At 31.3% G+C, this 72,089-nt stretch overlaps 2 protein-coding genes across 4 annotated transcripts; one reads left to right on the top strand and one right to left on the bottom strand.

Moving 5' to 3' along the window:
• Positions 1-18,720: 18,720 nt before the first annotated feature.
• LOC107452847 (neurotrophin 1) lies at positions 18,721-31,496 on the bottom strand. Its single transcript, XM_016069469.4, has 3 exons — positions 31,292-31,496; positions 25,161-25,478; positions 18,721-19,041 (listed from the first exon to the last, which is right to left on the bottom strand). The coding sequence occupies exons 1-3, from the start codon at positions 31,444-31,446 to the stop codon at positions 18,894-18,896; spliced, it is 621 nt and encodes a 206-aa protein (XP_015924955.3). The 5' UTR covers positions 31,447-31,496; the 3' UTR covers positions 18,721-18,893.
• Positions 26,976-68,227, top strand: LOC107448414 (uncharacterized). 3 transcript variants are annotated; one of them, XM_071185101.2, is made up of 2 exons: positions 26,976-27,112; positions 64,236-68,069. In XM_071185101.2, the coding sequence occupies exon 2, from the start codon at positions 64,968-64,970 to the stop codon at positions 67,797-67,799; it is 2,832 nt and encodes a 943-aa protein (XP_071041202.2). In that variant the 5' UTR covers positions 26,976-27,112; positions 64,236-64,967; the 3' UTR covers positions 67,800-68,069. The 3 variants fall into 3 exon arrangements, with proteins under 3 accessions (XP_071041202.2, XP_042909160.2, XP_042909159.2); XM_043053226.3 differs by lacking the exon at positions 26,976-27,112 and adding an exon at positions 60,879-61,068 and having other exon boundaries at positions 64,236-68,227; XM_043053225.3 differs by lacking the exon at positions 26,976-27,112 and adding an exon at positions 60,919-61,088.
• Positions 68,228-72,089: the final 3,862 nt, after the last annotated feature.

The following is a 72,089-nucleotide window of genomic DNA, read 5'->3' as shown; positions in this document are numbered from 1 at the left end:
TTATTTTTTTTTAAAGTAGTCCAGGAAACATTTCAATTCTGGAAAGTAATAACATAACAAATATTTGAAGACAAATAACGAATTTCACCAAGCGAAAAAAATGACAATTTTTCACACTTTGAAAGTGATTATTTTAAATATTTGCACAATTATGCTCAAACTCAATGCTTGCACAAATTAAAATATAATAAAAATAAAAACCTTTTCTTGTCCTAGAATATTAGAATTACGAAAAATTTAAAAATTCTATTTTTAAATCAGATAAAAGAGTTATAACTTGAGCAGTGAAGTATGGATAAACCTTATCTTGATTACGAAATTAATGCGTTAAGTTTAATTTATAATACATCTTCGATAATCACATCCTTTAATATAAGTATCTAAAATCCTTGCCAAAAAATGAAGTAGAAAAATACACACATGACAAATCAATGTTTAAAGGTGGAATAAACAAAAAAATTATTGAAATCTTACAAACAACTAGTGAGGTAGGCGCCATGAAAAACAATGACTGATGAAACTTGAAGGTAGGTCTTTCAAATTCTGTTTTCTCCGGCAGCCAAACATGTTTTCGTCTTCTTCAGTAGTAACTTAGTGAACTACGAAAGCTTTGTGTTTAATTTTTGGTTAAACATTAATTTGCGAAATAAAGATAGATTAATGGTCTTAAAATAACGCCATTCAACACCTTTCTGCTGCCATGGTTTCGGTATGTCATGTTTTTTCTCCGAGCTAGTTTGTTCCAGCAAAACCCTTACTGCCGTGGGGACAATGCAAGATTTGCTGAAACCATGATAACAGAGAGGGGGGAGGGGGGGGAAATCGAGTAGCCTTGAGATGCTATTTGCAAAATATGCAAATTCATGAGCACTATTTCGTTTCTGAAATTATTTTAAAAATAGACTTTTAGGTTAGTCATTACGGGACATCATTTTAGATTTTCAAACATCCTTGTAATTGTAAATAAAACACATCACAATTATACTGTTTGCAGCAGAAACAAAGTAATATGCCAAACAATAAAGCGCTTGAAGCAGAACAAATTGAAGATGAAGACATCTATTTCGATTCTATAGACAAACGTTTTCAAATTAAAACAGAGAAAGGAATTGAATGTGGCTATGCTTCAAACTAAAAATCAAAATTTCATTTATCAAAGGCAAAAAAAAAAAAAAAAAAAAAACTACAATGCGTACTCTTAATTATTATTTTTCTTTAAAAAAATAGTTTTTTCCACATGGTTAAAAAAATACATTGCAGTAAAAATTTTGAAAAAAAAATTACAATTAATAAAATTTTTAAAAAATTACGTTTTACACTGAATGAAAGACGAAAGATTATTCATAAATATATATCGGAATCGTGGAACCCGTGCTTACACGAAGATAGTAAATCCCATGAAAAAGCTAAAACCTAGAATAAATTTCTAAGTTAATATTTTGTTTTGCCTATTACATCCAATATTGTAAGCTAAAACTATGTTTCGGCAGTGATGACGTATGTCCACTGAATCGAAACAGTTAAATTCAAATGCATTTTTAATTTTTGATATGTTGCTTTTAAGTTTCTTCAAGTATGTTTCAATACATAATTCAAGCAAATATCCACAGAAAGTTGTATCAATGTAACTTATAACACATTATTTATAATCAAAATACTTCTAAATTTTTAACTAAATATTTTAAAAACTAAAGAAATTGTTTCTAGTTATCACTACAGAACTGTATAAAAACTCAACCTTACATTAATAAAAATTTTTGGAAAATAAATTTAGAAACTGTCTAAATGTTACGTTTTTTTTATGATGGGTTTTATCGTTATTGAAAGATTTACTAATAATTTTTTGCTGCATTTACTTTTTTTTTAAACCTATATCAAGTTCTTCACATACGTACCTAATTTATAAAATTTGATCTTTCCAGATATTAGACAAAAAGTATCATTACAAGTAAATTGATTTAAATAATTTAAAGACAATTACATGTTTCACATTTAAAAATTCTATAAACACATTTAATGTTGTATTTTAGCATGTTAAAATGCACATGATTTTCCTTAATTTTACCAATTGCAGCAACTATATTTCTAGAAGCATTATTTCATAATAATCAACAAAAAGAAATTCTGATTTATTGCTATAAAGTGGCCATTATTTCATAATAATCAACAATAAGTTTTGGCTTACTGCAATAAAGCTGCCATTTCACTAAGCTTTCAAATGAGTACACCTCTATGGACGGAGTTGTAATGACGAGTTAAATGAGATTTGTGTCCATATGACTTGAGGCATATAGTGCAAACAAATGGCTTATCACCTGTGTGTTTCACCATATGCAATTCTAAGTTGAGCTTTCGAGTGAATCGCTGCCCACAAATATCGCACATATGAGGTCTTTTTTCAGCATCTGTATCGAGAATCGGTTTCTGAAGGAAGCAAATATTACAGGCGCTGCATACGTCTCGTTTCTTGTTGACAGAAATCGTAAGTTGATCTGAAACCGATCGTTCGTACATTAGGTACTCTTTGCAGATCCGGCATTGTCGTTGGTCCAGTAACAACGTATTGTTTAATTTTTCGTTTTGCTTGCTTTGACGTTCACTTCTTCTGGTTCCTTTGGTAACCGGTCTATCCTTTCTCTTTTTAGAAGGTTTCTTGACTGGCGGTATTTCTGATTCAGGTTTCTTCTTTCCGGAGAGATCAGAATTTCGCATTTCGTTACGTTGTTCAGCATGCCTTGGTGGACTTGATGCAGTGCAGGTTGCAGGAGCGCAAGTGTTTTTGGAAACCTCCTTTGCTCGAGGTCTCAGTTCGAAACTGCATTGTGTCATCAGACTGGTTTCATTCATTATTGAAATCAATGTTTGAGTCGTCACTGAGCGGTGAGTCGGTGTTTCGGTGAGTCGGTCTGTGAGTCTTTGTTTAAGCACCGAGTTTTTCGATTTTTTCTTCTTTTTCGATTGCAAGCGGGGCTTTTTACAAATGTCTGATGAACCTTTTTCAGGAAGTGTTAAGTCATTTTCAGTAGAGTTCAGTATATCGTTGGGTTCCGTGTTGCTGTTTACCAGATCACCAGTCATTTGGACATCGTCTGTTAATATTGATGAACAATTTATTGATTCACACTCAGGTAAAGCATCAGTGTTTTTTTCAGCATGAGGATCTTTTTTATTTGTCAAAAGATCAATAGAAGCAATTCGTGCACTAAATACGGTCTCATTTGAACTCTCGAGAACCGGTAGTGCAATAGGAGAGGGGGCTTCGGCTGTCTTTAAAGTCGAATGATTTTCTTCAACACTAATGTCAGGTTCCTTGTTTTGTGGAGTTTCAATCGGAGATTGCATAGATGCTACTAAATCATTGGAATACTTTGAAATATTTGGCGAAGATAACTTGTTTCCGTTTTCAAGCACCGCAGTGTTATCGTTGTTATTTTCGCTTAGCTTAATGGTACCAGTATCCAACGAGACCACTTGTTTCAATGCAGCAGCTGCTTCAGGTGCATTATTTTTTAGTGAAATATCCTCTGAAGTTGATTTTGTGCCCCCAACTATATATTGTTGTTCATCCGTTTCTTTTTCGTTTACAGAAAAATAATCAGTACTAGGAGGTTGGGTAGTGTGTAAAGGTGAAGGCTCTTGATGTGGTGTACTAAATTGGCTTTCTGAAGATATCAAAGGGGTCTCTTTGATGGAACCTTCAACTTTCTTTGTAGATTTCGAATCTGGTAGATTAAAATCTATCTTATTTCGCTTTTGGGTAGAATGCATAATTGCAGATGTGTAAAGCTTCATATTTTCAACCGTATAAAATCCAGAAGTTTCTTTATTCATTTGGTATTTTATGGTACTAGATATCGGTTTACTAGAGTTTTGAAATGTCGGTCGACTCTTGTCAACATCTGTCTCAACGGGAAAGCTTATTTCAGACTCAATTTCACCAATCTGGCTTACAGGTTTTGAGTTTTCATTCTGCAAAACTGTAACGCATCGTGACAAGTCCGTAGGTTCTTCAGTGGTGGACTGAATTGTAGCAGCAGGTGAATTGCTAGAAGATTCTTTGGGATTGTTGTTAATAAATTCAAACGTATCATATTTTATTAAATTCATCGCCGAGCACTCAGGACTAGAAATTGGGGAGATGCTTGGAATCTGCTTTGATGATTTGATGTTGTTCACGTTAACTAACAGTCCTCCAGCATTTCCATTTGAAAAAACAGAACTTGAATCTGCTTCATGAATTCGATTTGTTGAAGTATCAACCACATTCTGGTCTTTAGGAGAATATGAAATTCTGCAAGGGGGGATTTCATGACGGTCCAAAACTATTTTATCAGAAATTTTCATCTTTATTTTCGTATTTCTTGTGCAAGTTACCTTTGAACTAGATGTATAATACGTCGCTACTTTACCAGTTTCTGTTCGAAATTTCTTTGACGAATTACCGCTTAGGTCTGTGGGAAAATCCACACTTTCATTGTTTTCTCTTGGCAAAACACAGCAGTCATCTGAAATGGTCTGTTTTCTTGAATCGTTAGAAAAACGATGCCTTTTTAAAGCGAAAGAGCTTTCAGGTGAATTTTTTTCAACATCATATATTGAACCATACTCACAATAATTATTTTGTTTAACTCTACTATTTCTGGAACTTAAAGTTATAGAATTCGGAATACTGTAAGGAGCTGTTAAATTGCAAAAATCTGAGTTTTTAAATATTATCGGCCTAATTTTTTCCGTAGCGGAAACTATACGTGGATTATAATTTCTTGAACTTTGGTAATTTTCATTAACATTTACTACAGTTGCTTCGTTAAGAGTTTGAGTAGTCAAGGTCTGATTTCTCAATAAGGATGGTTCCTGATAAGTAGAATTAACGATAACACGTTCATCAAAATCACAAGAATAAGGAATAAAATTTGTACCTGGTGATACTGGCTTGTTTTCCGAAGAAGGGTTAAAGTTACCTCCAAATTGGATTTTATTGCTTTCCAAATTATAGCTGCAGTGATCCCAATCTTTGGTATCTGAATCCATATAATTTAAAGATCTTTCAAAACTAGCTGGTGATCTTTCCTGTGGCATGAAGGCAGGGGGTGAAGGAGTATTAGTGCTGAAACTTGGCGTGATAAATCTTGGTTCAGCTGAAGTTCCAAGATTGGTATTTGCAAACGACTGTACTCGAGAGCCCGGTTTGATTTCATTAAAACTCGGTAAACGTTGATCTTGGAAACTGGAACCAATTTCACCTAACGTCAACTGGTTTGAACAATTGGCAGATGAAATAGTGGTTTGCAGAACATTAACACCAGTTGGAGAATTGGGGTGCCAAGAATAATGATCAATTCCGAATTTCGAACTTTGACACAGTGATGGTTTAGCTTGCTGATTGTTCAAGGGAGTCGATTGGTTTCTTCTAGTATCAGTTAATTCCTTGTCTGTTGAAAAATATATGGTTTGAGCGTTTGAGTGAATCGGAAAGTATGACATGTTTCTAAATATTTTTTTAAAAATAATCTAAGATTCCGATGAATGCTGTGATTATAATATAAATTTTATACCTGGAGCAACTAAAGTAGTAAAGATATTTGTGATGAGTAACTTAAATAAGTTATAAATTCGTCCAATTAACAAATTCTTCCAATTAACAAATTCTTCCAATTAACAAATTCTTCCAATTAACAAATTCTTCCAATAAACAAATTCTTCCAATAAACAAATTCTTCCAATAAACAAATTCTTCCAATAAACAAATTCTTCCAATAAACAAATTCTTCCAATAAACAAATTCTTCCAATAAACAAATTCTTCCAATAAACAAATTCTTCCAATAAACAAATTCTTCCAATAAACAAATTCTTCCAATAAACAAATTCTTCCAATAAACAAATTCTACCAATAAACAAATTCTACCAATAAACAAATTCTTCCAATAAACAAATTCTACCAATAAACAAATTCTACTAATAAACAAACTCTTCACGTAAACAAATTCTTCCAATGAACAATTCTTTTTGAACAATGAAGTGATTCAAATCAATTGTGTGATTCAGATTAAGCAAAGTTCTTCTTGAAATAATCTGACTTAGGTTTCGAAGGTTGAGCTTTTTCAACAAACAATTACCATATATGGAGCAATTCAAACTGTTGATCAACTTCAGATTACAGAAGTTTCAATACACTCAGTAAAAAATGTGACCAGACACAAGTCGAAGTTTCTTGTAATAATATGAAATATATTTCTTATGCTAAGTTCTTTCAATAAACGGTTATTTAGCTGTGGCAGCTTAAATTGCTAATTTGGAAATCTATCAGCAATAATAAACTTTGATACATGAAAAGAATTCCAGTAAAATTTTATTAGAAATAGAGCGCGATTCAAATCGAAGTTTCTTTAAACAGTGTAAGTAATTATATATTCTTATAAGATGAGCTCTTTCAATAAACAATTCTTAAACTGGCACTATTAAAGTTGTTAATCAAGAAATCTGCCTGTAATAATCAACATCCCTAATACATAGAATAGTTCTGTAGTATAATTCAGATAATAAGCTCTTCCAATAAGCAATTCTTATGAATGATACAACGGAAGTTGTTAAGTAAATATATTCTACGGCAATAATCAAGTTTCCGTAATTTATAAAATAGTTTGAATAAACTGTTCATAGAAACATTATAACATTCAAGTCTTTAAATAATCGTAGTTGTAATATATTACAGATGCTGTACTCTTCATATAAACATTTATTATAACTATGGTAACTAAAGTTTTTAAGCAAGAAATTATCTATTATGATCAGCTGCGATAATAGCAGCTTTTCAGGCAATTGTTGATACACAGAGATCAACTTTTGTTCAGATAATAAAGTTTCTAACAATCAAGTAAAAATAACATAATTTAATAATTAGGAAATAAATTCAGGTACCTTAAAGCAGGATTTCATTCAAATACGAGAAAAACATGAATTCTCTTAATTCTAGTTCAAATTACTAGAAGCGTTGAACTGTCTTGTAAACAAAACAGTTTAATATTTCGTTTGCGACTGAAGTTGGCGAATCAAATCCGACTTGCGCAGATAGATCTGTAAAAACGGCTTCGTTTTATTTCGCCAAAAATAAATCGACAGACAAGGACTTTTTTATTTTATATAAGTAAGAAAATAATTTTTAAAATTTAAAAGCACATTGATCTGTTCTTTACAATCTTTTGAAAACTTAAAAAATGCGAAGAATATTAATTACGCAATACAAGCACACGTGTGAAAGTGAAAATTTTCGAATTTGCTAATTTTTCTTCCAAGAATGAACGATCTGTTCTATTTGAAAATGCTTCTGAAGAAGTCGTTTAAAAACTGTATCCAGTTGTTTTATATCATTTTAATTAAAACTTGCAAAAATACATCCTAAATTAAAGTATTAAATTTATTTTCTGATTTCCCCAAAAATGACTTAAGTTTCAAATTAAACTTTAAATGCATTTCACTCATCATAGTGCTGGGATTTTCACTGTTTTTAATCTATTTTTTTTTACTCAGCTTAAGTTCATCTAATTGAAGGAGAATAATTACAACTCAATTCAACCAAAAAATATCGAAACTAATTTATGAGTAAAATAATCAAAGTTTCAATTTAAAAATTCGATTGGTAAGTTATGTGATTAAGTACAGAATTTAATGGCATATGACATATTACTGTACACTTTCACACCTAACAACTTTAACATTTAACTATATAAAACGGTGCTATAAACTAAATCTGAGTACAAAGTATCTAGGAAAGGTAAGGTAATCAGAAAAACGAGATAAAGTAAACCCACCAATAAGGATTTAAAAATCTGAAAAAATACTTAAAAATTAAGCGTTGGTTTTTTGGTAATTTATTTATTTTTTTGACTTTTGAGTTAATTATGAAATCTTATTAGCAAGAATTGCTGGCATTTTTAGCAATCGCTAAATTTTGAGCGTTTTTGAGCATCATGCTTTGCTACCAAGGTTGATAATTATTTAAAATGTAAAAATTTCGATTTACGTCTAATGATGAAAAAAAAAGCGTTGAATATTGTTGTTTAAAAATATTAGTTCATTTTTTTTTAAACTTAATTTGTTAGCTTTGGAAACATGAAAATTGTAACGTCGGTAAAGAATGGAAGTTAGCTTTTTTAAAATTAATAATCCTTCATGCAAATTTAATATATATATATATTAAAACATAACATATTAGCATGGAACACAAAAAATGTACTGTTATTAAGTGCTTTATTCTGGATCAAATAAACCCCACCCAGAGATGAGGAGTAACCACACAAAAGTTGTCCTCACAGAAGAATATGGGAATGGAACATTCTCAGGGTTAATTCAACTGTTTTCTTAAATCCGAGAAAATGTGTTATTTTAAAGTTTTTTTTTTTGTCAGATTGAAACGAAATGGATTAAATAGTTTAAAGGACTGAGTTATATTGCAACCTTTTACATTGCTTGACACAGACTGCAAAAATATTTTAATAACTTTTGACTTTATGTTTGCATTATGATTTAGGAATTAATAATACTTGCTCAAAGGCCTAACCACATATATGCTAAATAATTAGTGTGTAGGTGGTATTTTAAGTTTCGGAATCAAAAACAAAAGTTTCAATTTCCAACAGAAGCCATAATTTGCAGATTACAGTTGCCCTCCCCCCATTTTGAGGGCAAGAACCTAAATAAGTAGAAAAAAGTACGTTTATTGAAAGGGCAGATGTGTTTGATTTCGTATCTTGAAATATTATCTACACTAATTAATTAGCATATTTAAGGTTAAGCTCTCGAATATTTAAGGCCAGATACTATTGAAATCAATTCCTAGTACAAGAAAATCCGATCACTAAATCGAAAGTTTCGGGGCTTTCATTTACTAATTTTTAATTTTAACAGTACAATAATTGTACAATTGCTGCACCATGGTCGTAACGAATAACCGAGACAATAATTGTTAAATCTTTACATAATGAACTTTTCAGTTTACCAGTTAAGTTGAATGCTTAAATTTTCAGATATATATTGAATTCCCATAATATAGTAAGCAATTGTAAACAAAAAATAGGACTTCTTTCTATTTCCGAATATAGCTACACGTTGTGCGGGAAATAATAGGATTTTAGTCTTATTGCGGTCTTTTCTATTTGAAGAAAAATTGAATTCTTGGACAAAGTATGAAACTTTGTTTAAATATTTGAAATTAAAAAAAAATCAAGTGTTTTTATTAAGGTTTTAAAAAAAGTTTTTAACAATTAAAAAAAAAATCCGGTTATACGCATTTTTAATGAATTTTTCCTTGAAAAAATTAAAAGAATAAAAATATTCCGCAAACAAGCAAAAAAAGAAAAGAAAACATTAAAAAGAATAAAATGGAATAAAGATAAACAATTTCGGTTTTTTTACTTGCTGAACGTTTGTAGAATACATTAAAGCTACTTTCGGAATGAAATAGCTCGTTAAAGTAAATTTTAAGTTTGAAATTAGATTTATCAAAATAAATTTATAAAAATCAATATACCTAACCGAGTAATTATTTTGCAACGTCTATAGCATAAATTATATATTTTAAATTAAGTTTCGAATTTAATAGTTTGATGAAAAGCATATGAAGTTAATATAACGTTAGGTAAAATGCTAAATATATAGCCGGCTCAGAACGAAACCTTCACATCTTGAAATCTGTTCTAAGTCTAAAATAACATTCTATAAATTAATAATGAATCAATTCTAACAACAGCTAACTCTTTTAATTTAGAGATCAATATTGCATTTATTAAGATTTTGTTAACCACAACCAAACTTCGATATAGAACTATTTCGAGCTAGGCCAGTATCGTTTTGTGAGTGCAAAATTTAATTTTAATTTTTAGAAAAAAGTCAATACTCACCTAAATTTCCTTTAAAAAAAACTGTTTATAGATTTCAATAGTTTTCAAGCAGTTGTTTGAAATTTGAAAAATGTTACGGTTGCCAAGAAAACACTAACGATAAAAAAAGTGAAAACGTTGATAATCTACTCTTGTAATGAAGTGAAAAGAATTTTAAAAACAATTTTGTCTACTATTCATTGACCTAAGAGTTCTTTGAAGATTTGAGCCTGCATCTGGTCAGCCCTCCATTTCTGGACTTTAAATATCTAGTCTTCTGCATTTTTCAGGTCCTCTTCGACATCCTAAAACATCTTCTTGATCTTCCACTTGGTCCAAGACAATCAGGATTTGTCTCGAAGATTTCTGTTATTACTTACCCTCTGAATATGATTTAACCATCTCAATTTTCTTATTTTTTTATATCGGTAAAAATATCAATGTCACCATACTTTTCCGCAATTTCCGAAATGTTCCTTTTCCATTCCAAAAATTTTCTTCATCACCTACTTCTTCTCCCAGATTAACAAACGATCTTGAACTTTTCACACCATTTCACCTTTTCACACTTTTCAAATCCAAGAACCACTTTCATTCAGAGGCACATAGTCTTGAAAAGAACGTTATAGTCTTGTAAAGAACGTTGAAAAGAACGCACATAGCCTGTTAAAGAACGTGCATTTAGGGTGAGATACAAGTATATTTTTACATTGTTTGAATACACCAATTAGTCTTATTTGCCATTCGTTATCTCAATTGTTACTGTTTTTAGCAATATTGAATTCTAATTCGGCAAATCGTTTCATCCATGCGAGGATTTCACCACCAAGTGTTAAGCTTTGCATGTTAATAAACATAAGTTTATTTCTGGTGGCAACAAGACAATCTTGGCAAATAGTATGGGCAGATGAGCGAGGTGGCAATGAAGCTGGGTTACAAGTTCATGAAATAAAACTTTCTTGTCAGTACATATAGAATACCAGCAAAATAGTTAGGTTAATGAAAAAAAAGATTAAAAAATTCACTTAATGTAACATAGAATGTTGAATTTAGCTCATCCATTTAAGAGAAACGTTTGCAATATAACTCGTTCATCTGTAATTTTCTCGTCCAGTTCTCAGTTCGTTCATAGATTCTTGGTTCATGGTGCTTGATGCAGGGTGATAGATATTTATGTCTAGAGCTAAGCTTTTTTACTAAAATAAGGTAATATAAGTTTTCTGATCATCACTGGGTCAGAAATTGGAAAGAAATTTTTAAGATAAATATTTAAAATCTATCTTGACGTTGTGAACTATACCTTGATCATTCTTACCTACCGTGGAGCCAAAAATCATTTCGAGTGCTTTATGCAAAAATTGATAAATTACGTAATCTTAGCTCGTTCTACCTAAAGGGGCTCTTTGAATCAATGAATATTTTTATGTGATGATGAATGGCTACTAAGTTTATATATTCTTTAAAACGAGTGGAAGTTATCAGCTTTTCACAATTGAACTTTTTCGTATATCACCACTGATACTTAAAGTGAACTCTCATAGCGTTCTATTAGCAGGCTTTTAAATTTGTATCCATATTTTTTAATCCTGACTCGAAAATAAAGTCAATCCTTCACTCGTTCAACGTGTTTAAACACTGTAATAGCATGACCAGATGGATATTTTTTTAACGCAACACGTTAATATATTTTATGTACTTTATTTAAGCTAAATTAATAATTAAATTTCCAAATTTAATTGCCAAAGTCTAAAAGACAGATAGCTGTGAGTTCGTATCTCCAATCAAGAAAGGATAGTTACCCAACCGATAACATGATATTTTAGCTTTATTTTTTAGTTCGATTACATTTTTAAATTAACTTAGTCTTGTAATTTTTGCTAAACTATAAAATATCGATTGATTTTATTGTTTCAGTAAGTTGTCTTCTTGCTTTGAATCAAGGCTTTATTTATGTTGCTGTTTATCAATCGTTTGAATGAATATCAAAAAACAATATCGTTGATTTTTTTATCGTGTCCATGGACAATTGAATGACCTCGTGTGCCTTTAAAATTGCATCCGTAAGCTCCAATACATCATTACTGTAGAGGATCTCACGAAGTTCTGAAACCAGTGGCACCATACCCAGTTGTAAAACATATGGGGTAAGGGCTGGGCACTCGAGAATGTGATCCGGGGTAAGTTGGATATCGGTGCAGTTCTTGCAGGGAATATAAGTTCTTATTTTGTCGGGAAGAATTTTCATCCATTTAAAGTGGTTTGTTCTTAGTCTTGTAATTGTTGATGTTAAGATTCTGGAACAATCAAAGTCAGTAATGAGAGGTTTTCTTGAAGGAATGGGGCAGAAGTCTGTGTCTTGCAACTGCATTTGAGTCAGCAAGCGTGATGGTGGTGCAAGGTTGATCGGCACCTCTGCCTTCCTTAGCCAAGGAGTCCGCACACTCGTTTCCCTCAATAATATCGTTGTAAAATTTTGGTCAAAAAGTTTTAATCAATCACTAAGCCTCAGATTAACAAATCAATTTCGTATGTCATTTGATTCACAACATTTGTCATTGTATGATGTCATTTGATTTGATTGAAATTCTAATTCCGTTTGTTTAGAAGAATTATTTACTGTTAGCAGTAGAAATCAATCGGTTTGACTTAATATTTAAGAGGGTAGCAACAAATAACGGAGGGAAACATATTCAAATTTATTTTTATTAATTTAGAGAAGTTTACAAAAATAACAATAAATAATATCTTGGACCGTTTTTGAAAACACGGATAAGAGTTTTTGAAGTGATATAATTTCGGCAGTGATAAAGAATGACAAACGTGTCTTGAAATTTTCAGCAATTGGCCGCAAGTCTTCTAGTGAAAATCGGGCTCTCTTCAACATTTGAATTGCTTAAGTGACAACAAATTTTTGAGCCCTGTCCCTCGAAATAGACTTCACATCAGAGTCCACGGGATTGAGTTCCGATGAGATGAGCGACCTTTCCGCGGATGTGATCGAATCCAGAAAAGGTTTATTGAAACCATTTATCATTCATCTATTATTTTTCCTAGTGACGACTCGGATCTGCATTTTGAAGTGCTGTTAGGTACACGGAAGTACCACGGATTCGAGGATTTTCCGTTAGTATTCTTCTTGGTTGATATTTGACCACCTGATTTACAAAGACGAGGAGTGTCTTGTCGATAGAGCAAATTCCCTGCCAAACAGTAACCGACTGCAGATTATGGCATTGGTCAGTATCAACGTACCAGTATTGGGAGTATCAACGTACCAGATCCTAATATTTCAGATGTTTTGCGACAGCTCTGTAGCGAACATCTCGTTTGCGAAGATCTTCTGATCAGCGGCCCAACACTTGAGTTGACGACATCTTTAAAGTCGCACACGTTTTTTCTTTTCCGGTAATAGTAGTTCTTTATTTACGTCACACTAGAGCTGCACTGCTGCATAAAATGCTATTGAAAACGGTCTGGGAAACTTCCCTGAGGATGATCCGAAGACATTTCATCAGAACTTTGATCCTCTACGAAAGGCATGACTTTCCCGTTGTAGCAGCCCGATGACCTGTGCGCAAAGTCGAACACTTATGGTACAACAGTTTAACGGGAACTGCTATCGCTCTCCCTCGGTCCCTCCGCAGTATGTTCAAAGCGGTCACTCACCTGCTCACTTGCTGTCAGCGATGCTTAGCTTTAGTGATCTTCTGGGAACCGCGTTTTACGATCAGTAAACTTTTGGAGCCGTTATGAGCTTGACTTTCTGAAATTTATATGACTTGAGAATGAGCTACCTTTTCACCATTGTCAGCACTGATTGTCAATTGATTTCGGTTTTACGTGAGATTTGACTCTTGGAGAAACAAGAATTTTTTTCTATTCTAATAATCTTTCGGTTTCTAAACATAATGAATGTTAATTTTTTTTCCATTTGGGGTTGCTATCTTTATGGCAAAATTTCATAAGATAGTTGATGGCCACGGCAACAGTTTGTTGAAATGCACTGAATAAACGAACGATTTTATCCTGCCTTTTTCCTTGACGAGACAGCTCCATAGTTGCAGAATGTTTGATTGACATCTGAAAGAAAGATAGTGAGCAATTTCAAACCAGAAAGACAAACACTACTTTAAAAAAGTGGGCAGAATTTAATAAAATAAAAACTATTCGACTAGAGTAACATAAATTGTGTTTTAGGACGCCTTAAAGTTTTAGCCCCCCCCCCCTATTTTTTCGTCACTCTCTAGTGCAATTTTGCTACATTTTTCTGTATATTACTATAAAAAATAACAGGTTTCGTTTAAATGAAGGTGCTATTATTACGTTCATACCTATGGACTGAAGGACAATCACATATAAGACTCTTTTAAACAGTGACGTAGAGGACTCTTCTAAGCAATGACGCATTTTTTATTGCTAAACCCCGTCCCGCCCCCAAACGGGGCATCCGGGTATTAATATTTACAAAAGTTATAACATGATGAGTTAAAATTTTCTTTATGCAGATGAAAAGATGATCATGAGGAGGTATGTTGCATTCGTCATATATTTCACTCTATTATTTGCACACTTTTCCGTTGGATCCTATTCAGGGAATTAGTTGGTTTTCATCTTAACTAAATTATTTCAAAGTGATCTTTGATTTCCCTTATACCCTCTTTTATCTTTTTTTGGTTCCAGTACTTCTTTACGTTTTCGTAGCTAAGATTTTTGGGAAAGTATAATTTTAAGCATGATCATTGCTCATTTTAAGCATGAGCAATGACGCATAACACTCTTCTAAACAATGATACGTAAGACTCTTTCAAACAATGATACATAAGACTCCTCTAAACAATGCAAGTGAGAAGTTTCGTTTGTTAGATTTCCATAAGTATTTATACTTTTCATAGTTTTCGATCGATATAACATTTTATTATTTATTTCATCAGTTAATAAATAGAAAAGGTATATACAGAGAGATCGTATAATTCAAATCTCTAAAGATTTTACCGCTTGTGTCTTCATTTTTTGTAGTCATTCTGGAATATTTCTAAAAGTAATTAGAAATTCCCAGGGTGTATATGTTTCTAGTATCCCGAAAAGGAAGATTCCATGCAAGAACGAACAATGTTAAGGCAGGATGTCAAACTTATCCAAGTTTACCCCATCACAAATATATAATAATTTCTTTTTTTTATTTTTCCTCTTGTGTTATAATATTTGTCTCTGTCTGCAGTATTATTTAAGACTCAGTAGTCATGAGTTAAAATCAAATGACATTTCGTGATTTCAGTTTTAATTAGTAGGAGAACATCGGTGGAAAGTTCAAACAATGCAAGTGTTTAAATAGAATTAAGTTTCCTATACTCTGAAATTGAATTGAACGTACAGTCTTATAGCACGAAAACAGTAAGTGCAAGTTTCAAATAAAAGTACGTTATCAAAGTAAGGAAACAAAACATTGAATGTTTTAGGAAATACTGTGCAAAAATTGCGTACTCCCAGTTTTTTAAACATTTCTGTTCCATTTTTATCAAGTTATTATATAGTTACCATGTTAGTGAAGTTATTATATCTGTCAAGTTATTACATCAAGAGTTATCAATTTGACTCCAATTTGAACCATTCACATCATTATTATCTTCAAAACATGGAACATTTTTATTATTTACTTCTTCATTGTATATCTCTTCGTCTATAAAAAGTGAACTTTCGTAATTTGACTGCATATTATCCACACTTATCAAACACCTCAGCTACAATTTATAATAATAATAATATCAGTTAAACTTTTGTAATCTTTATTAATTAAAATTGGAGGGTATAAACGCTTTAAAAAATTTAGAGCTCCAAATCAACTGAAGCGCAGCCACGCCCCAAGCAACAGAAGACTCTAGCAAACGAAAATGACTGAGCAGTCAAACGCACCGAAACTTCCAATCAACAGAAGATTCAAACCCACCAAAATATTAGAAATTTCAAATGCAAAAAAGAATTAATAAGATAAAACTAATAGATGATTGAATTGACATATCTCAAAACTAAAATGATGGTACAAATACGAGATGAGAAAGAGACTCTTAACATATAAAATCAGCAGGTGACTGAAACGTGTCAATTTAGTTGTAAACGCACCCAAACGCGAAAGTAAAAGATGCTTGAACGAAGTAATGGAAGTAAGCAATAGATGCGATGAAGTCTTTTTCATCTACTCTGTGACTCGTAAATATAACTATCAAATTTTGTAACTTAACCCGAGTTTGATGATATGACGCCGAATTCGGTAATATTCATTTACTGCCCCAACAAACATAGGTATAACATTTAGGCAGCGAAATTTCATCACCAGAATTTCATTGCATTTGAGAGACATACGAAGTATGTAAAGTAATAAGATTTATGTTTTACATATTTTTTAATTTTTTTTTTTCAATTACAGTTCAAAACTGTCTCCTTCAAAATATATCCGTTGAAAAGTCACACAGCTTTCGAGACGTTTCTTCCCTTTCTTGTGAAAAGTATTTTACGCCAAAATCAAAGTTGTTGCCTTCATAGTCGGCTCCAGTCTTTGATTGTTTTTATGCACCCCAAAATGACGTCTCTTGGGAAAAGTTTTCAATTACGGGAAGAGAAAAATTCCAAGGACTCATGCCAGATGGTTAGGGAGGTTGGGGAGCCAAAGGAATATGCTTACTGGTAAAAAACGCATTTATTGACATTGCTGTGCGTCAAGATGCATTATTGTGATGCAGGATCTAAATGTTCCTGATGTTTGGTCTTACATACATGGCAGTCTCTTAAGAATTCATTAGTTAAAGCGTTTACTGACTGTTTGACCTTCAGGTGCAAGTTCTTTGTGGCTGGTTCTTTGGCTATTGAAGCTGTAAATCCTTGACTTGCTCATTGTTTGCTTCTTTGGAGGATACAGTTCTTCATTCTATGATCTGGCGTTTGGTTTCTGACTCGTACTTAAACAACAAAACTCTCGTTACCAGTATTAACGTGTTCCAAGAAGATGGAGATCAGTTTAAATAAATTTCAAAAGGTCAAAACATTTTCCCTTCCTAATGTCTTTTTGTTGCATCAAAATGTTTGTTGAAATCATTTTGAAGTTAACTAAATCGTTTTAAAGTCAATTATTTTGTTCACCAACCACTGATCTGAATGCACAAGATTCCGTTATTCAGTTAATATTTTCATCGCATCTAGTAGTTGACAGTGACAGTAGATAGCCTTTCACTGTTGTATTAATCTTGTATGAACCTTCCTCCCTTTAAAAATTCTTAAACCTTCGAAAAACCTTGGCTTTGACAAAATATTTTATATGACTGCTGGAGTTTTACAAAAATTTGCGTTGCACTGAGCCCAAATTTGAAGCAACATATGGTAACACAATATTCCTCAAATAAATGTCACTCATTTTTAGAACGTACTTCAAAAACTGAAATCCGAAAAAAGATGACTACTGACAACCACGTGAATCGACTGAATTTACACTTGTATAGGGCATATTCACTTACAGTTCCTCCATGCTTACTGCGTCCGAGGTCACCATGTCGAACGTTAGATTACGAGTTTCATAACGCAATGAATTTCCTTCGTTTGCGTTAGAGCAAACCCATAAATTTACACTCTAAACCACGAAAATCAACTGGATTTTTGGATTTTATTGTTAACATAGTAATAGAGCTACGCTTATGGGTTAGTGATAACAGTTTGAATCCGGAGACAATACTACCACCATCTTCTAGTTTTCTAAACAGCATTCTACAATTTAGATGGAGGTAGTAATCACCAGGTCTCCCTACTACGCTTTCCGAACGTGCGTTGACCTTTACACAGTCCTGAAAATACTTCTTACATTAGAGTGGATTCAAAATCAGTAAGACATGTTTAGATTAATCTTGACATCCAAGTCTTAGAACAAGGAATCGAACCCCGGGCCATGAAGCGTGGGAAGATAATTCTACCCATTATACCGAACGAACTGCTGATTTAAGGATGACTGCAGAGTTGAAACAAACTTACGGAAAAATAGCGAATGAAAGAAATTTTTTAACCGGTCAGCACCTACTGATCTGAAAGGTAAATAATTGTAACACAATCATTTCACCATCAACACTGACCTTGGAAATCTAAGTCATTCAAAGTCCCGGTGTGCATTGATAGTTAAGAACTTGGTTCCCAGCAGATGACCGAAGTCAAGGTTCGCTGGTTGCGGTTAGCGTGCGGGTGGGTGACCACTTGGATCAGTGTGTAAAGTGGCCGAGGTGTGCGGTATTGATCTTCGCTAAATTGTTATACAGTGAGGTGCTCGACTTCACGTTGGCTACCGAAGTGGGGGTGTCATTCACACGGCATAGGATCAAAATTGTTAGGACATGTCTTCGGGCCATCCTCAGGCATGTTTACCAGACTGTCGCTAATAGCCCATTGTGTAGCTCTAGTGCGACGTAAATAAACTACAACAACTAAGTTATTCAAACTATAATAATATTTCAGCCTTTAATATTTAGCCAAAGATCTTTTCTTCCCTGAGACACATAGCAATGGAAGTGAAAATGGATAAAAAGTCCTCCACGACGGCTAATTTCTCCCAATGCTTGATCCAGGAGTTCTCACGTCTTCTGGAATCTTCTAGTTATTTTTAAAAAAAAAGAGAAATTACTAACAGGATTAACGTCCTTTTACTACCACTTTTAAATTAAGTCCGCTGAGCCATGTTAAATTCGTTCTTTACAGTAATGCGTCGATCTCAAAATGTGATAGATTTGCTCAGTTTCATTATAAAGTTTCATAGCCAGTTTCATTGTTAAAAGGAATCATTTTTCAAAGTGGTAAAAAAATGAAATAAAAATGTATTTAGTAAGATCAAAATGTGTTTATACTCAGAAAAACGTATTTACATAATAATGCAATATATACATTTGAATAATATTTACATATAAATTGAAAAATGAGTTTTTTTTTTAAATATTAAGATGGGGACATTATTTACACGGTGTTTAACGTATATTTCTGCTAATATTTCAGATCAAAAGTTCTTTGGTAAGTTCTCCATACACTGACATGAACTTGGCATCCAAAATCTTTCTTTGTGCGTCATCCCCATTGAATCAACTGAAAACATTTGAATTGATGAGTAAAATTGATGACAGCGATGGTTGCATTCCTCGTCTTTGCTGAAAATAAATTTAAAAACTCTTTACAAAATGCAAAATGCATTTAAAAAAAAACGCAACTGTAAAATTTATAAAAATTGATTCCGATGTGCAGTAAAAGCTTAATAAAGCGAGTTTGCTATTACGAAAATTTTCCAAGTGGTCATAAAAATGCTGACATAAAAAATGCACAATTTATATTGTTAGAACGAGTAAAATATCGCAAGACTTCCGCTATTGGGACATTTTGTTTGAGGGAGGGGGGATAAATATATTTTTTCTGCTGTTAATGTTAAGTACGGAATTCGGTATGAAAAAGGGAAATAAGTGTCAATAGAGAATAGTAAAAAACGGACATCATTTCCCCTTATTTCCTGCCTAGCCTACAATATCAATCCTTTATGTTTATAAAGCAAACATGTGTGAGCGATCACAGGCCATGATATCATTCTCTTTCTAAAAGAAAAACTCTGCTACTTTTGGAAAAATTGTTGCTAACTTCAAAAGAATACACTTCTTCCTTTTTCATACCTTTCATAGTTACCTGATTATTTATACGATCATCATGTAGCTCTATTAAAGATGTCAAATTGTCTATTGTTTCTTATTTGATGTTTTTCCGGTAGTTTATTTTCTGATGTTTTAACATTAAATATTTGTATTTGATTGTAACAACATGATTGCTATATAACGACAATTTTATTTCTCTTAATGGATTGTCATGCTAACAGACTTTTACTGCAAGCATTAATTTTTTCCGAATTTGTTTCCAGGTTTAAAGCAATGTACAGTACTTATAAAAGTTACATTGCAAGTGGGATAATTTTATTGTTTTATAGCTTCTGAATAATCATTTACCTGTTCCATTTAATTTTTGAAAAGCGATTGAATAAAGTAGATACTTTATTCATTTAGCTACCCATCTATTCAGCTATCCTGTTAGCTACCCATCTATTCAGCTATCCTGTTAGCTACCCATTTGGTTTCTAAAAATAACAACTATACATCCAACTGTCCTCTAAAGCAGAACCGCTGTTGCCAAATAATGTTCCTCAAAACCCTAGAGTTCCGTAGGCTTCGGAAGCTAGGTTTTATTTTTTAAACCAGTTAAGAGTTTTAAAATCCTGTAATTAAATTTACATCTTTTGTGCATTGAATGTTTTCGTATTTTAAGGAAATTATTTATTGAAATGCTTGAAAAAAAAGCCAAATTAAAAAAAAAAGAAATTCCAATAACAAATATTGAAGTATGATGGGAAATATATGCATTTATGAATAATTGCATTAGTATTCGCATCGAATAAAAATAACCAACTTCAAGTATGTTTGGCTGATCATTATTTTCAACATTTATTTCGTATTCATTTATTTTCGCCCTTATTTATTTCGACTTCTTTAATTTCGTCTTTATTATACTATTTTTTTTGTTTTTATTTCAACGAAAACCATATTTCAGTTCATTTCATTTCTAGTTTTCATCAAATTGAGAACCAGATAAGAAGGCCCTTCCAGACCCAAGAACTCAACTGTCTGACATATATACAATTTTAAGACGATTAGTATAAACGATATGATGTAAAAATTTTATTCTTCACCCCCTCTAAATGTGTTCAAAATAAATAATAAAATTTCAATCATTCAATAATTTCCAATCGATTAATAGCTTTTCGTTGATTTCCAATGAAATTAATTCATTAACTCTAGAGGATATAGCCATAAGAAGGTTGATCATTTAGGGTATCATGGGCAAACAAATTGGGAACCGCTGTTCTAAAGTATTTAAAGCAAATCTTGTATAATAAGATGTGTTTGTTATTATTAAAACTTACGAGAAATAGTTTCTTGTCACGACAATAATTCAGTATCGTTCGTTCGTTCGTTGTAGTGGAACTGGGCGTCTGAGGCCTTACGGCCCTTTTCCCATTCATCTTGAAGTTTAACTTAGAAACATACATGACAAAATTAAAGTTTGGGGAGCAAATGGAGTTCTTGAGAAAAGAAAAATGGCACTTTGCCATTATTAGGCAATGACAAAATTACAAGTAATAAAAATGTACATGTAAAAGGTAAAATTAAAGTTCAATGGGAAAATAAACACTAATGAATATTTACAGTTTGGAAATACGTATAAAAGGGGGGCGAGTGAAAGGATTGTGAGGATGTGTGTATATGTGTGGTAAATGTGGCTCTGTTAAGTAGAGACCCGACCGTCAGTGAGTGTTTGTGTTGTTAAATGTTAGTATGATAGCAGAAGTGTAGAAGTGTGCAATGGGCCGAATTTTTGCATCCTTTTTGAGATTTATGCAGTCGAAAATATCATAAAAATTTGCGGTATCGCAGGTGGCGGCTTTAATAAAGAAGTTTCTATTTAATTTGTTGAAATGATGGTCAAAGCGGTCAATGTTAAGATCTCTATGGATGGCGTTGTTGCGGATAAACCATCTGGCTCCCGTGAGTTTTCTAAAGATGTTGTTTTGGAGTACGATAAGTTTGTTGAGTCTTTTTCGGAGGCGTTACACCAGGCAGGTGAGGCGTACGTCATGATAGGACGTATCATCGAGGTATACAGGAGTTTTTTCAGTTTTAAACTAAGGTGTCGGTTATGAAAAAGTGTTTCAAGTTTGTTGGTTGCTGCATATACTTTATTTTTAATGTTATTTACATGATCAGACCAGGTCAGTTTTTTATTAATGGTTAAGCCTAAATATATAGCTTTAACAACAATGGGTATAGTGTTGTTGAAGAGAACTAGTTGGTATTTATTAGAATAGGACTTTCTATTCTTTTGTATTATTAGAAGTTGCGATTTACTAGCATTTAGTTTGAACTTCCAATTTAGGCACCAGTCTTCAACATCATATAACTTGTTCTGTAGTTTTCGAAGTGCATTATCTGGTTTGAGAGATTTCTGCAAGATTCCAGTATCGTCAGCGTAAAACGCCGTAATACTGTTGTGGTCGTCGTGAAATATGGGGAAATCGTGGGTATAAATAATGAAAAGTATCGGTCCTAGAATGCTCCCTTGGGGAACACCCGCATTTATTTTTCTCCTGGAAGAAACAACACTATTTAGCTTAATATTAAAGGTACGGTTTGATAAGTAGTTATGTATTATTTTTACAATGCCATAGGGAAAGTTTAAATTAATTAGTTTGTGCACGATACCAGCATGCCAAACTCGATCGAATGCTTTGACGGCATGAGTTGTTTGGTGGTATCTAAGTTTTTTCTGAAACCGTACTGCTCATTAGACAGGCAACCTAGAAAAGGTTTTATTCTGTTATACAGTATACGTTCTAGAATTTTACCAAAAATACACAGTAGGCTGATTGGTCTAAAGCTCTCGGGTAAGCTTAGGTTTTTATTTGCTTTGGGAATCAGAATAATGGTTGCATTCTTCCAGTTTGTGGGGAAATAATTTAAATGCAGACAGGCATTGTAAATATCTGTTAAGGTGGAGATGTAAGTATTGGTAAAAGTTTAACTATTTTATTCTTAATATTGTCATCACCTGGTGCCTTCTTTGATTTTAGTTTCTTGATAATATTTTGTACTTCATAATTATTGGTGGGTTCAATAGGGGTGAGTTGGGAGTTAGAGACTAGGAAGTCCGAGACAGTGGTATTGAGAATATTATGTGTGCCGATATCATAGTCATCATTAAGGGAGAATTGTTCAGCCATATGTGTGGCAAAAGCTTCTGCCTTGTACAATAATTTAGTAATCGAAATACTTGTATACAAATTTGACTTCTTATTTAAATTTAAGTGGTTGTTAAATCAGAAAACTTTTTATTAATTTTGATATATTCTCCTAGTTTGATTTTTTTACATATAACTTGGAGCCCTATTAAAATATAGATTTAAATATTATTAAAATATTTAGATTAACATGAATGTTTTTGAGATTAAAGAAGAAGTAAATTTGAAATTTGATTACTCAGAAATTATTCAACTGATTTTGGTCGAATTTTGTACCTCGCCATACATTTTTTTTTTTTTTACAATGATGCGAACATTTGTATACCTTAAAATTCGAAATTATTTAGAATATTATTAAAAAAATATAAAAAATTAGCATTAAAATTATTCAATAATTCCAAGCTGTGATTAATTCGTACTTTCGAATTGTTTATAATTAGCGGTGAACAAAATAGATGCATATAAAATTTACTTAAACCAAGAATCATATGATGAAACATAACTTTAGCTACCACAAAAAAAAAAGAATTTCTCACAGAGCTAAGCAAGTTGACCGCTCCGAATTTAGAGAGGTACAAGATATTTAGAGAGTCTTTACAGAGGTAAGGATGTACCTGGGAACAGCATCCCTGGGTAATGCTGTAACCAGGGATGCTACAGGCGCCTAGAAATGTAAGAAGTGGTAAGAACTTATTTCATTTTTTATTTATTTAATTTATATAATTACTGAATCGGAACTGCTGCCATGCATCTCAAATATTCTAGATAATGAAAGGTTGATGAACGTTCATGAGAAATTGAATTTTAAAAATAAAACTTTTTAAAATTTGATTTCTCACGTACTATTCGACCGATTTCGTTCAAATTTTGTATTTTGCCTATGTAAAATTATATTCTTTAAAAATGATGTAGAAAATCTTACAATTTAATTTTTGTGTGATTATTATTTAAATAAAATGATAATTGCATAGAATTATCTTTGAATTCCATGCAATTTTCTTTGAATTTGTCTAGATTTTGCATAGAATTATTTCTGGATAAACATATTTTTTAATAGTGAGCAAATATTTTTTAATTCGCTTAAAAAGTTTTCGAGATATGGCGAAATACACACAAAATAAAATTTACGTTATGGGACCTAAATTTAAGACTACTTCCCTGACCAAACTATTACGACCATTTTTCTCCTGTTTTCGTAGTTTTCTTCTCCATGTAACGCAAATGCGGGTTAGTTCCATCAAAAAGTCCTCCACGAAGTCAAATTTTTCCCAATACTTGATCCAGGAGTTCCCTTGTCTTCTGGATTGGATTCAAAATTACAAGGCTACGGCGTTGAACATTAGTGATCGTAAACCCAAAAATGGGTCGGCTGTTCAACGACGGTTATAAAATATGAAAATGCTAACCCTTATATTTTGGAAGGCAGAAAGACGAATCGGTCGAGAAAAAGGTATGTTTATTCAGAGGAAGTACGTTTTTTCGGAACCTAAAATATCGTCTGCACTAATTGATTAGCCTATTTGGGGTCACCTTCTTGAACCATTAAGACTTAAAATTAGATCAAAAGTTATTCAGGGTGACCTTTGTTTGCGCACTGTACACATATTTCAAAATGCTTTTCCAACTGATTGACACCAAAATGGAATTTTCGGTCAAATTTTAGGTGCCATACTCCCTTAACCGGTTAACGCCCAGCGTCATATATTTAGGACAGTTCCTTTATTCAAAGTCATTCATTGTGGTGGGAAACTTTTTTCAGCATTTTCATTTATCTGGGTGAATTAAAAGATTCTCAGATACCACAATGGTTTAGTTATTTCTGATTAGATCTAGAATTATAAGGAGCAAGTACTTTTTGATCTAACAAAAACTTTTTGAACCCTCGGACAGTAGAAAAACCAATTAATTTTGATAATATATTATGCCACTTTTTCCATAAAATCACTTTTTATATCATTTCAATATATATATATATTTGGGACAAAATCACAATTCAAGAAAAAAGGTCGCTAACGGACCCAGGCGCCCAGATATATATTTTTTATTTTATAACCGTCGTTGAACAGCCGACCCAACTTCATGGGTTTACGACTACTTACGTTCAACTCCGTAGCCTTGTAATTTTGAACCAATCCAGAAGACAAGGAAACTCCTGGATCAGTACCCCCAGAGGTATTAATTTGTTGTGGGAACATGGAGGACTTTGAGACTCGACAGATTTAACGTGCATCAGTCACCATTTACTACACGGGGAATCTTCGGCCGGCGAGGATCGAACCCAGATATATTTTGATGATAATGATGATAATTCGGGACAAAACCCTTAAAGACCACAATACAAGACGAATGGGAAAAAGGCTGCTAACGGCCCCAGGCGCCCAGATATATTTTGATGATGATGATTCGGGACAAAACGGGTTAAATGCAAACCTTACTTACTTGCATAAATGGATATGTATTCTTTGCCTCATTTCAGAACTTTCGTCTTGCACAATGTATTTCCATTCTCCCATTTTGTTAACGGCGAGCTTTGGTTCCACTGTCTTCTTATATCCCTGACATTTTTGAATACTGTTCCGCCTCTCTGAGTTTGCACTTGTTGACCTAATTTTTCTTTGATCTTTTGCTTTTTTATAGGTTAGAAAGATGTCGTCGTTGAGCATATATTCTGGTGGTTCCTCCAGACCTTCCCTTTCATCTGTAAATAGTTCATCAATTGGAAACAATTTCTGATCCAGAAGATCTGTAATAAGTTTTCTGAAAGATTAAAGATTATTTATTTTAATAAGTTATCTGAAAGTTGTCATTATTTGCACTTTTTACAAAAAGTATTTTCAGGGTCTTCGAAAATTTTTTTTTACGTAAAATATTTTTAGGGTCTTAGAGAAGTTCTTTTTTGCGAAAAATATTTTAAAGGTCATTGAAAAATTCTTTTTGAGAAAGATAGCTTCAGTATCTTTGAAAAGTTGTTTTTACGGAAAATATTTTCAGGGTCTTAGAAACGGTTTTTTACGCAAAATATTTTCATGGTCATGGTACTTTTTGCAGAAAATATTTTGCAGAAATCATAATTTCTAATAGTTTTAAAGTGCAAAACATTTTTCTATTTCCAATTATTTTCCAAAAAATAATATGTTTTAGTGAAAAGTACTAGTTAACATTTAATACTATTTTAGCATTCAATGCTAAAATGATATGTTGATATATGTTGAAAAAAAATTTTTGGCATTTTTTCAAGACCTTGATTTACCTAATTTGGTAGATATTTCAAATTTGAAATTAGTTTTGTTCGGAAAGCTACAGATTTTTTACAAAAGGATATTTTTAGTTTAGTTTATTTATTGTCCGAGTGTATTAATTTTTAAAGTACTTACATACATACACACTTGCCTGTTCTTTCGGAAATAAAACTTAAGACAAAAAATGTATAACCTTAACGTCTTTTTAGTATCACTCTCTACTTATCAGAAAAATGGGGACAGAGCATTATTTATTGTTTTAAGCTAACTGAAATACATAGCTTTCAATATTTGCGCTTTTTCTGAAAATATTTTCAAGGTCTTAGAAGAGGTTTTTTACAGAAAATATTTTCAAGGTCTTAGAAGAGGTTTTTTACAAAAAATATTATCATAGTCTTAAAAAAGTACTTTTTGCGGAAAATATTTGGATAAAATTGATGTGATGATGATATTTTTAGTTTAGTTTATTTACTGTTTGAATGTATAAGTTTATAAAGAACTTATATAATTACACAGTTGTCTGTAAAAAAACTAAAGAGAATAAACACATGATCTTAACATATTCTTCCTACCACTCCCTACTTAGCAGAGAAGTGGAGACACAGCATTCACCGAGGGAATTTTTAAATAAATTATTATTAAACTGCATAAAATTTAGTGCTTGTAGAGAGAAATGGGTTGCAGATTTGTAATCAACGATGAAGACGTATCTGTTAAAACGCTACAGAGAACAAAAAGAATTTTTTCTGTATCAGAGACTCCAAACATATTGTTTTCTATTCACAACTTTCGTTCCTCTCCTCATTCAAAGTAGGAAAAATGTTTAGATTCATACCTACAGTGATGCTTACCGTCACTTGATTCACAATCGCAATAAAACATTTCACATAGCGTATATTATAAAAACGATTGATTAGATTGGAAATACACTGTAGATACACTATCACAAAAATTAAAAAAACGCTCTTGAGTAAAGTATTAAGAAATACGTTTCGATAAGGTTAATCGCGAGTTTATAGTCCAAGTTTGATCTACTATGTGACCTTTCTAAAATTTAGCTATAGATAGTTAAAACAAAAAAGGTATAATATATAAGATCCGAATAAGAGAGGCGATGTGTGCTGTCCAGAGAAGCTATGAAGTGTTGCATGGGTAAGTACTCTCCATACCAATTAGTTCCCTTATTTATATATTAATTGGTTAAAGCATTTTATGCAACCAATACAAAACTTGTGATTAATTTATTATAGTGGAATATGCCTAATTATTTACTGTTTGCTCCATCGTAACAATATGGTACCGCAACGTAATACTACCCTTTGTTAGCAAATAAAAATTTTTAAAGATGATTTTAATTTGCCATTTTATTTCTTCTCAAAAATAAACATATTTTTTTATCAATACAAATGTAAAAGAATAATAAGAATAGTTCATTAAACACCCTACATAAAGGAGGTGTACATATTTGTCAACCTCCATTACAAAAACTGGTACTTTTATCAGACGAATTTTAATATAATTCTTTAAACTTTTCAAGAAATCAATCTATTATATTTGTCGCAAAACAATATTTTTACAATAAAAATCTAAATTATTTCATTAACCCATTGGCTTATCAGCTGCATGGAGGCCAACTACAACGCTTTTTACAAAATATATTATTGAGTGGTGGACAATTAATAATTAAAGCTTTCAGAATTTTTGATAAAGTTGCCAACATTTTAAAAGCCTCATTCAGAAAAGCATTCGTACGAAATCAGAATCAGGATGTAATTAAATAAAAAACGGTAACTTAAGTGAAGTCGTTTCTAATTTGACAGACTTACTTTGCTTTTACTTTAATTATTGTTAGTTTAATCATGTATACAATCAATGTTAATTCAAAGTATAACTAAATAGTTTTATTTTGAACAAAGTAATGCCGAATTAAATAAATCAAACAATTATAACTCAGCCCACAAATAAACTGCTAAAGAATTACTCTGATTATCAGTTTTATCTTTTTACCCTGGTTCAGACGGTTTTATGCTGGCACGTATTTGTGACAGTCGGCGCAAAAGGGTTAAAGCATAAACTTAGCTACTACTAGAACAAAATATTTTCCATAAAGCTTAGAAAGTAATCAGATCTGCGTTTAAATCAAAAATGTTCAATATCCAAATACCCATAGTCTAAAAAGCAAACTACTTCGTCCTCATAATAAATAACAAACTCATCTGGAATAACCATATCAAAGATATAAAAAAATAAAGCGAAATGCAGCAACAATAGTTATACAACCACTCATCTATAACCAGAATATGTCATTAAAACAAAGAAAACTGCTCTATATATCGATGATCAGACCAATTCTCACATATGCATCACCTGCCTGGACAACCATACTGGAATACCTCATGCAAAAACTCAACCAACGCCAAAGCAAAATACTAAGGAAAATCACCTGTGCCAGATGGTTCATCAGAAATGCAAATATGCAAAGACCTCAAAATTCTGATCCCATCACAATATATTCATAAATTAAGTGCAGATTTCTTCGACAAAGCCGAAAAATGTAATGCAGCTAATTTTTACCAGATATTTAACTTTGAAAACTACAAAAAAGATACGAAATACAAACCAATAGCCGCTCACTCTACATCCAACGTCTCATATCACAATCATCAAAATAAATAAGAAACCCAAAAAATGTCTTAATCACAGATCCACCTATAACATCAGCTTCAACAACTACAATATTGAAAGCTCCATCAAGCGTTCCCCCACGCTGACCGTCAACCAAAACTAAAGTCACACATAGTTTAGAGCAGGCTGCTTCGTTTTATTTTCATTACTATTATTTATTCAAGCAAATTGTTTGAATCCCCCTGACAGCTACCTCATAGGCTGTTAACCTCAATGAACTCATACAATGACAAATACTACGTGATGAATGGGATAGGGGACGCTTCGCGGCCCAGGCGCCCAGATCAAAATACAAGTCAAATCAAGTCAAGAAGCTGGCCGCAGCTCCAAAAATGTTGTAAACCTCTAAAAATGTAAAAGTATTTGCTTCGAAGCATTCAAAAATTTTCAGCAACCACTTTTCTTTAGCCAAGAGAGATATAAAGTATGCCTCTTCTCTGAATTACTCTGATTGAGGTTGCAATTACTAATGTGGATTAAACTGCAAAACCGAAATTTGCTATTCCGTCGATGAATAATACAGTATATCTTACTAAGTCAACCAGCATTTGCTTATGAATTATAACAATTTTTTGTATGATTTCATGTATGTTTCAAATATTTAAGTTACTATTATATTTAGCTCTTAATTATATTTTCTAAATGTAATAATTCACGGTTTCCAATTGCTTAGTAATTGCAAGAATTTTGTTACACTATTATTCCTTCAATTTCGAAGATATTTAAGTTATTATAATTTTCAATTTTTTTAAAACTAAAATGCTTAGTATTACTATAATTAATTGATTATTAATTTATTTACAGGAACCTAAAGTATATTTTATTCAGCTTTATAGATATTTAAACTTCTAAAGACGTTTTTAAAAGAACAATTAATTTTAGTACTGAGTTATTGTTACAGTTTTCAACACTCTAATAATTGCAAGAAATTTTTTATAATTTTAATGATCTTTTAATGTCTAGAATATTCAGAATTCTTCTTTATAAAAATTCATTATGCTTTAATTAATTAATTATTTACAAAAAACATGAAGCAAGTTTCATAAAAATTTCCAGACAGTTACACTACTATAGCGTTTGTCACTAAATATTTAGTTTCAGTATAGTGCTTTTGCTATAGTTTAATACTTTAATTGCTAGAATTTTCTTATACTTTTCTCACAATTCCAAAGATTTTGTAAAGTCTATTTTTCTCAGAATTCTTTTTAATAGAAATGCATAACACTATAATTAATTATTTAACTTATTTAATAGAACCTAAAGTATGTTTTCATCACTTTTTCAAGTATTTAAATTACTACGTATATTTGTCATAAAATAATTTATAAAGCAAAAATTAGTTTTACTATAAATAATAACTTACAGCGAATTAAGTTTATTTATTTATTTATAATTTTTTTTTAAAAAAACCCTCTTAATTTAGAAACAAAAGCTAATAAATCCGTCTCCAAATGGCATTTTCTCATTTTAACTTCTTGCCCTTAATTGGACATTGTTTGATTATCATTTCATTAAAACAATACACAGTATACTCTCGATATCACACAGTCGAAGTAACGCTAAAAAAAAGAAGAAAAAATCGAGATAGCGAGTTTTTGATATAGCAAGTTCAGAACTAAATATGTTCTAAAAAGAAGAAAAATATATTCTTAACTATATTACTCTAAAAAGTGGAGTCATGAAACATAAGAATAACTACTAATAAATATGCATCTAATGATAGTTAACTATATGTCGAAACACAACATTTATAATTTTATTTATAAAAGTAAGACAAAAATAATTATGAATTAAATAGAAAAGAATTGGCTTACAATGAACTTACATTGTGATTTTTCAGAAAAAATTCTTCTTCTATTTCGAAAGAACACACAACATGGTTTTGAGAACAAACTCTTCGACATAGGGACATTAGCTGGATATATAATGGCAAGGGGAAAAATATATTTTTGACGCAAGAAGGCTTTCGAGATATCGAGAGTATATATATATATATATATATATATATATATATATATATATATATATATATATATATATATATATATATATATATATATATATATATATATATATATATATATATATATATATATATATATATATATATATATATATATATATATATATATATATATATATATATACAGAGTTATTCATAATTCCCTCCGGGGTATCGAAGCGTCATAGTAAAAAAAAAAGAAGACGAATATGAAAAAAAGAAACATATGAAATTATTCCAAAACTATTCAAGTTTTACTTACATACATTACAGGTGTTCCATGTGTGAACCCTTGGTCACACGGCATACATCAATGCAATAGTCCAGTTCCTGCCCGGAGGGAATTATGAATAACCCTGTATAGGAAATCTTCATAAATTTAAATAAGGAAATAAGGAAATCTTCATAAATTTAAATTTAAATTTATTTGAACTATATTTTTGCACCTTACGCTTGTAGAAGTAAAGTTTATTACTAACTGCTGTCGTACTATATTAAAATTATTAAAAAAAAAATATATATATATATATATACCTATATTCAAAGGCGTTTTAAGAACTGCCATTTAAAATTCCCCTCAAAATAACCGAAAGAATAATTAATGAAAATATCAACAAGAAAAAACAAATTATTATTTCACTCACGTTGGGTATTTGTCAACTTCCTCACAAAATGTGACAGTTTTATTCGCACATAGTGGCCTTGTCCCTGAAGCAGCGGGTGTGTATTGCGCATCAGGATATAAGGGTCTAGAAAATCCAACACCACCCCACAAACAAGTCAATAAAATTTGAATCATTTTTAAACTTTTGATGACTATGAATTTGTAAACATAATCATCAGGGTCTTATATACGCGCAAACGATGTCATTGAGAAAGAGGGTGTGACGTCACGTAATAATGTTCGAAAAAAAAAAGTTAAGGTCGTCAGTTATGGGGTTATGGTCCTCCGTATCCGGGGTTTTCCCATGTTTTCGGGAATCTCCATCGCTCGATTATGTTTGTAACTTTCTTTTTTTTCTTATTATTATTCGTCTTATTTCTAGAGTTGGAATATATTCTTTTTCTACCGAAAGGCGTTGTTCCACAGAGAAAGTTGGAACGATAATTTGGGTTGTTATTTACTCTGGACTGGTTCCGGATAATGGGGTAGACGATTCAGCGCGCCCTATAAATGTTTCTTTAAAATTATATGGATTCTCTTTTGTCATTTTGAAAAGAGAATTTTTTCCAGTCATATTTTAGTTTTATTGCTTATTTTATTTATTCATTTTGTTTCTGGAAATTTCATGGGGCAATAACCGAAAACTCGCGCAATTAAAAGGAATGTTCTTTTTCTCGTGTAGAGCAAACTCAAAATGTTTTTGAAGTGCAATATTATTCTTGAACATTTTAAAAAAGGAATTTAGAATCTTCAACTACTACGGATTTCTGTTGTTTCAGAAAATACTTCTCTAAACCATTGACACATAATTTTATATTAAACACATTTTTCATACGTTTGTTTTCATTATTTTGTATTGATTTCGAAAAAAATAAGGGTAAAATATTATATTTACCATTTTAATAATTTATGGTTTTGTAATACAGCATGAAATAACGGTGTCGTTTTTGTAAAAGGTAAAATTTTAGAAACACGACTTACTTTCGAACAATAATTTTCTGATTTTCATTAATTTAGATATAAGAGAAACAATTATTCATCGTTGAAATTTATTTAATTTACAAAATTACTTATTTATGAATTTTCCAATATGAATGGAAAAAAATTTAAACTTTCTTTTTTTTGGATTTCATATTTTAGTACAAATACAATGCAGATAGTTTAAATTTTTTTTTTAATAACTATTGACTGTTTCTATTAATTAAAGTATTCCAAAATATAATTTTGCTTCTAGTTGGAGGGTCAAAAAATCTATATAAAAGGGTGTCTCATCCGCGTTAAAGGGCAAAAAGGTAGCAAATAAAATGTGCTAATTTTTAAATATCTTTGAAATCTAAGCCTACCATCTCTGCGCATCAATCAACATAATTAAAACGGATATAAAGCTGTTCAGTTAATTGAATGGTCATTCTTAAATTCGAATAAAAGTTTTATGAATATTCTACGTATTTTAAAAAAATTTGTTTTAATAAATTACAATTGGAAAAATAAATATTTCTCAATAGTTTCTAATAATGGAAGGTACACCAATAAATCTTTTACGAAATTTTTTACAGATGTTTGTTGTGAGATAAAAAAAATCATATTGTAAAACTTTTGTTCTAAGAATTGGATTTACGAGATCGAAAAAAACCAATCTTAATGTTTCAAACGGTTAATACTAACCGTGCTTATTAAATAGTGCTAACAATTAATGAAGTTATGCGGAATCAGACTCAAAAAAGTACCTCAACTGAATAAGCATTCATTTTTTTCGACGACTTCGGAAATTTAACCATTAAAGTAATATAGCAAAATAGCCAAAGTCAGAAAAATTTGTTTCCTTTAGTAGCGTGGTCGAAATTTTATGCCCTCTTAATGTTAATTTCTCTTACGCGTATTTCACCTTGATTGCATTAAAAATTTATATAAACTGTACAGAAAAGCTCAAATATGACTTGAAGAGCAAAATCAAATTTGTTTAAATGAAACTTTTTTTCAAATAAATGCTTGAGAATTATTATGAATATTTTTTGGCCATTATCAATGAAATGCTATTATAAAAATCAAAAATGAAACTCATGAATGTAGAAATTTAAATTAGAAAGAGATGTCTTACTGGACATATATTAAGAAAGGGCAGAAATGGAATTCCTGTTGTCTGGGTAACAGATGGAAAACGGTGGAGAGGATGCCCAAAACTAACAAGGCGCCAAATAATGGAAAAAGAGAGAGGCTAGATGGACTAGTTGGTAGGATGCTAGAGTGGCTGCAGTTCACCGGGAAGAATAGATGACAAGACATGTCCTTATGTGACATTCGGCGTGAAAAAATATGATGATGATATTTCATCATACATCTGAAACCAATGAAGATAATTAAAAATGCATTTTAACACATGGTTATAAAATGTTTCTATTTTTTATTTGATAATAATTCCATGGAAAAATAATATTATTTATAACTATTTATTATTACTGTTATTTAATTTAGGAATGATGTAAAATTTTTTAAATAGTAAAGCATACAAATTTTTGCATAAATTTAATCAACGTAATTTTAAATGATAAAAATTTCTCTGAAACTACTTGCACAGTAAAGAAAATTCTGGCCCCTACTTATGAAACTCGTTCTCTCAGAGCTGTTTTCGTGGTAATAACGCCCTTTATTTTTGTTATTTATAAATTAATTTAATTATTTTATTTAATATAGTCGAAAAATTGTAATTGTAAGTCTCACATAATTTGGCACTCTATATTATTAATTGATTTAATAAAAAACTAGAACTAAATTAATCGAATGTCTTCTAATTTACAAAATTTTTAAAGAGGCGTATTTTAAATTTTTTTATTATTACTGTATAATTTTAATTATTGTATAATTGCCCTTTAAATCGGACTGTCAGTCAGTCACGAAAATTCTATTTTTATAGGATTCTAAGGGATTCTATAGGATTTCTAACGTTACAAACTTTTTAAAGACCAAAGCAAAATATGTCAAAGCAATGGAGTGAGGAGCACTCAAAACATTTTTGAAACAAAATAGAACACTTTAAGTAATAAATATCACGTAAAATACAAAAAATAAAATGGAAAATAAAAATTAAAGGAAAAAACAGAACAAAGCAATAAAACGAAATCTATAAAGGCGCGTAGCGAATTAAAATAAACTTACATGTACGGTAAAAATTTCAAGAATGATTTAAAATATCTTCGTAATGCGATTGCCATATTATAAAATATGAAAACAGAAGCTCAAATTGAGGTAAAAGCGTAAATAGAGGGAAGACTGCAGTACTGAAGGCTTTTGATTGTTAGTTATCAAGGTAAAATGGATGTGTGCAAGGTAATAAATACAACTGTAACTGTAGGTAAACTGTAACTGTTAATAAAGGTAACTGTTAATTTAAAGAAGTTTATAATTAATAAGGTTGATATTTAATTATACAATTTTAATGATTTTTGAAAATTAACATTTATTTAACAATTGTATTTATTTATTATTTATTGTGCTATATATATAGCAGGACTGCAACTAACTTTGAAAGGAAACATGTAGAGTAATAATTTAGTACTTGCTGCTGATGGATTGATATATCCCTGCCTTCTATGAATCATTAACAACATACAGGATATACAGGAGTAAGCATAAAAATATGTTAACACTTCCCCTTACAAATGAGGCATGCGGTTTAAAATATCGGGTCATTATCGTTAAACGCACACCAGAATTGAGGTATTTCAATTCATCATTGCGTAGCTTCAAACATCAAATACAGTCTCGTAAATAATTCAAGGTAAACGACTAATTTAAAAAGCAAAACAGATTGACTCATAAATGTTTTCCTTTTTTAGTAACTTGTAAAGAAGGTATTTTGAAAATAGTAAGGAGAATTTTGATTAAAGAAAAAGAAAAACACATGGTTATGCGTCACGTGGTTGTAAATAACTTATTGACTACAGTAAAATTCGTAATTTTTTTAGGTAGTATTTCTCTAATCTTGTTTCTTTTACTACTTTTTCTAGTTTAGTGGTGGGAAAAGTTATCCAGAAATCAGTTGGTTTTCTAACTAAAATTGTACCAGGGCTGCCAACTTACTACGCTTCTTGTAAAAATTTATTTTAATGGTTGCTGTGTTTATGTTTTTATGTATTATTTTTTATTCGTTTAAACTTATTTTCCACACCACTGCGCCTAAAAATTTAAAAGTCCATATGCAACGCCGCTTTGTTCTAGTTCTCTCTTGGCTGAAATTTTTAAAATGTTGGCAGGCCTGCCAACTACTACGCTCTTTGTAAAATGTTTTACAGAGTGGTAGACCTTTCAAAACCAAAACTCTCAAGGTTTTTGGTAATTTTGCAAATATTTCTAAAGCCTCAAAACGAGTGATCTGGATTGGTTGGTTGATTGAGTGTAGTAGAGGATCTATGCCAGTGTTTCCCAACCTTTTTTGTACCATGCCCCACCTAAGCCTTTCTAAAATTCTTATGCCCCCCTATGTAACATATACATAATTTTTAATATTAAAAAATCAAATTGTTCACTTAAGAAACTTAGGAAATTGTTAGCGAAGCAAAGTAAGTAAATTTTCAGAACATATAATGAAGAACTAAAATTCAAATTCGAAATAATTTTAATAAATATTTTTCTATAATAATTTAATATTTTAATTAAGTGAGATTCTTGCCCTTGATGCTTGCTGCACGTAGATTTTATCTTAGGTTCCAATTTGGTTAGCCTCAGTCTCAAGTCTCCCCGTTGTGTTATATCTAGACGATTTTTTTTTTACCAATAAAATCATTTACAGCACTAAATCCACATTCAGCTAAATATGAAGATGGAATCGGTAACAATAGTTTTCTTGCACCTTTGATTGAATTTGGGTATTTGTTTTCTGTTTCCTCACGAAGCCATGCCATCACTCCTTTCATATTAAATAAGGTTTTAACTGGCTCATCATTTTGCATTTCTGCAAGTTCTTCTTGATATATTTGATATATCAGACAAATCTACTAACATGGACTGCAACATCCATGTTGGGAAATAAATTTGTTTTAAATCAGAATATTTTTCTTTTAAATCAGCCGATAGAATTTTCAGATGATAGATAATAACAAGTAAAGGGGTATCATTTACTTCACATTTTTGGAGCCAATGAAACTGTTCAAAGCTTTTGTTGTTAATATATTTCTGACATAACTCAATAAGGGTAATGAAGCCATATATCTTCGCTTTTGCATCAACACGGTTTTATTTGTTCCTTGAAGTTTCTTATTTAATATATTCAGTTTTTCAAAGATATTGACTAAATAACTCACAAATGCTTTACCATCGACTGTAAACAGATACTTCATTTCAGGTTTGTCACTTAAAAAATCCCTCAGACACATAATATTTATTGACCGCAATTATTTAAGAATTTGCTTTTTTCTTTCGATTTTGTCACCGAAATCTCGCATTGCATTTAAATGGCCCAGAGCAAAAGGTTTAAACTCATGTCGAGTCCATTTTTGAATTGCCCCCCGGTGGGGCGTGGGCCCCACGTTGGGAAACACTGATCTATGCTATCCGCTTTTATCTTCTGTGCTGTAAGAAGAAATTTGGATGAGTTGAGTTGTTGATGATGACGGATGGAAAAGTGAAAGTATTCATGAAGAAATCAAAACAAATTCAATGTGAAATTTGTAGTTTTCCTAGAGATTAAAATTATAAATATATTTTTTCCAAAACACTTTTGGAGAGGTTGAAATAATGAATTTAAAATCCAAAATGTGGTGGTACCAACACTTTTGGAGAGACACACGTTCATCAAAGAAAAATTTTAAAAAAAACAAACTCTTTTTCCTAGGCGATCAGAGAGGCTTAAACCAATTACGAGTGATAGTGGCCCACATATGAAAAGCAAAAAAAAAAGTAGTAGTTCATATTATTTTAAACCAAGTATCGTTCTATTACTTAACATTTTATTTTTTGAAAACCCCTATGCTTTGACTTTCGATCTGAATATTTATCTCATTGATTAACTGCGGCATATTAATTGATTTAGAATAAATTAATTAATTTAAATTAATGTATATAGAAATAACCGAAGAAAATATTTCTGATCTGTTTTGTTTCAATAAAAAATAATTAAATAAATTAATGCATATCAAAACAATTGAAATTAATATATTTCAGTATAATCACAAAATAGTATTAAACATTCATCTTTTTTAAACAAAATTAATTAATGAAAATAAATGCTAATCAAAGTATTTGAACAAGTAATAGTGACACACTTTTTTAGCTTTAAATCGACATTGTAAAATTAAAAATGAAATAATGCACAAAATTTGCTGTGACTTTAATAATAAAATTGATAATTCTTTAGGAAATCGATTGAAGCTTTGACATATAAATAAAAATTTATAGTTATCGTAAACATTTTAAAATTTTTATGAATATATATTATAAAAGAGAGTGGTAGACAAAATGATAAACAAATTCTGGTAGAATGGTAGAAATCACATAAATCTCGGTGCACTGCCGCGAAGAGGCATTAACCGATTCATCTGTAGTAATAAATCGATGATGAGGAGGAATGGAGATGGGAGGAAGAGGGGGTGCTCAGCACCAAGAAATCGAGAGGGGGTTCGTGTGACATGGACAATCAAGAAATGTTGAGTGGCATGGGGTATAATTAAATGACAATATAATCATAAACAATGTAAAACAAAATAATCATGAAGATTATGATGATCGATATTATTAAGGAAGGTCTGGGTTAAATATAATATACTATGTATATAATGTCTTTACAACGCACGATAATCAACCCAAATTGAATAAAAATAAGATAAAAGTAAAGTAGATATATACAATAGGAAAATAATCAAAGAGAGAAAATTATGTCGTGAGCTCTGATACAGTGGTGACCCAGGCGTCCTGGTTGAATAACCGCTCGTCTTCTGGGTTGCTCACCACATTAGTCTTAATCATACTACATATTCCTTGGGTACGACCCCTTGGGATTGCTCGTCCTCCTCGGTCCATGTATATGTTATGTAATACTGTGTGTGTGAAGTGTAATTTTGATAGAAAAACCACAGTTCGGCTGGGGTTTGTGTTTTTCGTGTGCTAGGGCAACACCATATCCCTAAGGAAAAAGGCAGTGATTGGGCAAAATTTAGTGTTGTCGTCAATTAATTCTATATCTAGGAGTGAGTTAAAATTGCTGGTGGTACAGGGTTTTGCTTCATCGTAGAAGTTTCAATTTTTTATATAGACGTTGATGTCATCAATTTTTAGATCCCTTTTAATACTATTATTGCTAATGCATTTAGGGGAGCCGACGAGTCTTCTGATAATCTTCACTTCTGACATAGAGAGTTTATTTTTTAAATGATCACTTAGAGGGTTAATGGCGGGGCAGATAAGCAAATTCTTTTAATTCTATGGTATTAAGTTATAAATAAATTACTCTTTATATTACTAGGAAATTATTTTCTGAATGTATAAATATTTCACAGTAGTTGCAGTTTCCGTCGCGATAACGAAACCTTAAATTTATTTTTTTGAATGCGGAATAGATACAGAGATTGGAAAGACCATGTTTGAAGCCTTTAAAACTGATGCAATAAATCTAACCAAGAAAAATTCCAACAATTTATAAAAGAAAAGAAGATAACTTATTTTTAGTTTCAATACCAGTAATTTTGAAAGCAATTTCTAGGAGTGAGATATTTCTTTACGAATGTTTCAAAAACTATTGAGGTATTGAAAAAGAAAAACTTTAAACTTTGCTCATTTTGATCAATGTAAATTTTGCATGGGTAAAAAATAAACCATTTCTGAAAGCTTCAAGCATAATCTTTCAAATTATGCCCTCAGTTTTGTCATGAAACGTCCGAAATATATGCTATTAAAAGAAATTTTCTTACATAGAGTAATTACAGAAGCGTTTAAATATTTTTTGTCCAACCCTTGTATCTTCTGAATTATTTATATTGATACTAAATAGTTTTATAAAGCATTTTGAAATTTTTTCTGCAATTCCAAACGCTAGAGTAAAAATTTCTTTAAATTCTTAAATTTGATTTTTTTTTTAAAATGTGTGCCATTTTTTGCCTATTTTTGAGAGCTTAAAACATGTCCTCTGTTATTTCCAATTCATATATTTCTTGAGAATATGCAATCAGGTAATCTCTTACAGCTTCAGTTTCTTGAGAATATTTATTTAACATAATAAACTATCAAAAAATCAGAATTTAAATGAATTTGTTTGCCATAACCAAAGCTCGCGCTAAGCATTCGCCATCTCGCCAAATGCGACAAGATCGTATATTTGGCGAATAAAATTACATGTTGTCGAAAGTATTTGTGATTTATATTTTTTCCCTGGAAAGATAAATTAAGTAATTCCAAAGATTTGTTAAGTTAAGTTAAAATATATCAAGTTAAAATAGTTAAGAAATTCTAAAGATTTGCATTTGGCAAAAACTTTCAAAAATTGGCGTATACTTTTGATATTTGGCTAATTTACTGGCAAATAATTCGAAATCATGAGCACGGGCTGACTGCGTGCAAATAATTTAAACTGAATTATTCAATTTTCAGTTAGTATTAAAATATAGCTTAGATAAATATTTTAAAAAAATAACTAAACATATTTTTAAACTTTCTAATTTAATAGATTGGGGAAAATATTACTCCAGAGTCCTCATAGGTTTGACGGAGAGCAAAAAAATAAATAAATAAAATAAATAAATAAAAATAACAACTACACAATTAAGTTATAACTGATTTTTGATTTGTTTTGCAGCATAATTCCAAATGGGTAAAACACGTATGAAATGTTGCAATTAACGTGGCAAGCAATCCAAGAAAAACACAAATTTGAGGCATTACCACGAGCATTTCTACCAAGAATGAAAAATATGTCACCGCAAACCTTAATTACTGAAAAAGAAAGGGAAAAAAACCGCTGGACGTTTAAGTTGTCATTAATGACAAGAAAAACTCTTAGCTTTTTGAAACACTTCGATTCTTATAAAGAAAGAACAAAGAGTTCAAACTTCCTCCGTTGTTGATTGGCAAAAGAGTAAACACGTAAAAAAGACGTACTTACCACTTATTTCGTTTACGCAATATTTTAGTTATCCCTTATACGTTTTGAAAATAACTACCACTAGTAAGTTTGAACTTTTTTTGTAAGTAACAAATTAAAATATTACGAAAGCAATTCTGCTATCGAGAATTAAGTGCCAAAAAATGATAGAAGCATATAATTTTTATGCTAGGAGGATACTCGCTTAGCTCAAAATCCTCAACAACTACTTAGTCATAATTTTTGTTTCTAGATGATATCAGAATTTTACATCAAAATTAAAAGTTATTCCCTTTGTACTCTCTGAGGAACAATCAGCAGTCACCACTTTAAAGAACTTAATAATTAGTAACAACACTATTTTAATAATTTTACAAATTAGATAGAAAATACTGTATTTAGTTTTTTTTAAATGATTTACTACTTATATTAATTCAATCAGCATTTTAAGGTATTTGGAGTACAAAGGGTTAAGAGATTCCAAAGTTTTTTATTCTATAAACAATGTATGTCCTCCCGAATTGAAAATCTAATTCTGTGGGTAAAAAATATAACCAAATAAAACTATTTCATTTTTACCCACAGTTTACCAACACAGGTTAGTTCATTTGCCATTGCAATTACACTGACAAATTAATTTTTTTCAAATTTAATTTTACAACGTATATAAACGAGTTATGTATTTTTGCTTAAGAGATTGGTTAAATTTAATACAATTTAATAAATTTAAATTATATTTATCTACATTTAATTAAATTGAATTGTTTAAATTTACTACGTTTAAAACGAATTATGAATAGAGAGTGTTTAAATTAAATTAAATTTAATTCAATAAATTTTAAATTTAATTCAGATTTAGTTTGAATTTAAATAATTTTAATTAAATTTAATTTTACTACGTATTGAAACGAATTATGCATTTTTGCTTAAAAGTTTGTTTAAATTTAATTTATTTAAATTAAATTTTTTTAATTTAATTAAATTTAATTGCTTAAATTTAACTTTACTACGCATTAAAACGAGTTATGTATTTTTGACTAAGAGATCGTTTATTAATAGAGTGAAAAATATAAATCATAATTTTGTTTATTATTCTACTTTTCAGAAGAAAAAAAAAACAAGTGGAGGGGGCTTTTTTAAATTAGACGAAATAGTGTTTGATAATATTTAAACTTTTTATAAATTTTTCCACTCAAAAAGGTAATTCTAAAAAATTATGCAATTTATTTATTTTGATAAGTAATTTACAACTACATATTTGTCTGCTTTGAGATGTTCTTAAAAATTTAATTTTATTACAGTTAAAACTTATGAAAACCGATTTGAAAGTTGCGGAAAAAAAATTTCAGCATAAATTACGCAAAAGCAACGATGCGAATCATAAATTTAAAAACAGACAATTGCATAACGAATAATGATATTTCGAAAAATGCTGATTGTTGAATTCTATTTCTATAATTTCATTAGAAAAAATTTCATTTGCGAACCTAAAATACAACCCGGTCTTATATCTCAAATTTAGATTAGATGACTTTATTTTACATATTTCGAGAGATACTGCTGATTCATGTTAATATCCACCATCAGTTTTTCAAAAAAAGTTTAAAAAAGGATTGAAAGCATAAAATGATAATTTTAGTGTATTATTACCATTTGAACAGCGTTATATTACATATATAAAAAATTTTCACAAATGCGACAATGACTATTCATAAAGCTGTAGTGGCTCAGCTGATAGAGAGCTCACCTCCTAATGAAATTAACCCGGGTTCGAATCCCAGCAATGGCAGGTGGATGCGAATTCTGCAACCGGCATGCACTGACCACAGTGCTGACGTAAAATATCCCCAGGGGTAGAGAAACCATTTGTTTGAGCCCACTTGTCATCAGGCTAACCACGGGTGGGCACTGATTTGTGAAACAAAGATGCCAACTGCTCCGGAAGCTCCATAATTATTTAAAGAACGGTAAACAACTACATTCAAAAATTTGCAAATATTTGACCAATTTTGCTTAATTTTTAAACGGTGTCGCAAAGATATTTTCCACACCACGAAAATGATTAAAAAAATTCATATTAAAAGTTACTTTGAATCAATTATTTTAAAAAGCGAAATTAATTAAATTGACTAAGTTAATTAAAATTCTGAATTCTTTAGTTTTTGCCATCAACCCGGGAGTTAGTAACCCAGGAGAAAAAACTGAGGATTACCCAGACCTCTCAATTATAGCCAATCCGAGCAAAAGGAAGAAAATAGCTATTTCAGATAATTCAGATGTTTCAGACAACGAAACTAGCAAAATAGAAGAAAACAAAAATTCCAATAACATGGAAATTGATAGTAATAAAAAAGCTAATAATTTCAGAAAACCGAGAAAACCAGCAAGCAATCTACCGATAGTCATTATAGACCCAAACTTTGACTGGAAACATTTTCTCGCAAAAATGAAAGAAATGAACGTAAATGAATTTACAGGTAAAACTGTAGGAGACAGAATGAATATTAAAACTAGGACCCCTGATGCACACAGGGCCATAGTCCAAGTCCTGGAAAATTCAAATATTAAATATCACAGTTACTCCTTACCAGAGGATAGACTAATAAAAATCGTCATTCGTGGAGTACCGAAAGAAATCGGTTCTGAAGAAGTTAATTTAGCATTAAGAAATGAGCATGTAATCACCCCAGAGAATGTAGTCCAATTAACAAAAAGGGTTAATGGAGCCAGAATAAACATACCACTCTACTTAGTCACACTTAAAAAATGCGAAAAAAGTAAAGAAATCTGGCAAATAGAATATCTACTAAATTGTGGAGTTAAAATAGAAAAATACAGAGGAAGAGGACAAGGCAGTGCCATCGCTGCATTCTCATCTTTAGACATTCTCAGAATGGCTGCAGGCACAGGGGCCCCCATCAGGGGGCAAGGTGGGCACACGATGCTCCCACTTAATGCTTGGGGGGGGGAATTTTTACACTAAATAAAACGAACAGTTTGGGGGGGGATTTAGAATTTGCCCAGGAATGCGCCCAAGAGCTTGGGGGGATGGGGGCCACTGTGCAGGCATGACCCAAAGTGCATTAAATGCGCGGCACAACACCTTACTAAAGATTGTAATAAAACAAAAGAAGACACTCCAAAATGTGCAAATTTTCAGGGCAACCATGTTGCAAGTTTTAGGCAATGCCCGACATACTTAGCTGTCTCAAATAACAAAAATAAAAATATCAAACAACCTCCGAAAAGGAAGACAGTTTTCGAAAACAAAACGTACGCGGCTGCGGTACTCAAAGAGCAAACTACCAACTCCATCTACGCAGCCGAAGAAAAAATAAAAGAGGCTAAGGAAGTAGCAGAAAAGCTAACCGCATTAACTATCATAGCTAAAGATACAGCTGACTCTCTAACAAGGCTAGACGAAAATTACCAGGAAACCATTAAAATCAAATATGGATCTAAATAAAAATAATAAATTCATTCCACTGAAGATTGCATTCTGGAATGCACATAGCCTAAATAACAAACTAGAAGAAACGAAAATTTTTATTTATAAGTATGATCCGGACATTCTAGCTATAAATGAAGCCCACCTAAATAAATTTAATAAATGTAAAATCGCTAATTATAACCTCTTTAGATGTGACCGTACAACCAGCAGAGGCGGAGGTACTGCTTTATATGTCAAAAGATGCTACAACTCCACACTATACAGTCAGAACAATTTAAATGGCTATGAAGAAGTTTCTAATGTAATCACACTTCAAAATAGCAGAAAAATTAAAATCACGAGCATGTACAACCCCCCCCCCCGGACACCCCATACAGGAAGACACTATAAAGGTCTTATTTCCATTAAATTTAGAATCTATTGTGGTAGGAGATCTTAACTCAAAACATATGAATTGGGGATGTGCAAAAACAAATGATAGTGGCAGGAAGCTAAACATTCTAATCAATAAATTCAACCTAAATTTATTCGCTCCAGACGAAATAACCTACTATTCCAAAAATAGCTCAATTTCAGATATATTGATCACAAACTTCAATACCCCCATTTCATTAGAAGTACTCCACGAATTAATCAGTGATTACTATCCTATAATTGCTACTACCTGTTTTAAAAAGGAAGAAAAAATCATCACTAGGAAGAAAACAGACTGGCTTCTATACAAAAATATTTTAAACTTATCATATTTTTAGAAAAGAATAAATAATAAAGTCGATATTGAAGAAGATATTAAAAATCTAACTACTGACTTAAATCATGTGTACACAGAAGCTACAGAAGAAATCAAAGTTAGAGCAGATTATAAATTTATCCCGAAATCTATAAAGGAGCAAATCAAAACCAAAAATAGATTGAGAAAAGAATATCAACGAACAAATAACCCTTCCTTAAAAACAGAAATAAATCGACTCCAAAAAATTATCAAGAAAAACCCAACCGAATACAGGCAAGACATCTGGAATGAGAAAGTTATTGGACTAAATACAAACGATAACTCAGTATGGAAGATGATCAAATCCCTTAAATCGAATAATATCATAAATATGCCTCTTAACAGCGAAAATGGTAAAGTCTACTCAGACAAAGAAAAAGCGAAATATTCGCTAATACAATAGAAGAACAATTTTCTCCTAACAATACACCAAATGATAATAGCTCAGATAAGCATGTTAGATCTATCTATAACAACTTCTTCAGCAACAATCAATTCAGTAATACTATGAATCCTACGAATAAAGAAGAAATAAAAAAATATCATTAAAAAGCTTAATAAAAAGAAAGTCCATGGCTATAAAAACATCACAAATACTATGATAAAAAACCAACCCCCCACCAGACTTAATCAACTCATTGATATCATTAATGAAAGCATTAAAAAGAGCTACTTTCCCAAAAACTGGAAACACGCCAATATCATATTAATTCCAAAACCAGGGAAAAACCACCTAAATGCCGAAAACTACAGGCCAATTAGCCTTCTTTACTCTTTATCTAAGATCATGGAAAGGATATTACTCAATGGCCTATACCCTTTACTAAGCTTTCTCCCAGATGAGCAATAAGAATTTCGGAAAAACCTATCTACTGCCAAACAACTGATAAGAATCATCTAATTTATTAGGGAGGGATTTTTCAAAAAACAAGCCACTGCCTTACTCATATTGGACGTCTCAAAGGCGTTCGACAGAGTATGGCACACTGGGCTAATCTATAAAATGATTCGGCAAAAATTACCAGACGACTTTATCCACATCATTAATGATTACCTAACAAACACGTCATTACAAATCAAAATCATTGAGCATTACTCAACAAATAGAAAAATACTAGCTGGTGTGCCGCAAGGTTCAATTTTGGGGCCCATATTATTCCTCATTTACTGCTCTGACTTCCCTATCAAAAGGGGAGATCCAAATTTCCAAACAGCGTTTTATGCGGATGATACCGCAATCCTCAGTAGGGCACTAAATGTTAACAATGCAATAAGAAGACTTCAAAAAAATGTAACCGATATAGAAACCTGGTGCAGCAGATGGAAAGTCAAGATAAACAGTTCAAAATCAAATTTACTCATTATTAGAAAAACCTATAAAAGGAAAATCATCAAATATGAAAAAGTCATGCTCTTTAATGAGGAACTACCCAAAGTAGCAAAAGCAAATTATCTAGGCATTATTATTAATAACTCACTAAACTGGAAGTTACATATATCAAATATCCTAAGAAAAGCAGAAGCTGCATACCAAGCCTTAAAACCAATTCTAAATAAAGAGAGTAAATTAGCATTACATACCAAAAGGCATATATATCTGATGTGTATCAGGCCGATACTATGTTCCGCATCCCCGGCCTGGGGGACACTATCAAACACCCAGCGCAAAAAACTGAGAACTTTCGAACATAAAACCATGAGAAGAATTACAGGGGCTCCCTGGTTTGTTAGGATTAACACACTATATAACGATCTTAATATACCCAAAATAGACGAATATATATATAAACTCAATGCGGCCTTTTTTAAAGGCGCCAAAAATTGCGTTACTTATGACTTAAACAAACTGCTAGATATCGATTTTATCGAAAACAACAAGTATTTTAGCCCGATCACTGATTTTTTCCTTAGCGACTGCGTCCTCTCAAAACATTTCAGCTAATTTTCCTGGATAAACTTTGCACTCTGCACTGATGAAGCCCGGCTACGGGGGGAGGCTAGGGAGTGCTAAGGGAGTCCAACCCATTTGTAAGTATTTTATTTTCCTTTTCTTTCATTCCTGTTTTATTATTGTATCAATTGCGACTTATTATAATATTTAACCCGGATTTCAATTTGCTTACACATTTGAACTGCTTGATATTTAAACCTAATGTTAAGCTCAACACCCCCTTCCCTTCCTCCAATTTTAATTCTACTGAGATGAAAGAGCAGATATCCTGAATTGGATGGGAGCTCTGTAACATTTTGATTAGTTAGTTAGTTAGTATTAGCGAAATTTACTTAGTAGTTATTTACCGTTTTTTTAATTACTTTGGAATGTCCGGAGCAGTTGGCATCTCTGCACTTAGAAACCAATGTAATTATATACTATAAGAAAAAAAATTAAAATATGGGATATATATTTATGAAATATTCCAGTATTTAATGTTTCAATACTCGAACTAAGCAACTAAAACCTTCAAAATCTGACACTCTGACATCAATAGACATTCTTCCATTGTTCTTTCTATTATTGCTTATCAGCAACAGTTGTTTATCGCTTGTTTCATTTTAAATAACGATATCGGATAACAGATCGAAGTAGTGACATTACATTCCTATTTATTATTGATATGATGTTTGTAGCAAAATTTTGTCTAAATTACGATCGCGTCAAATTGACGCATATCCGTAGAGATAGGTATACTACCACAAAAAGAATTTCAATATTTCAACGCCTTTGAAGAAAATAGACTTTAATATATATGTGGGATTTTCGAGGAATGAACAGTTTTTTTATATGATTGCAATGTTTAATAATAAAATGAATTTACAAATATGAGGAAATATGAAATGTTCATGAAAAATATGAAAGTTGAAAAATATGGGCCGTCTGCCCTGTTATCATAAGCAAGAATATGGGCCGCCTGCCTCGTTTTCATAAGTATAAGCCCCGTCTGGGCTACAAAGTTAATTCTTCCAGCAACAAACGAAAACTGTTTCTTTTGATTAAAAAGGAATGGTGGTGGAGCGGGGGAAGTTGTGGCGCTGGAGTGATGGCGGCAGAAGAAGGGATGAGAGGCAGAAAGATTTTTAAAGATTTCTGCAAAATTTTCTTTAAGAAATGTCAGGCAGAGATGCCACCAGCTCCGCTTTTCGCGAAAATTTTAACCATTTGCCATCATTTGACGAGTGTGACTCGTCATGCATTTATTTTGAATCAGTAAACAGTTGCAAAAGTATGTTACAATGCTTTGATAACTGCCCAATCGTTAATATGGAAATGTTGGATGTTATTAAATTTTATTTGCTAACTAATCGACAAAAAAAAGCAATTTATGTAAAAGCTTACTACCAACCTTTAACTTGGCTGTTTCTCCTTATACTAGTATTTAAATAAATCGGATTCCAAACGGTTAATAAATTGTTAGCGAATTAAATAGTAACTCTTATACAGAGATGCAATTTTGCTCCAGACAGCATATAAATATTTTCGAATTGTAGTTCTTTAACCCCTTGGAGACGGGTGATTCAGGAAAGCATTCGTACAAAATCAGAATCAAGTTGTAATTAAATAAAAAACGGTAACTTAAATGTAGTCGTTGCTAATTTGACAGACTTACTTTGCTTTTACTTTAATTATTGTTAGTTTAATCATATATATAATCAATGTCAATTCAAAGTATAACTAAATAGTTTTATTTTAAACAAAGTAATGGTGAGTTAAATAAATCAAACAATTATAACTCCGCCCACAAATAAACTGCTAAAGAAATACTTTGATTACCAGTTTTATCTTTTTACCCTGCTTGATACGGTTTTATGCTGGCACGTATTTGTGACAGTCGGCGCGAAAGGGTTAATGCATACCTGCCAATTTTTACTCCTTCCGAGAATGGATTTTCAGAGTGGTTATAAAACAATAAACGAAAATCAATATTCAAAAATATATTTATATTTTGATCCCGTTGAAATTTGCTTGCGCAGGGATTATTATGCTTTCATATATTTATTGTAATTATTTATATCTAGTGGTGGTCAGACTCATAAGTAATTATCATTATAATTCAAAAAGTTAATTCGAATAACCTGAGTATTGCTACCACTTTAAATATGAAAATAAAATCTTCCGGAAAATCCGGAAGAGTTGGCAGGTATGCTTTAATGTATGATTCTTAGTTCAGTAAATTCGATTTATAGAGCTTTTACTCACCACTACTTTTAAATAATTCATAAGGGTTGTGTGAAACGCCGCTTTGTTACAGTTCTGTTTAGCCGTTTTTGAGAGCTTTGAACAATAGTCAAAATTAACCGAAAATTTGCAAGGTTTAGTTTGTGGTTCTTTATCGTTTGAAAAAATATTTTGTCGAATATTGCATGCAGTTGGCATCTCTGCTTATAGAATTAGGAATACTATCGCCAACCATTTAAAAGTTGCCCCACACGCTAACTGCAAGAAAGTTGTATTCTGGATGAGGCTTTGAATTTTTGATTCGTAGTGGAGCAAAATTAAATCTTAACTTCACTACCACTATTATCTCTGAGCAGGTATTGCGATCTCTAGTTTAAGATTTTATAACTTGCTCTTATATAAAAGAGAGATTTATTTGCATTTAGTGATAGTCAAAATAAGTAGTATTGCATTTAGTGGTAGTTTATAAGTGAGAGAATTAAAAAGAAATTTATTAGATACGTAACCAATTTAAATATAAAAATGAAATACTACGGACAATCGTAGTTGTTCGCAGTTACGATTAATTCACACTGGGGGAGTTAACATACATATTTGAACCATTAATAACTAACAGTAGTCATGGTAAATTTTATTTTTCCGGAAAACAGGATTAAAAAAAATAGTGCGTTGAGTCCCTCCGCGCGGAAGAAGTTAAACTTCGTAACCTGCGACGTTAATTGTAGAAGAATCAGCAGTCGTAGAAGGATCACTAGTTCTATTCAGTTACTCTTTTTACTGCTCCGCTCGCTTCCGTGCTCTGTAATCACGGTAATATTGTGCATTTTTCCCTCATGGACCTCTTGAACCAGTGGAAGTGCTTGTGGTTGCCTCATCGTCTCGCCATGGAAAATGTATTTGTATTAATAATGTATGTGAGTGCGTCATAATGTAATTTCAAAAGAGAAAACCTAACAATCAATTAATATTCACAAGAGACGTACCTTGACATAACCTTAAATCCGTCGCATTGTCCGTGGGATTGTTTTCACTCATTTTTTACGATCCTCTAAATTTGAAAATAAAAAATACTATCCTATTAAATTGTATGTGTATCAAATCAAACTAAAAAAATATTTATAGAAAAACAATACTTTTATGACTTTTATTATTTTTATGCTAGTGAGAACCAAAACAATATGGAAATGAATGAGGGTAAACTGGATCCTACCATGTGATTTCTAGGCCAATGAAAATGTAGCGTTAAACGTTTAACGCAACCTTGTTGGAAGTCGCATAAGAAGTATAACTTCAAAAATAATTGTTTTTATACCAGTATTTTTATAATTTTCGGAGAACTAGCATCCTTGATTAAACGTAAATGGTATAATCTTTATCTCGAAAACCCTGAAAAGGTTTAATTTCATCTTTTTTTAAAAGGAAAATAGCTTTTCTCATTTCCTACCTTTCCCATATAAAGCTTAAATCGAAACCATTTTGAGTTCAATGCTGCTGTGGAAGCATTTAACAAATTACGAGCGAGTTTAGATAAAAAAAAATAATGAAGCATATCATAGTCATCTTGACTATTTGTTAAATATAAATATTCTCTACCCTTCAACGCAAAGCTAAATATCTGTGTTCGAGCAATCTGTATAAATTGTAATTTAGTGGTACGCCAATTGAAGAAACTGTTATTGTAATGGAAGGAACGTGACCTGTGAAGAGTAAAAGGAGAAGGAAGAAGGTCAAGTGTTGGAAATTCACAAAAATGAATAAATAGTTAGAGATTTCGTATCTCTCAAGGTCAAAGGTGTGGATGGATGGATGTGAGGAAAAAGTTCTCATTTAATTATATTTCGTAGTTCTGTTATTCTCCTTTTTCCGTAGGAAGAAAAAGAAGTACGTCTAAATTCCTTATATTAGGGATTTTTCCGAAATTCTTCTTTGCCAAAAAAATGAGAGATTATTGCAAAGGAATTAGATTCTTCTTTCAAATTCAAATCTCATTCTTAAATGAGAACTTCACATTTAATTATATTTCGTAGTTTTGTTATTTTCCTTTTTCCGTGGAAAAAATAAGAAGTATACCTAAATTTCTAACAATAAGTGAATTTTCGAAGTTCCTCTTCGTCAAAGAAAATAAAAGATTATTGTAATGGAATTAGATTCTTATTTAAAATTCAAATCTCATTCTTAAATGAGAACATCTGATGAACATCTAGAAAAAATTCAAATTTAATTATATTTCGTAACTTTGTTATTTTCCTTTTTCCGTGGAAAAAATAAGAAGCATACTTAAGTTTCTAACATTAAGTGATTTTTCGAAGTTCCTCTTCGTCAAAGAAAATAAAAAAAATATTGTAATGGAATTAGATTCTTATTTAAAATTCAAATCTCATTCTTAAATGAGAACTTCTGATGAACATCAAGAAAAAATTCACAATATTTCCCAGTTTTGTTATTTTCTTTTTCCGTGGAAAAAAATAAGAAGTATACCTAAATTTCTAACATTAAGTGAATTTTCGAAGTTCTTCTTCGTCAAAGAAAATAAAAGATTATTGTAATGGAATTAGATTCTTATTTAAAATTCAAATCTCATTCTTAAATGAGAACATCTGATGAACATCTAGAAAAAATTCAAATTTAATTATATTTCGTAACTTTGTTATTTTCCTTTTTCCGTGGAAAAAATAAGAAGCATACTTAAGTTTCTAACATTAAGTGATTTTTCGAAGTTCCTCTTCGTCAAAGAAAATAAAAAAAATATTGTAATGGAATTAGATTCTTATTTAAAATTCAAATCTCATTCTTAAATGAGAACTTCTGATGAACATCAAGAAAAAATTCACAATATTTCCCAGTTTTGTTATTTTCTTTTTCCGTGGAAAAAAATAAGAAGTATACCTAAATTTCTAACATTAAGTGAATTTTCGAAGTTCTTCTTCGTCAAAGAAAATAAAAGATTATTGTAATGGAATTAGATTCTTATTTAAAATTCAAATCTCATTCTTAAATGAGAACATCTGATGAACATCTAGAAAAAATTCAAATTTAATTATATTTCGTAACTTTGTTATTTTCCTTTTTCCGTGGAAAAAATAAGAAGCATACTTAAGTTTCTAACATTAAGTGATTTTTCGAAGTTCCTCTTCGTCAAAGAAAATAAAAAAAATATTGTAATGGAATTAGATTCTTATTTAAAATTCAAATCTCATTCTTAAATGAGAACTTCTGATGAACATCAAGAAAAAATTCACAATATTTCCCAGTTTTGTTATTTTCTTTTTCCGTGGAAAAAAATAAGAAGTATACCTAAATTTCTAACATTAAGTGAATTTTCGAAGTTCTTCTTCGTCAAAGAAAATAAAAGATTATTGTAATGGAATTAGATTCTTATTTAAAATTCAAATCTCATTCTTAAATGAGAACATCTGATGAACATCTAGAAAAAATTCAAATTTAATTATATTTCGTAACTTTGTTATTTTCCTTTTTCCGTGGAAAAAATAAGAAGCATACTTAAGTTTCTAACATTAAGTGATTTTTCGAAGTTCCTCTTCGTCAAAGAAAATAAAAAAAATATTGTAATGGAATTAGATTCTTATTTAAAATTCAAATCTCATTCTTAAATGAGAACTTCTGATGAACATCAAGAAAAAATTCACAATATTTCCCAGTTTTGTTATTTTCTTTTTCCGTGGAAAAAAATAAGAAGTATACCTAAATTTCTAACATTAAGTGAATTTTCGAAGTTCTTCTTCGTCAAAGAAAATAAAAGATTATTGTAATGGAATTAGATTCTTATTTAAAATTCAAATCTCATTCTTAAATGAGAACATCTGATGAACATCTAGAAAAAATTCAAATTTAATTATATTTCGTAACTTTGTTATTTTCCTTTTTCCGTGGAAAAAATAAGAAGCATACTTAAGTTTCTAACATTAAGTGATTTTTCGAAGTTCCTCTTCGTCAAAGAAAATAAAAAAAATATTGTAATGGAATTAGATTCTTATTTAAAATTCAAATCTCATTCTTAAATGAGAACTTCTGATGAACATCAAGAAAAAATTCACAATATTTCCCAGTTTTGTTATTTTCTTTTTCCGTGGAAAAAAATAAGAAGTATACCTAAATTTCTAACATTAAGTGAATTTTCGAAGTTCTTCTTCGTCAAAGAAAATAAAAGATTATTGTAATGGAATTAGATTCTTATTTAAAATTCAAATCTCATTCTTAAATGAGAACATCTGATGAACATCTAGAAAAAATTCAAATTTAATTATATTTCGTAACTTTGTTATTTTCCTTTTTCCGTGGAATAAATAAGAAGTATACCTAAATTTGTGTTTTGGCAAATTATTTTTTTCTACAATGAATTATATACTATGATTGAATTATACATATTTTCCTCAATCCTGGAAAAAAATCAGCAAAAAAAAAGTCGAAGAGAAATTTTGAAGAGTAATCCTGTTTTTGCTCTTTCCCATCTTGCTATATATAGGTTTTCAGCCCTGGTGTATAGGTATGTATTCAAACCTATACGAAATTCTACTTTCAGAAGAAAAAAATAAACTTAACTGAAATTACTATTTTGAAAAAAAATCAGGAAGCAGCAGGAATATAACTATTTCAGATTTAAATTTCTAAATCAGGTTATATCAAATACTCGTATAAATCCTAAAAAAAAAACATGCCTTCAGATTTATCATACCTGCCAACTCTCTCGGATTTTGCGGGAGATTTTATTTTCATATTTAAAGTGGTAGTAAATATATACTATTTTTTTCTTTTATAAATTTAATTTTTAAATGATTTTGATCACCACTATTCTTTCAAAAATTAAGCTTATATATTAATATGCGTTACTATCATGGTTGTCAATTTAATTTTTTTCAAATACAACGTATTTGTTTGCTTGAAATTGAAGTTTTAATTCCAATTTAATACCACTGGGAAAAATGATAATGGAAGGTATTAAAAGTTGGCAGGTCTGGTTTTATCATCATGTGGCGACCTCTGCTAAATAATATTGTATTATAAATATTTATTTTTGTATCCTGAGTCATCAGACATTTTCATACCTGCCAACTTTTACGCATTTGGCGTAAAATTTTATTTCTATCTTTAAAGTGGTAGTAAAATGTATGCTTTTATTACATTTATAAACTTAATTTTTAATCTTTTTGATCACCACTATTTTTAATATAATTAAGCATATATATGAATATGTAATACTGTCTTTGAAGTATGTATAAGCTTTTCCAAAATACAGTTTATATTTCTGCCTAAAATTGTAATATAAATTCCATTTTACTACCACTGGGGAAAATCATCCTCGAAAGGATTAAAAGTTGGCAGGTATGCATTTTTTACAGGTTAGTAAGAAATATCAACTTTTAAACAATATGTATACAACAATTTATTTCACCTAAGTGTTTTTCATATGAGTACGTGTAATGAAGTTGTTCCACTTATCTATGAGGTAATGTCAACTTCTCGGGTTTTGGACCACAGAATTTCTTTATGTTTAAAGAGGTAGAAATTTTTTTTAATTTACCGTTTGAAAATTAAGTTACTACTCTGAAAGTCCTAGTTCTCTAAAATGTTGATAGTGGTAGCAAATTAATGATGAAGGTAATTTAATTCGTTTTTATTTTTTAACTATTGCTAGCTATTAATAGATTAGCTTAAAACTGAACACAATTTGGCGAGAAATCGGTTGCGTTTATGATAAGTCTGCATGTTTAGTTAAGTCTGTCGCCAAAGATAACAGAAAGGAGAAATGCTAAATTTAAACATAACTTTAATGAAAACTTAACAACAAAATTGAAAACGAACAAGAATAATCGAGCAAGTAATAACTGAAGAAAAACGTAAAGCAGATTGCGAAAAGAGAAAAGATAAAGTAAAGTAAAGAAAAGAACAAAGTATCACGATGGTGTGTGTCGATGGTAACGAAGTTTCACGACGATCACATTTTATTTCTTGAGCTTCAGTTCAGTTCAAAGAGATTACGAAAAATACTTGAGCGTATGTTGAAAGTTTCAGGTTCGCCAGAGCATGAACTTCTCGAATCAAGTACGATGATTTCACCACAAGAATGTATGAATGGGGCAACTCGAGCAGCTTGCTGCCCTTTTTCAAAACAAAAAAAAAATATTTTAATATTTGTGTGTTTTTGTGAAAACTTCATGAAAATAATTAGAAGTTAAGTTCAAGAAATTTCAAGCAGTCTTGAAAAAAGTTCGCCACCAATCGTTAATTTTTCAAGATTGTGGGTATCCTGTTTATGGTGAGGTATCTTAAAAGGGGTATTTTGGATCAGAAGCTTATTTTCAAAGTCCCTCTCGTCATTCAATGTGTTTGGTTGAGTTTTGACTATCTTTGTCCAGCACCCAGTACGTCATTATGTAGAAAAATCTCAGTTTAGTGGAAAACTTTTATGATCAAAATTTTTAATAAGTTTAAAATTTTATTGCATCATTTGTGCTCATAAATATGTGTCAAATTGAGAATTATCTATTAATTTTATTGATTTTTATCCATGTCAGTAATCGCAGCGTCTTGATAAGGGATCCTTCATATTGCATATGTGATTGCATTGTGCTTCTCGCGCATGCATGAATCACATTGACGTGTAATCACATATGCGAATGGCATGCAAGTAGGATTGTTTACATAGAATTAGTATAAAAATGTTTCGATATTTTTTTCCTACTCCTGTCAGGTCAAAATGTACAGAGAAATTTCGAGAAATAAATAATTCCATTTGTTCACCCTAGTCCTTGTGCTACATCTGGTCTAGTTATAAATTTGCTTTTAGTGTATATTTAAAATCTGAAAATGAATAAAATAAGCCGAATTATGGTTTACTTCAAAATGAGAACTTATAAGATCTGTTGTAAACGTTGCAAATTATTATTAGCAAAACATATTTATTTATTAAAAAATCTAGGTATTTTATTTTGATTTGAAAAGCACGATATAAAAAAATGCTAACCCAATATTTTACAAATTGTATTTGTTTTTGTCATAATTTATTCAATATATTAATATGGGAAATGTACTATTTTCTTTTAAACAAATGTCACTCACTTCATTTGAATGGTTTTTTTGCCTGGTTGGTAGGGCACTGGGCTCTTGTCCAAGAGAAGAGGTCGTGGGCTCAAACCCCGCCAGTCGAAGACTCCCCGTGTAGTAAATGGTGACTGATGCACGTTAAATCTGTCGAGTCACAAAGTCTCCCACGTTCCCATTACAATTTATACCTCTGGGGATACTGCTCCAGGAGTTTCCTTGTCTTCTGAATTGGTTCAAAATTACAAGGCTACGGAATTGTCATTAGTTGTTGTAAACCCAAAATTGGGTCGGCTGTTCAACGACGGTTACTAAACAAAGCAAAATAAAATACTCATTTTTGAGCCGCGATGGCTCAGGGGATAGAGCGTTCGCCTTCCAATGAGGCGAACTGGGTTCGAATCCCAGTCGATATGAATTCCGCATCCGGCTTGCACCGATCACAGTGCTGACGTGAAATATTTTCAGTGGAAGACGGATCATGGCTTAGAGCCCCTTGCCTGTCAGGCTAACCATGAGAGGCTCTCGTGGTCTTCCTCCCCAAGTAACGAAAATGCGGGTAAGCTGCATCAAAAAGTTTTTACGAAGGCAAATTTCTCTAAATACTCGATCCAGGAGTTCCTTTGTCTTCTCGATGGGGTTCAAAATTACAAGGCTACGTTGTTGAACATTAGTAGTCGTAAACCCATAAAATTGGGTCGGCTGTTCAACGACGGTTATAAAAATAAAAATACTTGTTTTTGTCATAATTTATTCAATATATTAATATAGGATATGTACTATTTTCTTTTTAAAAAATGTCGCTTATTTCATCTGCATTTTACTTGAAGTAATTTTATAAAGGCAACCGAAAGATTAAATAAATTATGAATTACAGATTGGATCTAAATATAATCAGAGGTTTCAATCATCACTGGTTATAAAAAGGAACCTCTTTTACTGTTCCACGGAGCCCTAGGGTTCCACGGAATACCCTTTGGGAACAGCTGTTCTAGCTAATCAATCGTGGATGCAAGGAGTAAAATTTTACGGGTATCGTTCCATAACCACCTAGAAATGAGGTCGTTGAAATCACCAAGGTCTTTTAGTGAAGTCACAAACAGAAGCTTTTTACTGAGTGACCGCCAATTATAAATATTTGTCATTGAATAATGGACAACAGCTTTGTTTGATCGTCGGTTAAATTCTTATTTATTATTATATAAATTTTAAGCATGTCATCTACATGTGCAGTACTGAAATGCGAAGGTAGTTATAAAAATGGCTCTAAAGTTTAGTTTACAAATTATCCAAAAACGAGTTAATATAAAAAATGGATGCATTCAATTAAACGCGACATTTACCAAGTAGCAACCAATAGCCGAGTAAATGTGATTCAACTTTTCATATTTGTTTTTTTTCTTCTCCAGACTTTATAATAAGCTTCTTGATTGCATAATAAAAAAAGTCGTATTTAAGAATTAAAATGCTTTGAGTGCTGTTTAGTGTTTGTTAGCGGATGTTTTAATATTAAATTAGTAAGACATTCATTATTTTGTTAAACCTTTGGTGATGAAATAAAATAAATTAAAACATCATTTGTTTTGTGCAAATATTTATAAATTCTGACCAAATATAAAACTATTCTTGAAAAAAAAAACCCATTTCAGATGTTATTAAAGAGCAGAAATTTTTATTATTTAAAAAAAAAAAAACTAGCAAAGAGTTTAATTTTATTTTCAAAAGAAAGAAAAAAATCAATAACAATGTAGATTGACACTTGAAGCTTATTGATTCTTAATTGATAGTGTACTATTATTTGATTTAAATTTCATAAATGTTTTACTTGAATGCTGAAAATTCCCTGACAATAATAAAAAATAGAAATTTAAATCCTTTAAATTTATTTGTGTAATAATTTTAAATGAGTTTTAATGAAACTGTTGTTCATGCTTCATTTAGCATGATTCTTTTTGACGCAGATAAATTGCTTGTTCGAATCTTATGAACTCTTAAATGATTGTTTATGACATCTAAATAAATTATTAGATTCCTTAATTTAATTTTGAGGCGTCACATTAACCAATTATAAGCAGATGTATTGAAAAATAATTTATTGCCTACATTAAATTTTAAAATAATTCCAAACTCACTAAAAATAATTCCCTTCTCTACCTAGGTAGAGAAAGGAATTTGCATTGATTATAAAGTTTTGAAAATAAAAATGCTCTAGACTTGATAAATTTAAATGGAAAAAATACGGAGTTTTTTCAAGCAAAAACGAAACTTTTTTACATGCGTGCTTTTGTAATGTTTAGATGTTATTTGAATTCGTAGGAATTATTTTTCTGTTGAAGATCGAACTTTAGGGTAAATGTTTTTTCTCACAATCAGTCTAAAATAAAATTGTGTATTGAATAAGCACTTTTAAAATTGTGGAACTTTTTACAGCATGTTATTTATATCCGTGAGTTTGAATTTTTTTTAATTCTTTTTCTTTCCAATTTTCATGAAAAGAAGCATAGAAAATATTAAAGCAAATGAAGCATATTTTCTGTAGGGCACATATTGCAGGAAAAAAAACTTTCTCCAAAAATATTGCAGCAATTTAAAGAATTAAAAATTGAGGGATTGCACTTTTTGAATTTTTAAGAAATTTGAGTTATATTACTAATTTGAAAAACATAATTGATTTTCATTGAAGTGAGCACGTCATGCAAATAAAAAGGTGTTCTTTTTTAAATTTTATTCATAAAAAAAATAATAATTGTTCTAAGGATACTTTGACCTCTTAATCTTCGTAGAGTTAAAATCAAATTTGCATTTTTCAAAATTTGAATGAGTTCTGAAATTTTATTTGTAATTTTTTTTCATATTTACATAAACCATTTATTCCATAAATACCGCCCATAATTATTTTTTTTAAATTCCTTATCATGGGGGATGATTAAAATTTTAAATATTTTAGGAAATAAAACGAAAAAATATTGAAATTTGAGAAATCACATTTGAAGGAGGCAGCTGAATGAAGCACCTAAACATGTTTGGTTGCTGGAGGAGACATAAAATATGAAAGATGCTTATTAGAAACACCTTCATATTTCCCCCTGAAATTAAACACATTTTGATTAAACACATTTTCATGTACGTAATACCTTCGCTTTTTTTAAAATGTAGTTTTGCAGATTTCAATAACGTTTTTGTATTTTGAGCATAAGAGTTTCTTTAGGACTTCAAATGAGTATACTTCTTTCTTTTCATTTTTAATAAGAATTATTAAAATGAAAATTATATTGTGTAGAGAATTAACTTTTCATGCTAGTTGAGGACTGAAAAATAAAGAAAGCTCAAATTTTTTTTTTGAAACTAATAAATACCATTTAAATTTGTTTGAAACTAATAAATGCTAATTAAATTTGTTTTGTTCGATTTTAATATTATAAGAGCCGTTTTTTTGTAAATGATTGTTGTATTTACGTTTACACACTACTTCCACTTGGAATTTACCTTTTTTTCGTTTGGATCTGAGCGAATTCTAGATTAATGGGCCAATGATTCTTTGTCTAATATATATATATATATATATATATATATATATATATATATATATATATATATATATATATATATATATATATATATATATATATATATATATATATATATATATATATATATATATATATATATATATATATATATTATATATGTGTGTGTGTGTAATAAGCGAGACAACAGCCTCTATGTTATCCCGCCGGAACAAGAATGTTTTGGAACTTTCTCGATGTAAATGAAGAGAGTCAGTTGATATTGTTTCTAAGTGAAACTGGTAACCTTAGTGGTTAAGACTCTAAGTGACTATGATATTAGTTAATTGAAATATGTTTCTGTCTGAAACTGGAACCTGTGTGGTTCGATCTTAATTGTTTAAGAGTCTGTGTGACTCATGTTTTTATTAAAGAATAAGCATAATAATTTAATTGTGTTGCTGGACTTCATTAATGGTAACCAAGGCATTTATACATATATATATATATATATATATATATATATATATATATATATATTGTAGTTGTTGCAGTCTCATTTACGTCGCACTAGAGCTGCACAATGGGCTATTGGCGACGGTCTGGGAGGCATCCCTGAGGATGATCCGAAGACATGCCATCACAATTTTGATCCTCTGTCGAGAGGATGGCATCCCAGCTTCGGTAGCCCAACGACCTGCACGCGAAGTCGAGCACTTTACGGTAGCACAGTTTAACGAGAACCAATACCGCACACCCTCTGTCCCCACTCAGACTGATCCAAGTGGCTCACCCACCCGCACACTGACCGCAGCCAGTGATGCTTGACTTCGGTGATCTGCTGGGAACCGTGTCTTAACGATCAGGCCACTGCGGGACACACACTCACAGATATATATATATATATATATATATATATATATATATATATATATATATATATATATATATATATATATATATATATATATATATATATATATATATATATATATATATATATATATATATATATATATATATATATATAAAACTAAAAGACGAATGAGAAAAAAAAAAGCGGAAAATTAAGGAAAGAACATTAAGAAAAATGATAATAAATTGTTTTATAAAAAATATTTTTGGTGCTCCTCACACTTTTATAATTATATTTTGCTTTGGTTATATTAATACAAAAATAGAAATCACTCTTTTTTTACGATATAATGATGTAAGCTGCTGGCGAGATTAGATCTTTTCCTTATTTCATTTTCAAATTTACTGAATTTTTTTTTTTTAATTTTTTGAAATTTCTAAATGTTTTTTTTAAAAAAGAAACACTATTTTAATAATTCTTTTTCTTCTCTTTAAAAATATAAATTTGTCCTTGTTTTCTTCGTATTTTTAACTCTGTTTTAAATTATTCAGTTATTTTAGAGTGTTAATCAAATGAATCAGTTGATATGTTATCAAAGAAACAATAGTTTCGAAACGTTATCTTTTGAAAACTACTTTCAGACAGGTAAAAGGCAGGCAGATAATCTTTCATTGATTTATCAATGTATCATTAAAGAATGTTATAATTTGATATCATAAATATTTCTACATTGAATGATAATAATGAATGCATCATTCCTCACCTGTGACATAAATATTTATTCCTCTCTCTGTGACTTTATTTTACATAATGTAATGTAACTAAAAAGGCTATCGAAACGGAATTAACATCTATTTCACTTCCAATTGTCAAACGTATGTATCATTATCAAAACGTATGTATCATCACTGTTTTTTGTTTTCACATTCTTTTATTCAATTAATAACAAAAAATGTTTTAAAACATTTGATGTTATTAACTGAAGAATGAATTAAAGAAATTGAGTTTACTTAATTACACTCAATATATTTAACAGAGTATTTATTAGTGTGTACTATTTATATTTGTTTATTCTGTTAATAGATGACTGCACCAGTTATTTAAATAGTGCGCTTATTTCTTCTCTTAGTCCTTTCTAAAGACTGTCCAGAGATACGAAAAATTTCAAATGCTTTCTGGTGTTCAAGATTTTTAGTCACGTGTCATGCGGTTTTGTTTTACTTGCTTTTGTTCTTAGTTTTTTGTAATTATATCCATTATTAAAACCACAGAAAAAAAATTTTTTTTTCATTAAATTTTCAGAAATTATAAGTGATTTTGGCGAGATGTTTTTGTCATTGTTATTGAGATGTCATTTTTGATTTCTCCATAAAATCGCGACTGCATTATTCACTGGAAAATGAAACCAGTATATAATTGTTCTTTATGTTCTTTTATAATTAACATGCATGAGAGTTAGTCCTCCCACAACAATTGTTTTCTTCAATTCTGTATATCACAAATATTCTTCGAAAAAAAATCTTAATTCATTTTATTTAAGAAAATAATTTCAAAAACTCATTTACCATTGTAAACATTTGATATTATGCTTACTACTTTCCCATTTAAATCCGATTATTCGTCACAATTTTTTAAAAAATCGCTCGTAGTGATTTTATTATTTTAATTAAAATTTTGTGTGCTTTTTACTATTCTAATAATATCGAAAGAGGAAAGAAAATCAGCTTCAGGAAGTTTGAATAATTTTTTTCAAACTATTGCACTTTTTGCAACTTTGACAACAAAAAGTACTTCAAGCTGTTAAAAGTAAAATTGATATTTTAACGTTCCATTTTTTTTAAAAATAAAAATCTATTTTATACGCAAAGGTTAATCAAGTCTCCTAGTTGACATTTAAGTGAAGAAAAACGTATTAATAGATATGTAATTTTAGTGCATTTAAAAACATTTTCGATCTTGCTTAAAATATGGCTTGTTCAGAAGTTTTTGTTGCTCCCCTAATCCTTAATGTACAGCGCGCGCGCAAAGATAAATAAATAAAATAAAAAATAAATTAAAAAACTAAAACGAACCTTTATCAATAACTTTGGATTTAATGATATTTAATAAAGTCGCGTTTTAGAACTCAATTTAACTGATTACAAACTATGACCTCAAATATGCTTATTAATTTGGGTAGACAGTATTTTCAGTTACGAAATCAGACATAAAAACGTAATTTCTCTGAATAAACATACTTTTTTTCCCGACGGATTTGGATGCCTGACCCTCAAAACATATAGTAAAAATAAGGCCCCGCCCCCCGCATTTTGGGAAATATGATCCCAATAATTTGGTCGAAAGAGCGGTCTAAAGTTTGGACCCCTTAATGTCAATTTTATTTTTCGCATATCAATTTTACTTTTGTAATTTTACTTTTCGCAAGATCTCTAGATTTTTTTAAGCGAATCGACAGCTTTTTTCCTACAATCATAAAATTCATTTATACAAAGATAAACGCAAAAAAATAATTTACATACTTAATTTAGTATTTTTTTAGAGTTTGATTAGATAATATTCTTAAAAATATTGAATTTTAAGGTTAAAAAAGTTTTAAACTATTTTAATGGATGTAATTTTGCAAAGCAAAAAATAAAATTGGAACGAAATCGGTCAAATAGCTCGGTTTAGTTCAACACAATTACTGCCTAACTTAGAGCACAGAAATTTGCAAGGATGGATAGCCTAGCGCCATATAATAAGCACTACAAATTGATCAAAAGATTTAACAATGATTCATCGATTCCAAAATTCTTGCTAGCAACCCAGGTTGGTGGTCTAGGCTTAAACTTGTGCACTGCTGGGAGGTGAATCATTTATGACTGAGAATGGATTTCATCCATAGGCCAAGGAGTGTGCGTGGAGACATGGGCAGAAACAGAACGTCGAGATAGGTATGGATTTATATGTAGAAACACAAATACCAGAAAAAAAATATAACATAACAAATATAATATGACACAAAAATATAAAAAAAATATGACATAAACATAGGCAAATATTTAAAGAATTGCTGAGCTTAAAAGTGTTACGTAATCTGCAAGTGTTACAAAAACTGCATCGGTGATCTTTTTGAGTATGTAGATGAAAAACAAATACAAAAATCAGAGAAATACAAAACTTGAAAGAAAATCTGCTAAAATTTGGCATGTTTTGCATGAGGAAAATATCATAAGAATTTATTACCAAAGCCGAAACAATATGCATTTAAGAAAAATACATAACTAATACATTTGTTCATATTAATATTATACTCCTATATTATTATTATATTAATATGTTTGGTGTGCAATGCAATGAATGAGGCAAAATAAAACTACATTAACAGGGTAAAGGGTGGAGAGCAGTAAGAGTGGTCAAGTCTCTGATAAAGTGCTCTTGTATAGTATGGTTCATTCCTTTGAGTTGAATAAGGTGTGGGACATTATTCCATCATTCATTGAAGCATGCAAACGATTGCTTTATTTTTACACCAATAAACTATTGATATCACATTGAGAAACATTTGACCATACTATAATAGAATCTTCCACATCGGAACAATATGCATCCTAAAAACATGCAATCCTCTCATTTATAAAATATGTTGCCTGATTGTTTCAATAATCGTTGTGTATGGTTAAATGGTAAGATTTGTTGGTATTCGAGCATTTCCACAGTAATAGAGAATGCAGATTTACTTGGTTTCTAACCTTTCAAAGTCAAAAATCTAAGTTTAAATTAATTTTGTTCTTTTCTGAAATGGATCTTAATTGTTTTGATAGAGTGTCATACCGTTAACTAGGCCTGTTTTTAGGCATAATTGTGATGTATTTCAGTATGCTCGATCTATCCTCAAAGTTTTACGGGACTCTTTTGAAACACCTTTTATATTTTGGAAAATCAACAAATATATATCGGGGACAGTTAATTGTTCAACTTATTAGTAATAACGATTGCTTCCTAAATCGATATATCTCGTAATTACTTATTTATTAATAATATATTTTTTTGTCTGTTTCAGGGGTATGAGTACACCTCAAGAATTGATTCAATTGCTAACAAGTTTGAAAACTGTCAAATTCATCCCACGCTCTGAGTTTCGAAAGACCATTTGCTTGGTTGACAAAATTTTAGAGACTGTCTTCAAAATTGAAGTAGCAAAAACTGAACTGAGTGCGAGAGAAAGAAATATTATCGGACCATTGATTGCTGATTCACTAAATGTCATTGGTGCATGGGTGTCATGTAGTGTAGATCAGATTGACGAGGCCCATATAGAAAATTATAAAATAACGAGATCTGGGTTAGAGTTTATTTTTGAGAAATATCAAGAGTTACCAGACGGTAAAGGGAACTTTTTGGGTGCTGCGCTTCAAAATTTCAAACTCGCAGAAGACGTAGAAGGTTGGGACCAACAGTTCAAGAACGTGAACAGTTCTTTCGATCCTAATGTGTTTTATAAGACATCGGATGAACCAACTCTAACCGATCAAGAGAGAAAGCAAGTTCCAGCGAGTCACTGGTGGTGGAGTAGCTAGGGCCAAAAGCAATCGGAAGACTAAAATAGCCATCCAGATATCAGTTAGACAGTAAAGATTGAGAATAGAGATTTACACAGTATAAGCAAAGGTTACAAACACTGGTGAATCGTATATTTTGTCTGCTGATCTTTCAAAACAGTTGGCTTTGTGTCAATCGAGTGGTAGTTCGTAATAAACTTTTGTAGTCATTGTGAAAGTGTCGTTTAGATACCATGTCAGATTGGGGTGCACCAGATGTCCAAGCATGGAAGGAAGAAGCACGCGCGTTGCAACAAAATATGTTTCTTCGTTTGGGAGATGGACATTGGGACGAGTGGGACAAGACAGACAAAACTGTTCTTCAACGTAAAGTTGGATTTGGTTTGTACGGTCAACCAGAAAATCTTCCAGGTGGAAATAACTTAGGGTATACTCCAGAACAGTTTAACAATATAAAACGCATTGCCGATACTATTTTGGAATATTCTAACAGCAGCAGAATCATTCGATTTTACTGTATTTTTGTGTTTGGGAAAATTTGGGAGAAACGGTTTAACATTCCCGTGTTTAAGGTAAAAGGAAAACAAAACCAGACCTTGTTCGTGGATTCAGATTGTCGTGTCTATGAAAGCTGGCGAAATTATTTGGATTCAAACCGTTTACCTAAATGTATGTATTGCTATCCACGCGATGGCTTGTATCTAGGTAACAACGGTCAAGTTCTAGTTGACTTTGGTACATCTCCTGAATGTGATCTAAAAAATAGAATTTGGTCTTTTTTCAATGGTGCAGCGACAGAAGTGAGTTTTGCTTCAACTACATTCATGTCAGATTGGGGTGCACCAGATGTTCAAGCATGGAAGGAAGAAGCACGCGCGTTGCAACAAAATATGTTTCTTCGTTTGGGAGATAGACATTGGGACGCGTGGGACAAGACAGACGAAACAGTTCTTCAACGTAAAGTTGGATTTGGTCTGTACGGTCAACCAGAAAATCTTCCAGGTGGAAATAACTTAGGGTATAACCCAGAACAGTTTAAAAATATAAAACGCATTGCCGATACTATTTTGGAATATTCTAACAGCAGCAGAATCATTCGATTTTACTGTATTTTCGTGTTTGGGAAAATTTGGGAGAAACGGTTTAACATTCCCGTGTTTAAGGTAAAAGGAAAACAAAACCAGACCTTGTTCGTGGATTCAGATTGTCGTGTCTATGAAAGCTGGCGAAATTATTTGGACTCAAACCGTTTACCTAAATGTATGTATTGCTATCCACGCGATGGCTTGTATCTAGGTAACAACGGTCAAGCTCTAGTTGACTTTGGTACATCTCCTGAATGTGATCTAAAAAATAGAATTTGGTCTTTTTTCAATGGGGCAGCGACAGTAGTGAGTTTTGCTTCAACTACAGTCATGGTAGCTTCTTTATTAACTGTACCGATAGCTGCCCCACTTCTTGTTGCTGTACAGGTAACTTCAGCAAGTACTGGGGTCTATCTTGCCACACAAAATGTTGTGAATCTAGTAGATCGTCATAATCATGGTCAAAGTATTAGCTTAGGTGATTCAGAAGCAAGGATGGCTTGGCTTGGAATTGTAGGTAGTGCTTTAGGCATGGCCCAAAGCAGTATGTGTACCACTATTACCCGATCAGCTGCAGCTGGAAACGTAGCAGCCAAAGCATTGTGTGTCACATATAATGTCGTCACTGTTGGTAGTTTAACTGTTAATGGTCTGGGGACTTTGAATGGTTTCATTGTATTAGTTGATAAAGCAGATAAAGGTGAACTAACATCTCTTGATGTTTTCCAATTTTCTGCATCTGTCCTTTTCTTTTCGAATAGTCTTCTGAATGCAGATACAGCGAAAGGAATCATAAAGAACACCCAAAAACAAGTACTAAACCAATATTGTGATAATCTAACACCGAAGCAGATAGAGGAACTTTTCAAGCTCTCTGATCAAGTCCAGGGAAAATCCCAGTTGCATAAAAACGCCAGTAAAATCAAGGCAGTTAATCATATTGGGGATAAACAAGCTTTTTTTGAAAGTCTTGTGACCGCTAGAAGTGATCTTGAAGGACACCAGGTACAATTTTCCTTTGAAGAACTTGGTCTTATTAATATTGACAATGAGCTTCACATCGCTCCTAATAAACTCGTTCAAATCTCAGACATGGATCGTCGGGCAATTCTTGACGCCTCTCACAAACTTAAAAACTCCGCTATGACCGATGCTGCGTACTGGAAAAGTATTGAAAAAGTTTTGCAAAAGAATCGCGTTAAAATGCAATACCAGAGGCGCGAGGCTATAGCGCAATTGAAAAGAGCATTTCAAACGGACAACCTGGAAACTGTAAAAATCGGAAAAGAGAATATTTTTAAAAATATGAAGCCGTCTGAATTGGACAGATTGGCTAATGTGATGACAAGTTCTGGTAAAAATTATGATCCTAAAGTCTTAGAAATAGCAAACGAGTTTGCCAAAATGCGTCATTGCAAGACTCCGGGTGATTATAGTAATTATGTAGAGTTTGCATCGAAGTATTTGAATGATTTGAAAGTCCACAAAGAAGCAAATTACCAGAAAGCTTTCGATGAAGCAACAATTAATGGACCCGTAAACAGAAACGTATTTGCAAAATATAGAATTCAGGGTAAAAGATCAGAGCATTTTAGAAACGAAGTTTTCAATGAGTTCAAAACTAACCGCGAGAACAGTTTCAAAGCTCTTGATGAGGTGTACACTAACTTGAAGAGCACTGTTCTACCAGTTAATGCAAAAGCAGTTCCCAAATTTGCGTCCGAATCAGCAGCCATTTACCATGTCTTCAAACACTCTGAATTTGGTGATAAGTTGTTGACACCAGAGCAATACTTTGACATTGCATCGAATCTTGTTAACGAACCCGTAAATCAACAATCAGCTACGCTGAATCAACAAGGGAATATATCAATGGTCGTATTTACTAACCCTATCAATGGTGCTAAAGGAGTAGTATACGAGAAATTAGCAGATGGGACTCAGTCACTGGCAACACTTTTCTTCGACTATAAAGTTTAAAATCAATATAATTTATAAAAGATGTTGGCATAAGGAAATTTATGTTTTACACCTGCATACGTCATCGCCATAAATTGACTGAAATTTGGTTTAGTTAAGAAATTTATTTTGTATTTGCTGTAAGCAATTTCTAATGCATATATAAATATAATTTTCCTTAGTATGACAAATATTTAATTGTAATTTGTTTGTGAGAAATATTTTTGTAACTCTCAATTTATTAGATATTTTGATTTATGTATCACGTACTGAATAATTTTTTTTTAATTAGTTAATTGTCTTTATTTGATAAGGTCTTCTGAAATTGTGGAAAAAAAGGAAATAATTCAAAGAGTATCAGGCCATCTCACTAATTGACGATTATTTGCAAATTCAAAGGAATGAATTAAAAGGAATAATTAGAAAGGTGGATAATTAGTTGGACAAAATGAAAAGTGTGGAGAAAAGAAAAAAAGGGCAACACAAACAAAAAACAAAAACATGTACAAGATTAGTACAGGTTAAATCAAAAGAAATTTTTTTTATAGGAATATATTAAACTAAACGGGTTAGTGGGGTGTGTGAAATACGGATAAGTGAAATAAAACATATGTAAATCAAAAATAAGAAATAAATTAAAATTAGAGGATGCTTAGGATATCTCATATATATCCTAGGATATATCCTAGGCTGAAGGGGGGCAGAGCTTTCTCCAAGCATGAGGAAGGTGTTATTAGACTGGATAAGCTGTGTTGAAAAGTAAATGAGAGGTAGAGGTAGGGAGGGGAGACCCTCCAGTTTGGTGAAAGCTCATCAGGTTGTGAGGGGGACCCTCCACGAGCGCCACTTGTGGAAAGGAAGATGGTATGAATTACACTTTATTGGTCGAAAATGACATCGCTATTTGTGCGAAGGAAGATGGTATGAATTACACTTTATTGGTCTAAAATCACATCGCTATTTGTGGGAAGGAAGATGATACGAATTACCCTTTATTGGTCTAAAATGACATTGCTATTTGTGGGAAGGAAGATGGTATGAATTACACTTTATTGGTTGAAAATGACATCACTATTTGTGGGAAGGAAAATGGTATGAATTACACTTTATTGGTCGAAAATGACATGACTACTTAAGGGAAGGAACATGGTATGAATTACACTTTATTGGTTGAAAATGACATCACTACTTATGGGAAATTAGGTGGTATGAATTACATTTTATTGGTCGAAAATGACACCGCTATTTGTGGGTAGGGAGATAACGTGATTTTGTAAAATTGCTGAAACCTTTGTCTTTAAACAAGCTAGCTTTTTACTTTATTTTTATATAACAAATTTGCCTTTGATTTTGTTACTGTAACGAGATATATAACTACATTAGTTTTTAGATGTATTTTTAGCCTGAGATTTCAAATAAATAAATGGAAGAAATGGCTGTTCATTATGAAACAACAATTGAATTCACTGAATTTTTAAAAAAAACACTGGTGGCAAGAAAAATAGTAACAGTAGGGGAGAGTGGGGTCAATTGTAAAATTTTTTACTTAACTATTTTTAGCTAACAAAAAATCCAATATATTATTAGTATTAATTGACAGACGAGTAAAGTAGACTATCCTCTACTAGAAAAAAGAATAAATACCTTATTTTAAATGTTATTATATTAATTATTAACAATTTCTGACAGTCGTGCACTTGTTACAATTGTCCCCACTTACGGGGTCAATTGTAACAGTTCATAAATTCAACTAAAACATAGTTAATTATACATATTATCATAGATGTGATATGTTTTTTATTGATCAAAATAGTAGTGATATTTTAGGAATATAAATAATAATGAGCACAGACCTAAAGGGTTAAACTTTTAACTTTAGGGGGTTAAAAATTTTAATTTATGCTGTGAAAGGTGACAAATAAAATAATGCACATGCAACATAATATAAATGATATTGGAAACTATTGGTGGTTCTTAAAGAGTTAAGTAATGGTTTGTAAACATAGGATTATATATTTTCAGCTGTTACAATCGTCCCTTTACTTATTGTTACAATCGTCCCCAAGACGCCATTTCAGCTTCATTTGTTAAAAACAATGCTAGTTAATTAACAAAACTAATCTTTCTTCCTTTGAAATGTTAATTAAGGTGTCCAATTACATATTCGGTTAATAATTTTTATTTGTTTAAGCAAAATTACTTTGTTACAATATAATATTCTAATACCAAAAAAAGTACTTACGTAGCGTGAAAATATCTTTTGTGATGTAACTCTTTCAAAAGTACATAAAAATGGTTGCCAGCAGGGGTGTACGTGTAGATTTATTAAATACACCTTGTGCGTTACCTAGGAACCAAATCTAGAACCAGACACTCGAAATTTTTGCTCTGTTACAATCGTACCCTGTTACAATTGACCCCACTCTCCCCTACTGCTGTGGTTAAGTTCTTATAAGACCTGATTTGCAGTTAATATAAATACTGTGACTGCAGACAGTATTTTGTTTTGTTTTTGCTAGAATGCATGATGCATACTACTCAATAAATATTTCTTTTAATTATTTTAATTGTGCAAAAGGAATACTATTTAAATTTTTGTGATAATTTCTATTGGAGTCATAAGTTTATGAAAATAAAACTTATTACTGGTATTACGTAAACATTTACAATAATGAAATAAGCTCAGAACAGCAAGAAAATGAAATCTTTTGCCTAATTGAATTAAACGCGAACCAATCTAAACAATCTCCTTTCATCCTATGGTGATGTATTCTTTCATCCTATGGTAAATTTTATCTCTCGTGTGCTCATAGATGAGTTCTCCAGCGAGTGCTCATCTATGAAACATCATAAAAGTCTGTGAACATCTGTGTGATCTGTCTACTCCTGCTGCTGGGATCGCCAAGGTCATTGTTTCTTTGTTTTTACAAGATGCTTTATTTTTATTTTATAACCGTCGTTGAACAACCACCCTAATTTTTCCGGTTTACAACAACTAATGTTCAACTCCGTAGCCTTGTAATTTTGAACCCAATCCAGAAGATAAGGGAACTCCTGGATCAAGTATTGGGAGAAATTTTCCTCCGTGGTGGACTTTTTGATGGAACTAACTCGCATTTGCTTTACAAGGAGAGGAAAACCTCCCATGGTTTGTCCGACGGCAAGGGGACTCTCATCCATGATCTGTCTACAACTGAGGATATTTCACGTCAGCTCCTTGGTCGGTGCAAGCCCGTTTCACCTCATTGGAAGGCAAACGCTCTATCCCCTGAGCCATCACGGCTCTCCGTGGGTTGTTTTATTTCTGTTTCATCTGTCGTTGAACAGCTGACCCAATTTTGGGTTTGCGACTAATAATGTTCAACTCCGTAACCTTGTAATTTTGTACCAATCCAGAAGACAAGGAAACTCCTGGATCAGTACCCACAGAGGTATTGACTTGTTATGGGAACATGGAGAACTTTGCGACTCGACAGATTTAACATGCATCAGTCACCATTCACTACACGGGAAATCTTCGGACTGTGGGGATCGATGTCCACGAGCTCTTGGACACGAGCCCAGTGCCATACCAACTCGGCCCTCAGTGGGTTGTTGATGTATACCACTTCTCAATACTAGCAAGCATATTTTAAAGCAGATGGGAGTGTTTCATCTTGTTTTCCAGTGGTGCCATCTTAGGAAAAGAATTTGTCTTTTGTCACACACATACGTCGTAGCCAGTTTTATATTCACTCACCAGCCAACCATCCGAAGATCGTAATTTTGACATAAGCCGGAATACGATCAATCCACGATGACCCCATAGATATTAATTTGTTATGAAAACTTTTAGGAGTTATCCCGACTGATTTAGAGTGCAAACTAAGGTAGACAACGTCAAAGAGCACAAAAATATTATTAAAAGCAGACAGCTGTTTCGGATGCTCAAAGGGCAACCTTCATCAGTGCAACAGAAAACAATGAGAGAACAGAGTAAATATATATAGAAAGATGACGTCACAAGAGGGTTTAGAGCAACGGCCAATAGGAGGGAAGGGTGAACGGAAGACGATGAATGAGAAGCAAGGAAACAAAGAGGGGGGGGGTTAGTTAGGTTTTATCATAGATTTCCAAACAGGAGAACTATAAGGAACACTTGATAGGTCATTGACCAACAGTTTGGAATTTTTGAAAATATGATAAGACTCGTAAAAATCTAAATCGAATATTGAAGAACAATTTTGAATGACTTTAGAGGAGGAAAAATTAAAATTATGATTAGAGTCCCAACAATGTTGGGCAATAGATGAGCGTTTAAATTCGTGTTTT

The sequence above is a fragment of the Parasteatoda tepidariorum genome, chromosome 5 (genome assembly GCF_982258835.1).
Source record: "Parasteatoda tepidariorum strain Cologne lab strain chromosome 5, Ptep-v5.0, whole genome shotgun sequence".
Classification (NCBI taxonomy): domain Eukaryota; kingdom Metazoa; phylum Arthropoda; class Arachnida; order Araneae; family Theridiidae; genus Parasteatoda; species Parasteatoda tepidariorum.
The sequence above is the reverse complement of the archived record's forward strand: the minus strand, read 5'-3'. Positions and strand labels throughout refer to the sequence as shown.

What these genes read in the sequence shown, in the direction of transcription:
- LOC107452847 (XM_016069469.4), bottom strand. Translation starts at nt 31,446, where the DNA reads ATGATTCAAATTTTATTGACTTGTTTGTGGGGTGGTGTTGGATTTTCT. An exon ending in GAAGTTGACAAATACCCAAC is followed by an intron (nt 25,479 to 31,291) that starts GTGAGTGAAATA and finishes TTAATCTTTCAG; the next exon opens with AAAACTTATTACAGATCTTC. An exon ending in ATACATATCCATTTATGCAA is followed by an intron (nt 19,042 to 25,160) that starts GTAAGTAAGGTT and finishes ATTTATTTTCAG; the next exon opens with CAAAGACGAGGAATGCAACC.
- LOC107448414 (XM_043053226.3), top strand. Translation starts at nt 64,968, where the DNA reads ATGTCAGATTGGGGTGCACCAGATGTCCAAGCATGGAAGGAAGAAGCA.